The sequence below is a fragment of the Dipteris shenzhenensis genome, chromosome 20, assembly GCF_047967505.1.
Source record: "Dipteris shenzhenensis isolate YYH24624 ecotype China chromosome 20, Dip_SZ_1.0, whole genome shotgun sequence".
Taxonomy (NCBI): domain Eukaryota; kingdom Viridiplantae; phylum Streptophyta; class Polypodiopsida; order Gleicheniales; family Dipteridaceae; genus Dipteris; species Dipteris shenzhenensis.
In genome coordinates this window covers 11,098,875-11,170,963 of record NC_141615.1, presented here as the reverse complement: position 1 = coordinate 11,170,963, position 72,089 = coordinate 11,098,875, and the positions used below count along the sequence as shown (strand labels likewise).

The window sequence follows — 72,089 nt, the reverse complement described above, 5'->3', positions numbered from 1 at the left end:
TCCATGTAATTCCTTATTGCCAACACCCACAAATTTTAGCAGTGTTGTTGCATAAGAAAATAAAGGAGTGGAATTTCTAATTGGACATTTTAGATAAATTCCTCCATCATGCCACAATATTTTACAAACTTCCTATCTTCATTTTTTTGCATCTGTGCTCGACGGATAAAAGAATCTTGTATGCAAGAGAGAAAAGATGACAGTATGGAGAGCTGAAAATTTTATTACTTAAAGCTAATACAATGATGGCGTTGCCTCCTAGTTTTGCGCTCTTGTGAAGAAGCTTAGATGGCATGTTGGAAATAATAGAGGACGTAGGTTGTATGCTTTGGAAATAGGGTTGTTGTAGCTATGGTGAATATGGACCTCACGGGCTCGCTCATATATAGCCCTAGGGGTCAGTCACCAACTTGGACACTGACCAGTCGATAGAACGGTGGCACAAATTAGAGCAACTGACCTATAATCAATATTCGGCCCAGAGCCACCATCCGGGATCGTTTGGGGCAATGGGCCTTGCATCTCGAGAGTGGGCTACCCCCAGATATGCTCCACCTACCCTCAGTGCGGTCAGTCATGGGATGCCTTCCTGCACTTACATGTAGCCTAGTTGCTAGTGTGCCAACCCTATCTAAAGCCATCTAGCCACCAGGCCACACATGGCTCCCATCTGGTGACTAAGCTAGGACCTACGGGTACCTAGCTACTCAAGTTCCTTCTCCACATATGGGGGGCTCACAAGTAGAGTTAGCTGGTTCTTGCGTAGTTACATGAGAGTGGGGCGTTGATATCTAACATTTTTCTATGTGCATCACACTGAGTTCTAGGCCTTTGCAGTATTTTTGCACACAAGGGCATGATCCTTTCTTAAATCTATGTGGAGATGGTAGTCTCTTCTTGTTGCTTGGTTGCGTGCATGCTTTTTTCTATAAAAATTCATTCCAATGCATCACATGCTTTCATCAATCCAAGTCTTGGAACTGGTGGAATGGCTCTACAAGTTCAAAAGACAAAGACAAGTTTAAATCCAAGGTTAGGAGCGTGTAGGAGTGTTTAATGCAAAATCATGTTAGTCATTTTTTGTTAAATGTTTGAGAAGAACTGTATTCATCCTATTGTATTTTGTTTTGTGTGAAATCAATTTTAACATGTGTGCATTTTGGAGGAAAGAAAAATAAAGAATTTGAGAATTTCTTACATGGCACCATAATGGGTTTTGAATTCTCCCATTGAATAATTTGGTGTGGGTAATTGTGAACCAATTAACTAAAATGTGATTATTATAACAAATGTGACAGTGAAGAGTCCCAAGTTCACTAGGATCTTCATTCAATAACATGTATCGCTTGTATGGTTTACTATCGATATTGTTAAGTAATCAAGATGCAAAGTTTAAGAGCCACTTTTGGCGAGAAATGTCCAAAACTTAGTTAAGGATGACTAAGGCTGATCATCCATAGAGTGATGTGGATAGACTGAGAGGTTTAGGAAGGCATGATTTATGTATATCTTCTAGTAGGGTAGTTTCTAAACCATTGTTGAGATCCATACATGATAGTATTTAAAATAATCACGTATAAGTTGGATTTACCAAAAGATAGTGCATGCAATTAGTTTTGTACTAGCTCTGTCATCTTGTGAAACGTTGGCAATGATTTCCCAATTAGATGTTTAGTAGTATGATTATCTACAGATTGTAGATCACAACCCATTCCAAATTACTCCTCCTCATTGTCACAAGTGTCTCCTCTTTGACTAGCATCTTCCAACCAATCAGTGTTGCATTTAGCAAAAAGATAGTAATAGGTGTGGTGATTAATTCCTACCTCTGTTGGTCCAATCCCACTCCTTTTTGTCCTCCTCTATTTGAGCTTGTACTTCTTTTTATTGTTTGATCCATTTTTCCATTCCTCCATAATTATAAAGACAAAAGGTGTTCACTAGGACACACTCATTTTCTTTTTCTTTTCCTTCCCTTGTCAAATCTCTCTTACAACCCATGGATCATCACCACCATCTCAAATTTGAGGTGTGTTTGTAATCTAAAACATTGGCTCTTGCACCAACCATTCTACCACAGTGCTAACCTTTTTCAACACTTTCATAAAATGTTCCCTTATCTTGAGCAACAAAAGTGTACAATGTCCTTTTCAACAAAACAATGAAGCAAGAGCTTTGCATTAAACACCTACAATAAACACTTGTTGTCCACAGAGTTGACAATAGTGATGAGTGTCCTTCAATGCCATGGGTGAGGCCGATTGCAAAAGGGGAGAAGAAGACACTTCATTCCCTTTCCAAAGACTATTGAGCAAGGGAAGTAGGGGGAGGAAGGGAACATTAGCACGCGTTGCAAAGATGTGTTGCCCTTGAGCCTTGATAAAGAGCTAAAAACCTTGCCTTATAACATCATCCAAATCTAGAGTTAAAGCAATCAGCATGCTTAGAGAGTATCGGTGATGCTGAGGCGAGCAAGGAGAAGAAGTAGAAGTAGATTGGCTTGCACAAAATGGCAATGGCTAGGAGGACTAGAAGTTTGTCTAGCAAGTTGACTTGCTCAAAAAATAGCAACCAATAGGATCCCCAGGAAGGGAAGATATGGAAAGTGGTGGAGTGGAGCCAACACTTGGCACTACCCCCTCACAACAAGACAAAGCACCCATAGACGCGCACACAGACACGTTTACTGAACTAAATAAAAAACTTATGGGTGCATCTATTTGCGCGTTTATTTTTGCATCTGGAGACCCGCATCTAACAACGCGTCTATATAGCAGACACACGCGCGTATCTAGACACGCATTTAGATGCTTAAATAGACGCTCTGCTTAAAAATTTAAAAAATAGATAGATGCATCGTTAAACACGTGTATAGAGGCGTTTTTAAACGGTCTTATAAACGTGTTTATAGACGCGCAAATAGATGCTTCCCGAACAGACAGATGCATATATAGACGCATTTATAGACGCACTAATAGACGTGCTTTATAATATTTTTTTTTAAATTTACAGAATACTGTGTATGTTGTGTATGCTATATAGTTACAAGAATCCCATTTCCACATTGTGTAATTCAATTCTTACAGCCAAGCGCATTTTAATTACAATTTCAAATAAAACATTACAACTCCAAAATGCAATAAAATTGAAAGCTCAAAAAGTACTTGTATGTACATATAGCACGAGAAGCTAAGCCACATCATGTGGCTTCAAGTACAAAAAATAAGAGGAGTGTATATACAAGAGGCACGAAGCCAAGCCAGTGGCTTTAAGTACAAAAAAGAGTAGCTAGCACTACCGCTATGACTAATCTATGTTCTCCACGTCCTCGCTCCCTTCCACACTCCCTTCTGCGCTCCCTTCTCCGCCTCCTTCCTCGTCTTCTTCCTTGTCGTCTTGTGCACGGGCCTGTAAACAAGGGACAACATATATCAATGTATGAAAAATCAAATCTTTACTTATAATATTGACATTACTTAATTACTTTCAAATACCTCAGGGGCCGCTCCAGTAGCCCGGATATACTGCTCCTTAGTAATCAACCCGTCATCATAGAAGTGCCTCCATGTATCTCCTCTGCAATGGTGGCGGTGGTAGGTTGTCTCGATAGGAGTAGGGTATCTGCCCACGATCTCAAGCTGCAAGACAACACAATTTGTGGAGGGATTAGTACAAAGAAACGACCTCCTAATAAACTACATAAGCAATATAATTTGAGATCGATACTTACAAATTGGGCCTCCCATGATTCAACACCCCGCGCTCCAAAATGCACGCTTCCATATTGCTCCATCTGGATCCTTCGTGCCTCCATATGTGGTGCAGACTGGGGTCCTCCCTCGCTGACTTCATTGCTTTCTTCCACTCACACTTGTGAGCGGCGTGGGGCGGGCCCCTTGGTGGTTGACCTCCCTCGAGCCTGGCAAGCTCTACTAGTGCCTGCCTCTTAATAAGCAAAGATCTTTTATTGCCAAGTATCGTAACAATCTTTGACTTGGCCCATTTTTCTTTGAATTGGCGACTGGGGGGGTTAGGATACCTAGAGCGAACAGCAGCGAGGGTCTCATTAGCCAACCTCTTTGGCTGGTCTTTGAAGTGGATAAAGCAATCTCTGTAATTGTTAGCAATTATAGAGCACATGAAGGCCATGATGTCCTTCTCCCGCGCATCCATCAAGATGCCTCTTGTCTGAGTGATGTCATAGAATATCGTACCATCACCCGGAGGCACGTCTAAATCATCTGAATCATCATCGTCCCCATTGCCACCCCTCCCAAAGCACTGTGCCATGCATCCCCCACCGCTCTCCCTGCTACTACGCTTGCTATCGTGCCGTGTCGAGCTAGTACGCTGGCCACTCATAGTTGGAGACTGCACGGGACTACGTTGACCACTCGTAGCTGGAGAACCGAGTCTTGACTGCACAGGAGTATGCCGATGGCTTTGCGAGACAGAAGGACCTCCTGACGGCATGGGTGAAGGGGCATAAGACGGCATGGGAGATGGGCCTGTGCTGTGTAGCTGGCTGGGCTGTGCTGACTCCGCTGGGGTGATCTCAGCTGGTGTGGGGTGGTTTGGAGTCTGTAGTGCCGACTCCTGGGGGGTGTCCAGAGTACTCGTCATATACCCGTATAACTCCGCAGGACTAGGAGGGTGCCCTAAAACGTTATATAAGTCCCTAAAAACCAGAATCCTGGGGATCAGGTGAGCTTGAAGCGCTTCCTGGCCACATGATGAACTGAAAAAAAGAAAAAAGAAGATTACTGATGAGTTGAGAAGAAAGGGGAAGGGAAGAGAGGATTACTGTCGGAGCGCATCTATAGACGCGTCTGATTAGCGCATCTATTTTTGCGTATAATAACACATCTATAGACGCGGCTGTCTGTGTCTGCAAACAGGCAGACGCGCGTTTAGATGCGCCTGTAGATGCGGTTTTAGACGCGCTTTGAGACGCGCCTATAGACGCGCTCCGACAGACGGACTTTTCTAAAAAGTAGAAAAGGACATGCGCCCGATACACAAACATAACACTAATACCCAAATCATGCATTTTTTGGATACGAGAAAGTACAAATCCAAAGAGAGCAAACTTCCAAAAAAGATCAACTGCAAAAAGACTTACCTTGGATAGAGGTATGGAAGGTTCTTCTCCTTTTTCAAAGTTGCTTCTCTTCCTTGTTCGCCCTCCTCTCCTTTAAGCTTGGAAGTAAGTGTGGGTGCCTTCCTCTTAAGTGTAAGCTTGGAAGTAAGTGTGGTGCCTTCCTCTTAAGCGTCGAAACTGTGGATCTGCTAATAACGAAGCAAGCAAGCCGCGCGAAGTATAAGTAATGTGAAGAAAAGCGAAGCGAGCGCGTTAAAAGCAGGTTTAAAAGCCGCGTCTATAGATGCGTCTAATAGCACGTCTATATATGCGTGTAATTACACAGATGAGACACGGTTTTGGATGTGCTTGTAGACGCGCACCTTAGAACAGACAGACACGATTTTAGATGCGCTAGTAGACGCACACCACAGAACAGACAGACGCTGTTTTAGACGTGCCACAGAGTTTAAAATTAAATCTTTAAAGAAAAGCAAATTTTTTTGGGTTGTTTGTTTGTAGGATGTCTTCATCTTCAACAAGTAGCTCCAGTGAGGATGAATCCCTCCGTATCCACCATCGCGAAATGTGGTTGGAGGAAAAAATCAAATGTATGTGTGATCCATGTCGAGGAAACATGTATCGTGCACGTAGGATTACACTCAATCACATCTCAAAGTATGGAGAATGGGATGCGACTGTAAACATGGTAAGGGTTTGTAAGTTAAGGTTAATTGAGATACCTATGGGTGTTCATATGTTTCAGTTATGATCCCATTTTAATTTGATACAGGATGCAGTGCCACACCCGCATATGTTGCCCTATGCTCGCTGTGAGGAGGCGAAGCATCGGCAATATGAGGTGGGATCTTTAGGAGGGACCGTTACAGATGCATGGAGTGATGGTGATAGTAGCCCTCCACCATTACCTTATCAAGTCGTGGAGGAGGAGGTGTTTGATGATATGGTGCGGGATTTATATGTCCATCAAGGGAGGGATGAAAGCATGGAGCAGGATGATCTTTTTACTGTAGCATTGACTCCACTGTTTGAGGGGTGCACATTCTCTGTTCTACATGCCTCCCTTGAGTTACTAAACTTGCAAACCATCTATGGATGGAGCAATGCAAGTTTGAATGCATTACTCAAGTAAGCTTTAAAGTCTATTTTGCAAACATGGTGAATTATGCTAGTGGGTCAATTACTCGAATGCTTTTCCTCATTTATGGTCTTCACGTGCAGGCTATTGTGTAAAATGCTTCCAAGGGAGAATAAATTACCGACCTCAAGAGATATGGCAACGCAACATGTGACCTCTCTTGGAGGATTAGATTACAAGCGCATCCATGCATGTGTCAACGATTGCGTTTTGTTTCGTGGACTACATAAGGATGCAAGAGAGTGTCCTACTTGTGGAGAGGCAAGATATAAAGCAGATCTCAAAACTTTGGACATGCCTCGTAAGGTTCTATGACATTTTCCCATAATCCCTCACATCCAACATATGTTCAAGTGCAAATCTATTGCAGAGCTCATGTCATAGCATTCCTCCCATCGATCAACCGATGGCAAGTGGAGAACTCCCGTGGACTCTCCTGCGTGGAAGCATATTGAAGACACATGGCCAAGCTTCAAGGAAGAACCTAGGAGCTTGAGACTTGGATTGGGTATGGATGGTGTGAACCCATTTGGTCTCAAAAGCACCTCTTACAGTGTATGGCCAGTGATATTGGTGAATTATAATCTTCCACCCTCTATGGCTATTAAGAAAGGACATGTTATGCTATCCCTTCTAATTACAGGGAAACATAAAGTCAAAAACCCTGATGTTTATTTGGAGCCTTTGATTGACGAGCTAGAGATACTTTGGAGAGGTATCGAGGTGCATGATGTGAGCAGGCCTCCCTCGTCATGAGACTTCAACTGCAAAGCAGTCTTGATGTGGATGATGCATGACTTTCCAAGCTATGGCGAGAGTTCAAGTAAGCATTGCACTTCTAATTATGAATAGGCAAAGGATGTGGCTCGGATGTGGCACCCTAAACCCACCTTCAACTCTTAATTGCATCTATTGTTCAGGTCTTACTACATTGGGTTACCATGCATGTCCTGTTTGTGGTCCTTCGCTAGTTGCCTCATGGGCAGACACATTGAATAAGGTCATCTATGAGAATCACCATCAATTTCTCCCACCTGATCATCCTAGATATGTTGCCCCTTGGAATGAAGTCCTCCCACAATCACTCATCGCGGGAGATTGGATGAGAATTTGGGACGGTTCCACGACTCCTCCACCACTTGGCATGAACCGGTAAGGGTTTGTAACTATTGTGTGCTATATTGGCTGGAAATAAAGATTGCCCGCTAACACTTTATTTTGTTTAGATACTCCATCTTTTATCGTTTACCATATTGGTCCCACCTCAAGATCAATCACCTGCTTGATCCCATGCATATCTTCAAGAATGTGACATCTACCATTTGGGAGCATTTGAATGGGACACGAGATTCCGTAGACATAAGGGAGGATCTACGTACCACAGGGAGGATGCACGAAGCTTGGCCACAAGAGAGACTAAATGGGCATGTTTTTTTACCTCGTGCACCGTGGAGGTTATCAAAGATAGAGATGGCGATGGTGAAGCGCGCTATTACTACAATTCGTACTCCCACCTCACTCCCACTGGATGCATGAGGTGTTTGAAGGGAGCCTTTACAAAGAGCAAGAAAAGAGGTGTAGAGCAATTATATGGCTTGAAATCTCATGATTGGCACAAGATGCTCCAAGTAAGTATTTAATGTGCATAATATCTTTTTCCTTTCAAATTTGTGAGTGAATAATTATAAGCAACTAATCAACCACCTCCTCGTGGGTTCAGTTCATACTACCTACTAGCATTTCACGTAGTGCATCGAGGGACGTGAAAGATTGTATTTACAAGATGGGCAAGCTTGTGAGGTACTTTACATGATACAAAATATGATGCGTATCAATGCTCCATGCAAGGTGTTCATATTGCTAATATGCTGTACTTTTTCATTTCTAGGTATGTGAGCTCAAAGGAAATAGATCCCACCATGCTTGACAATGCTCGAGTTATGTCAGTGGAGGTGGTTTGTTTAGTGGAGGAGACATTTCCACGTTCTATTCTCACAAGCCAACTACATCTTATAGTGCATTTGGTGGATGAGATTGCTATATGTGGTACTATACATGCACGATGGTTGTTCTTCCTCGAGCGCTTCATGAAGACCTTGAAGGGCTTCGTGAGACAAAATGCAAGACCTAAAGGTAGCATGGCTGAGGGTTGTTGGTACAAGAGTCACTTGTATATATTTCTGAGTTTCTTGTTGATGTGGATAGCTCTCTCCCCTCGGGGGGGTCACTATGTATAAACCCTCTATATCACGTGTGTTCAAGGCCTATATTTAAAGTCCCTTATCTGTAAAAAATTTCATTAATAAAATGTACCCCTTTTCTATATAAATCTGTAAATTTTTTCCAAAACTATTTTAAATAGTCCCTTATGTATATTTATTTCTGTAAATTTTAAAAATAAAAAAAATCCTTCTGTTGAACTTACGTGATAGGGTTACATATGATGAGTGACCCCCCCGAGTCTCTCCCACGACTATGGAGAGATGATGAAGACCTAAGGATGACCTCTATTGTGCCTCAAGGGAAAGGACACAACAAAGTAATAGACACGGAGTTGCATAATAGTATCAACCTCTATTGCGTGCTTAATAGTGATGTGATGAAAAGATGGGTGACAAGATATGAGGATGCAAAGGCAAGAGGACAAGAAGAAAGGGCCCTCTTTTGTACACACCACGGATCTCGTGTGCCATACCCTCAGTATCTAAGAGCACTTCCAAAGGATATTCATGTGGATTGGCTACTTGATGAAATGGAGAAAGCAGAGAAAGACGAGGGGATGCATATCACAATGGAAGAATGGGAGTATGCTAGGGGATGCATGAGCAAGGTCGGTATATAGAATGTTATGCATAAGTTAGGAGCTTTCAATAATTTAGATTGCTTATTTAATTGATTTTTTCTTGGTGTAGTGCACTATGTTCAATGCTATATGGTGTGAGGGTAAGCATTTTCGAACACAACGGATTGATGATAAGAGAAACACACAAGATTGTGGCGTCATTGCTAGCTTTGAGGGAGCCAATGGAGCCATGGATGATTATTGTGGCATAATCCAAGATATTATTAAGCTTGACTTTCGATGCTTCTTTGTGTATGTTTTGGATGTAAAGTGGTTTAAGGACGTGGTGGAAAGAGGCCCTAATGCAACAATCAAACGCCATGCAAGTGGCTTTGTAACTATTGACTCCACAAAGTTTTGGCAAAGTAGGAAGGACACTAGTACTACCGCAACAATGTGAACAGGTACTGTGCACACATATAAAAATACTTGCTTTTAAATATTTGATGCAAGAAAAATAACATGATTGTATTTGTGTTTGAATTAGGTTGTCTATCAACCAATGGATAATAATAGATGGTGGCATGTCATACCTATTATGCCACGTTCCAAAGTGATGTGTAGTACATTTACTAATATGGAGCGTATGGAGGATGATCATGGCCATGGACGTGATGATGACCGTGATATGAGAGAGGAGGATGATCATGAGAGAGGAGATATAGATATTGAGGCCATTACCCGTGAGGACGAGCCTACCATTGGTGATGCTGATTTCGATGAGCACATGAGTAGCACAAGTAGTAGTGGGTTGAATGTATTTGTAGATCTAAACACTTGTTTGGATTTTGAAGTAGATAGTTTGGCAAGGGTTGATCTCATTGAGGATGAGATTGAACCGTAGCCCATTATTGATATTGGCAAAACCATTTTACATATTGTCTCATTCTCCTCACCTCACTTAATTCTTGTATATGTGGGCTTGCAAAAAAGCATTGATGTTTTTGTTAAAATTATGTGCTTTGGTAATCATGGGCAATGTTTGGAAAGCGATGATGTACACCAAAATCTCACTTTCTGTATTCTCTGGTTTGCATCTAAATACACATCATTCCCAGTGTAAACGTGCAAATAAATGTGCTAATACACGCACAAATAGACGCACTGATAAACACCATGTTAGACGGGCCAGTATTTTCTCAGTTTAGACGTGCAAATAGACATGTTAATACATGCGCAAATAGATGTGCTGGTAAACGTAATGTTAGATGGGCCCGTATTTTCTCAGTTTAAACGCGTAAATAGATGTGTTAATACACACACAAATAGACGAGTTGTTAGACACGTTATTAGATGCACCCGTAATTCCTCTACTCAAGCAACGCCTATAGACGCGCCCGCTATTTTGCACGTCTACCAAGCGCGTCTATAGTTGCTTTGTGTTGTTGTGCCTTAGAAAGTACTAGCAGCAAGCTATTCAAAGATCCAATTAGAGTCTATTTTGTATTTCAATTGATCCCATCTAGTGGAGTTAGGTCTAAAAGGTTTTTAAGGGTTAGAACATCCCTTTGTAAAAGGTCATGTACATTTGCAAGAAATTCAAGCTCCTACTTTCCTCCATTATGTGTGCCTTAGGGTTTGTGATTGCTTTTACTTTCACCTATTTGTTGTTGTTGTTACACCTTTACATCTATTTATGGTGTGTGGTTTGAGTCTTTGAGCACCTCATCAGCATAACACTTTGTACCCACAACACTTTCGATGAGCTTTTGGTGCCATTATGAGGATGGAATGCATGCTTTATTTTGTTATGGTCCTTTTTTTGTATCATCTATTGCCCAGCCATCAACAAAGTGGTTGGGCTTGGAGAGGTTGAGGTTGGATAGAGAAAAGATAACGTTTAAGTAATTTTAGGCATTACATATATGTAGGTTGCTTGGGGATGATGTAAATTAGTTCTTAAGCCAAAAAAAGGGACCAACTTGAAAGAAAACAACAAATTAGAGTAGGAGAAAGTGGGAAAAAGTGCCAAAAATGTCAAAATTTGTCTAATTTCTCGGGGGGGTCACTCATCATATGTAACCCTATCACGTGAGTTCAACAGAAGGATATTTTTTATTTCTAAAATTTACAGAAATAAATATACATAAGGGACTATTTAAAATAGTTTTGGAAAAAATTTACAGATTTGTATAGAAAAGGGGTACATTTTATTAATGAAAAAATTTACAGATAAGGGATTTTAAATATAGGCCTTGAACGCACGTGATATAGAGGGTTTATACATAGTGACCCCCCTGAGTCTAATTTGTTGTTGTTATTTGCATTTCAAGTTGATAGATAGTAGATCAAACATCCCAAAATATCACAATCTAAAGAAAAACACCAGTGAATATTAAAATTTTCAAAAAATAGTTATGCAATGACAACTTGCGAAACTCGAATAACAAAAACCCCACACACAAACCTTGATATATTTATGGTAGATCTTTGAGCTTCCACATGGATAACTAAACTTCTATGTGTAAAACTTGAAAATTCCACTTGAGATTAACATTTTACTTATTGTAATTAATTTCCTCCAGCCACCCTTTCAAACCTTCAAATCCATGTTTCTTGTCTAGACATTTTGTAGATTCACACATGGATTTCAAATGGCCCATGAATTGATCTATAGAGATGTACAACCTACATATAATGAGACAAAGTCAATAATAATCACTACTTTTTCACTTGACCCATAATTCAAGTCTATTTCAATGGACACCCTTTGTGAAATTATGCTTGAGTCTATTTGACTGGACTAAATTTGCACTTGATCCATAATCCGAGTCTACTTTATTGGACTCCCTTGCAAAATTATGCATGAGTCTTTTACCCATGAGAAGCTGAAATCCCACCAAACATGACCAAAAATAGGAAAAAAATGCACTTAAGCATTCCGAAGTGTAGGTAATTGAGACTCAATGGAACTAAGTTCAAACCTAGACCAAAGAAATTAGTGGCCCTTGGCAACTAATAGTCAAGCAATTTCTCCCCCACGCATGGTGACCTAGTATAGGAAGCTATGAGAAGAAGAAAAACTTGATTTCCTCCTCCAAAATTAAGCAAAGAAGATTGCACATGTTGTGTAAGATGATCAACAACAATAGGGTATTGGGAAGCAAGGATTGAGAGCTCCAATGCCATCGATAGTACTACCACAAAAGGAAATTTGAGAGTGTGCAACTAACCACCTAGTTACACAAGGTGGAAGGTTCCATATCTAAAGTTATTGATTGCCTATGATTGATTCTTTGCTTTTACAATGATCTTTTCAATTCCATAGCTTTGAATCACATGAATTGTCATATGTAGCGAGATACTCTCATAGAGTATACCCCTACTATGCATGACAACGACCAAGTAGTTCTAGACAATGACATATCAAATGATAACAATCTAGTATTTAATGACATATCGAATGATATCAGCATAGTGTTTGATTTGTTGCATGATGTTTTGGTTGGTATTCGGTATTTCATTAGTTTTTAGTGCAAGATAAGCATGCTCAAATTCTTCTCATGCTTAAGGAACTTTAAAATAATATGTTTGTTCCTTCTCAATCCACTCAAATTAATATCAATGTACCATGCATGATCCTCGACCCAATGGATTAGGAGATATCATTCTATCTTCAATAAACCATGTAACCAACATCTTAAAAGATTAGGTGATGATTCTAATGGTCTAGCATGAGTAAGGAATTCCAAGAATATCTAGTAAAATGTTAAAATTGTAAAGCATAACATCTTAAAGTAGGTGGTCTACTAAGTCCATTACAGATTCCTAATGGCAAGTGAGAACGTATATCAATGGAATTATGGTGGGATTACCCAATATCAATACATCCCATGATTTGGTTTGGGTAGTCGTGGATCGATAAACTAAAATGGTTCAGTTTATTACGACAAAAACAATGATGAAGGCATCAAAGTTAGCATGGCTCGTCATAAATGATGTCTATTGCTTATACAGACTCCCTACCGATATAGCCGATGATTGAGGGGCATAGTCATTTTTTGTGAGTAGTGTTCAATAGATTGGAGATTGGATACATTGTTAAGTGTGAGCTCATTTGATCATCCGCAGAGTGATGGCTAGATGATATGCTATGTGCTTACATAACAAGAGCCAGACCAATTGGGAAGGTTACCTATCCATATTCGAGTTTGCTTATAACATTGCCAAGCACTTGGCTATAGGATTTAGTCCATTCATGCCCATGTATGGGTTTCAACCTCGATCTCCCCCATTGTACTCTAGAAGGAAAAGGTCCCAGAAAGCAAAGGATTTCCTTTTAAGGTCTTAATGACATGTTGAAAATTGTAAAGTATTATGTAAGAAGAACACAATATCATGCTAAAAGCCATGGCAAAAGTTGAGGTGAGTTATCTTCAAAGTCGAAGATCATGGCTACTTAAACATTCCTCAACATTCAAAATCTCTAAAGAGTGAAGTAGTCGCAAATTTTTCATCTCGATATTTCAAAGCAGTCACAATACTTAAAGTTGGAGAAGTAGCTTATGAGCTAGCCCTCTGCCTCCAAGTTGCACAATCCATCTAGTCTTCCTTGTGAGTAGATTGAAGAAGGTACTTGGTGTTGACTACAATGTTGTTGACATCAACATTACAGTAGAACTACTCAAACTACCACATTTATCACATGAGCTAAAATGATATTTTCCTTTTAGGAGAATCAAACTAAACATTCAATGAGACATAAATGCTTACTCAAATGGGAAATAGTCCCAAAGAAGGTTCTACTTGGAGAAAGGTAAGCACTATCTAAACAAAAGGTTTCTGAAATTTTTTTTTGAGGACAAAAACTCTTCAAGGGGGGGGGGGGGTAAATGTTACGCTAATGGTAGGACCATGCTCATAGAGAGCTAGACCACTAGTGTATTGTGGGGTCACAACCTATGACCACTAGGCGAGGTTCAATTGAAGCTTGTATGGTTGGTCATAAGTTATACACACTAAGGTAGTTTTTGCACATGACACATCAAGTATAGCCTTGCCAAGTATTCCCAGTATGGGTGTAGGCTATACAAGGCAGGTTAAGCCAAGTATGGCTAAAGCATTAAATATAGAGACCTAAAAATAGGCCCCCACTCGACTATATAGTAGTGTGGTTGGGTGGTGAATCCTCAAGCTCTTAGTCTATCTATTCATGTGGTTCAACTTATGCCTTGCACTTTGCCTTATGAATCCCTTCAATGTTTTAATAAACCTTCAAGGAAAAACCTCCAATGACAAAACTACTTAATGAAACCTCTTCTACTATGTGTACAAGTGAGTGGAGCTAGATTGTGATAATGCTCAAGGGAAAATGCTTCTCAAGCAAACACTATGCATCAATGATGGTCACCATATCTTGATCCTAGTTATCCTACACAGGGTATGATTTCATATAGGATTCTCCCATCTAATTTCCAAAATGCAACATCCATTCTAAGTCTCAATGGAGGAAGAGTGGTAGGAAGATACAGTTTGAAAGGGTCAATTAGGCAAGGCTACCCTTTGGCACCCTTGCTTTTTTCTCTAGCTACAACCCCCTCATGACCCAAGTGAAGCAAGCCCTGACTTTAGGCAAAGTCAAAGCTTTATTGTTGGCTGTAGGGGGACAATTGGGGATTCATCTTTTTGTTGATGACATGTTCACTATTTCCCAACAAAATTGTGAGAGTACTACTTTTTTGTTGGAGCTAGTTAATAAATTGTCTCACCTCTAGGTTTGAATGTAGCTAGGCCAAATCCTTTGCCATGAGGACCAATGTGGATCAACCCATCACATTGGCTCACACGGCTAGACATGCCAAGTGATTCTGTATTTGGGAGACATAGCAAGTTTTGAGATCTTGGTGAAACATATAGTTTATTGGTTCAAGGAGCAAATCAGGTAGAATCTCCTCCAATGAAATGGGCTCCCACTCGAGTGGAATGCCAGACTACTAGTCCTAATCTAGATCGTGTCGGCTTCTACAAACATATGTAGCCTCGATTTGAAACTTTGGGAAGATTGATTGGCATGAATAAAAAAGAGTTTCTATTGGTGAAAGGGCATGGAAAAAAATGTTTGCATTACATTGCTTGGGACATCATTAAGTAAGGGAGGTTTAGAAGTCCATGCTATAGCAATTGGGATCCCCTATTTAGCCTGAGGAAATTTAAAAATCAATAGCATTCAGTACGAGTGGAGAACAACAACAAATCTTACATGATTGTCAATCTATTTTTTCAAGGAAGATGAATAGATGTACAAAAGGACACGTTAGTCTCCTACTAGCCACTTCTCCAATTGGACTACACTTTGTATTGCTTTCTTAACGAATTTCTGCTCTAGTGACTTTTCTGATCTAATTGTCCACGAGCTTAATAATCTAGAGATGGAATGGAATGAGTATGTGTTTGAGCTTGTGACTGCTGTCAAAATTTTGGTGGCTCGACTACTTAGTGACCTAGGGGTTGTGTTGGTCAAGGGATGGGATATGCGGGCTCTTCCCTCCTCTACTCAAAGGAAGATTTGTGAAGCCCTCCCTCAAAGTGCTAGGAACAACTCCAAGATATGGCTAACTAAGTGGACAATGCTCCACGGCTCTCTAAGCCTGATCGACTCCCCACCTCTCTTCTCCTAGATGAAGTTGCTCAACTGCACCATGAGCTTGAGGATCCCAGAACCCTCTTCCCCTTCATGGTGACATCTCAGCCCTTCAGTCGTGGAGAAATCTTTCGTTAAGATTGCACATGAACTAGCTTTCACCCCTCCACTTGAGGAACTCCCTCCTCCTTCTTCCCCTTCTGTCTCTTCTCCATCCACTTCCCTTCTCTCTCCAAATCTTAACGAAACCCTCTCTACTCTTCTTGTTCAATTTCCCCTCTCTCGATTGTGTGCTCTTAGGGCTCAAATAGCCCTATTAATTTAGGTTTGGGGTTGTTCCCCCAAAAATTTGGGTTTAGGGTTCCTAAGCCAAAATAAAGGTATGGTCCATACTCTCAATTCTCCCCATTGTTTGCCTTCATCTCTTATTCAGCCTCTATGGACTCCATCCTCTACATTGTCTCTCTGGATCCATCTTCACCAACTTAGGTATGCTTGTAAGCACTTCTCATGCAATCATTCGATGTTGCTTTCGAAGTTCCATATGTTTGTTCAAAATTTCCTTTTTTTTTCAAGAGATTTCATCCCCTCTTTCCTACTAGGAATCGGTCATTTGTCAAGAATCCCATTTTTCACTAAAATCCCACCTGTTTTTTGCTAAAATCCCCCACGATGTGTGAGAAAGCACCCATCAGGCCACCCAAAGGGGATTTTGCCCAATAAAAGCCCCCAGTAGGCAGCCATTAGGGGGCTTTCACTAGGTGAAAGCCCCAGAAGGCTACTTGGGGGGGGGCTAATGGCTTCCTGCTAGGGGCTTCCCTTTGGGCAGCAGCCTGCTCCCCAACCTTCTCATCCTCACAAAATACCCAATTTTTGTTTGCACTATTACGATTATATTTCTATGCTTTCCTTCCACGTATACCTTAGACAAAGTAGAAGCTCTACAAACATCAAAAGACATCGAAGTGTCTTGCACATATGCCTCTCTATCTCTCAAGTCCCCACCTCTCTATGTCAAACATCTTGATTGAAATCTCCGAATCCAAATATCTCACCATAGCAACACTTGGATATGTCACAAAGAAGAGTTCCTATGTTACATAAGTAACACCCTTCTGTTCTGACTATGATCTGCCTCCCCCTCTTTTAATCATTTCTATAGTCTTTTTGCAAAATGACCAAACTGTCACAGTAGAAGCACTTCTATTTATTTTGCTTCCTATTGTTGTCTTCTTTGGAAGAGTCCACTCCATCATAAGTCTTTTTTGTCTTGGTTTTGCCCTTGTCGGGCTTACCCTTGCCCTTGGCTCCTATCTTGAGCTATTAAGGCTTTCTCATCGACACTTTCGTATTTCTTTTTTCGACACAATAGAGGCACCTAGTCCTTGAAAGTAATTGGCATCTCCCTTTGTCTTGCAAACATCGTGATAACCCCGTGTTAAAGAAATCACTTAGCTCCGGGGGATGTTCTTCAGCAATAGCCTAGCCATCTTGGTCAAGGTCTTGGTCTAACCTACCATGGCCAGTTGATTCCATAGAACCTTAATCCGGCACTATCACTCCTTCATCCATGCCCATGCCATAGCCTAGCAATAGCCTAACCATCCTGGTCAAGGTCTTGGTCTAACCTACCATGGCAAGTTGGTTTCATAGAACCTTCATCCTGCACTGTCACTCCTTCACCCATGCCCATGCCATAGAGCTTTGTCTCAAGACCTAGAATTCTTGCCTCATTGTTGAGCTCGTACATATGATCCATGCCTCGAAAGAAGTGTCTCCCATTTGTTTATGAGGTAGTACTTCATCTAGCATAGTTCCCACAATGATCGCCAAGGCTTTCGAATAGAAAATCAACCATTCTCTCGATAACTTTGGATGTGGTGGTGTCATCACCACAGTAGCCGTTGTTGTTGCCCGAGGTGGAGTAATTGTTGCCTGAGGCTTCAAATCTTCCACAGTGGCAATCTCCCATGATTCGTTCAATATCAAGCAGCTCTTCACTTTCATCTTGCACAATGGATAGTTGGTGCCATCCAACTTCCCTATGTCTCTAAAGTTTAGGATCAGGTATCTAGTCACCATGGCAATGAATGGAAGTGTTAATAGGGTAAAGAGTAGTATACTTGTTTGAACCCGAGCCTCGTATTTGGGTACAATCCTTTAGACATGGAAAGACTTTCCCAAAGCATATGAATCAAGGTCTCCTCATTAAAGTCTCCCTACCTTTGAGCTTCACATATGGTAAACTTCCATCACAGGAGCACCAACCTTGCTTTGACACCATGCTAGAAAATGGCCTTGTGCCGATGTAGCAAAAAGTGTGTGGTGCTCTGGACTAATCACATAGCAATGCTAGCATGGAATTCAAAGTTTTGTAACTTATGTGTACCACACATATAGATGTGCATAACATTAATTATGTCATGCACAAGACAAATATAGAAGCAATCAAAGATGTATTTCCATCGACTCAAAACTAGACAGGTAAAATACAAAAAGCCGGTTCATCACATGTATGCCTAGCACCTCTAGATCCCCGAGTTTGCATGCACCTCAAGAGCTTATGTAGACTCTCTATCCAAAGATGTAGATTTGTCCAGTTTGCTATCTTGAAATAGGACCCAACTAGATTAATGGAAAGTTCAGTCTGATCCCAATTAGCTCCCAAATCACCTCTTGTATGTTGGCCCATTTGGTGGTGGTGGTGCAACTCCTTTCTACTCCTAGATCTACTTCAGATGTGCCCCTCTATATATTGTTCCTTCAGCCCAAAAGTGTGCTCCAGACTTACCCATCTCTATTGGCAGAACTCTCTCCTACAAGTACCAAAGTCTGCAGCCAAAAATTATGTCAATATCGCTTTAAAATGAATGGATGAATAGGCCCCACCCCAAAGGTCATCTGGAAAATTTGGTCGACCCCTTTCACTGCCCAACTTGGCTCTGGATGAGAGTTGTCTAGGATCTCTACCCTAACAGTTGACCCTTCTGACCAACCTCCTTTCCATCCAATTGTAGAATCAATGGTCCCATCTCATGCCAGATTTGATGTCCACCAACATGAAAACCACACCTTGATAGTATGCGCATGTTCCTTGTGCTTCCAAGTCATTTTGACTCAAGAGAATTGGGTACCATTAAAGAGGCCTCATTTATATTAGTGTCTTTAGCTGAGAACCCATATGAATTTAGGCACCCACGAGTATTAGTGTCTAAGATCTTTGTCTCCTCAACTACCCATCTCTCTATGTCAAACGTCATGATTGTAATCTTTGGATCCACATGTCTCACCTCAACAACATATTTGAGGAGCCAGCTATAAGAAAACAATATGTCTGTGCTCAACAGATAACACGATCTCGTATGCAAGAGAGAAAAGCTGATAGTATGGAGAATCAAAACTTTGATTACTATAGAACTGGTACAATAGATGGTGCTACCTCCCAGCCATGCTCTCCTATGTGAGAAGCTTCGATGCCGTGCTTGAAACAGTAGAGGATGGAGGCTGGATGCTAAGGAATCAGGGTTGTTGTAGCTGGTGACGATTATGGGCTTCACGGGCTTGCTCTTATATAGCCACTAGTCGTAGTCGGTTAGACCCAGTCGGGAGACCAACTCAGTCAGCCCAAAATAGCCACGTGGAGGTCGGTCTCGAAAAAGGCCACCAACCACTCATTAGAATGGTGGCACAGAATAGAGCAACTGACCTACGGCTACCGTTTGGCCCAGAGCCATTCAGGATCATCTGGGCCCCCAAACGAACCCCGCAACTCGAGAGTGGGCTGCCCCAGGAAATGCTCCATCTACCCTCAGTGCAGTCAGTCATGGGATGCCTTCCCACACTTGCATGTAGCCTAGTTGGCAGTGTGCCAACTCTATTTGAAGTCGTCCAGCCATCAGGCCACACTTGGCCCCCATCTGGTGTCCAAACCAGGACCTACCAGATAACCTAGCTTCTCAAATGCCTTCTCCTCATATGGGGGGCTGAAAGTAGAGTTAGTTGGTTCCCACATAGTTACACAAGAGTGGAGCATTGATATCTAACACCAGCTAGAGTGGAAAGCGAAGAACAAGCCATTTCCTTTCATATATATGCCTCAAGAAGTAATGGAAAAACATAGATGGCTCCCTAGAGTGTTGCTCTGTAGAGGTCACGATGCAGTAATGGCAATATAGTCACGATGCATTCTAGCAATAGAGTCCCTAAGAAAAGAATTACCCACAGCACTAGGAGATAACTACCAAGAGATGGATTTGTTCTTAAAATGTAAGGTTGTTGTGAAGGAAATGGCAACATCACAACATGGAACAACTTTTTGTCTTTCTATTCCAATTGCCTCCTTTCATATGTAATAGATTACCCTAGGCTGAGTATCCCATACCACCTCCTCATCACTAACAGTTCCATGACCTTAAGCTTCTCTTCTAAATTCATACCAATCGAAAGAATCCTTGGTATAATATAAATTGTGCCCACACTTTGTTGGAAATGTAGGAACTATGACTGTGTAAAGAAGGGTAATAAGTTCATGTCTTAGATCAGCCCATGGCCATCAACTCTAAATGATTAAGACCCCTAGGATCAAATACATGGTTCTCATCCTCTATCTCATCTTCCCTTAGAACCTTTTGTCCACAATCATGATGATTTCTTATTGACTTGGCCTTATATGACTTGTTGTGGTCCACACTCCACTTCTCTCCACATCTGAAGCAAAGTCCCTTTTTCCTCATCTCACCCATTAGAGAATGGGATAACTCTTTTTGAACCTCCATCTTTTCCTCACCACCACCCAAAACTGTAGGTTTGTTTTCATTGAATGCTTGCAAAATACTAATGGTTGTAGACGTCATAAACAAACCAGACCTCCACTTAGTGGCAACTTCTTCTGATATCTATGTAGGACACTTTGATCAACAAGGCATCCATGTTTTAACAGTTAGGTGATGATTCCAACTTGGTAGATGGAAAGCCAGCAACAGAATCAGCATCTTACTTTAAAAATGATCTAGAGACAGTTCCAAATGAAGAACAACAAAACAAGAAATGAGCAACAATAGCCTTTAGATATAGTGGCATGAAGGGTTTGACAATTTAGGGCATCTTCTTAAGCCAGCAACAGAATCAGCATCTTACTTTAAAAATGATATAGAGACAGTTCCAAATGAAGAACAGCAAAACAAGAAATGAGCAACAATAGCCTTTAGATATAGTGGCATGAAGGGTTTGACAATTTAGGGCATCTTCTTAAGTTCATTCTTATATGTGACAGTTTTGGCAGTTTCAATGTAAAGACATCACTTGGTGCTTATCAAAGTGACCCTTGTGTATTGGTGACCATTAGTCCCATGGACTAGCTCCAAGATCCATGTGAATGCAATAGGATGTACAATAAAAAATCACGTGTAGGAGACGCGTGTTACTCTTTGTTTTATACAAGTGCTTAGAGTTTGACTATTTGCTATATTTATGAGGCAGAAAGCACAAGGTTGATGAGTTGATAGATGTACAGTTGTAGTTCCATGTATAGTACAAATGCTTTCTGTCAAGCTACTTAAGGAGGCTACAAAAACTCTATGGCATTTATGAAATGGTTGGTTGCCAAGCTGTCCTACCTAATTCTATCCAGCAGTGATGTCTATAGGTTGAATCCAGAGTGTAGCAAGAAGTGTAGATCATAAAGCAATGAATCATGCTTCCTAGTTTGTGCATGCAGAGTCTTTGGCCTATTTTGTGCATGCAGAGTCTTTGGTACTTTATTTAATGGAATGGAGTACTTTGGCTAGGTTTTGTATGGACATAGAAATCTGAGAAGTCCAGTGGCTAGTTATGCTATGAAGATGAAGAAAGAAATAAGGAAGATGGTGACCTACTACCATAATTGTAGGTGTGCAATCAGCTCTAGAATCTATTGTGAATGTTTAGAATAGTTTGTAAATACTTTCAAATAGCTCTTAGCACCTTATTAGTCTCTCTACTTTCAATTTTCATGAGTCCAACCAGTAAAAAAGTATGCTAAAAGTTGAAATACGAGTGTGGAGCACTAGTGGCAACTAACTCAACCAAACAAGGATAAGTCGAGGTCATAAAGGTGGGAAAGTATATCTTGCAATGCAGGTTGTAAGAGAACACTCATTCACATGCTCTTCACATGTTGTCATCATTGTAGTATGCATTCCGGCCAACATAACACAACTCAAGGAAAGGACAACACCAATGCACACATAGTTAGTTCACCATGCCGGGGTAGGCACACAGAAACAAGGGAATGGTTATCATCCAAGGACCTACCACAAGGGAAAAGCTTGGCAATCACTCTTCTGTGATACGGTGTAGATGATATATCATCAACTGTCACCACAACATCACTACATGTAGAATTGCATATTAATTGATGAAGCTCCAAGTAACCACATAGCACCGCCATGTGCTGCAGAAGTACTAGGCATGTGCTTGGAATACTATCACCTCCTGCAAGGTATAAAAACCCAAAAATCCACAATGCATCCTAACACACCATATGCAAATTCCCCTGAACAAAATGATCATATAATGCTAGAAACCCACAATCATGTTGTACACAAATGCAGAGAGAATGCTGCCACATAGGAACATGCAATGCAATCACAGTCAACAATGTCTAATGCAATGGAAAAGGCAAGTGCATATGGGGGATAGCCTTTTGCCCCTTCAACCATATAAATTGGCTTTGTATAGTCATGCCATTTCAGAGATGTTGCACTTTTCATGGCCTATCTGGTTGGATTAAACAATTTGGCTTGTTTTGGTTGATGTAACTACCCACGCCCCTTGAAACCTTGACCACCACTTGTAGTTTTGGTAAATAGAGGTAGTGGATAGAGCCTATAGAATGGTTGGGATTTTTGACACGCTCGGTATGGCCGACTCATGGCCGATCGACGAGTATCAACTTGTGGGGTGGGACTTCCACCACTTGTGACCCCAAAATCCCTACCCTATGCAGACTAAATTGATGTCTCATTGATGTCCTATGCACATGATTGGAATGGAAACAACAACCTTACTATGACATGCATGAGGAATTTGGAGGCATGCCTCGGTTGTTGTCGAGAGAATAGAGACAAGCTTTGTCATGAGGATAGAGAAAGGTTATTTTACACCACGGATGTGATGCGGCATTCATGGTGACCTAGTGCTCTAAAAAGTTTTCTCTTTAAAATCCCCTTCAAATTAAGTGTAATATTAAAGTCCACTTGGGTTTCAATTCGAGAAAGGCCTAGAAGTTATAATGTAATCGGGATTTATAACTAAAATCCTTAAATTCAAACCGGAAAAATTAAAGGCAATCTTGGAGATTTTCCAATTTAGATAGGGAAAATTACACTTTAAACGGGGGCTAGTGATGACAAGTAGTTGTCACCGACCATCAAGTACTGCCCTGACCTAAAAAGTATAAATGGATTTCCCAGCAATGAAGCAATAATTTATGCACCCCACAGCAGGAGCCCAAAAGTATCCTGATGAGGACACTATTCAGCGAGCACGTCGCTTTAATACAGAGAATAGCAAGGAGTTCTAGGTTCTATTTCTATAACTTCCCTTTGCTTTGCTGGATCTCTCACTGTGATACCAGTAAGGTATTTCAATTCTGGTTTCTGTAGGTTATCCCGCCCTGCTTGATATTCTATTTGTGTGATAACATATCATGGATAAAAAATTGCGGAGAAAGTGCATTAGTTGTAACGCTAACGTATCATAAGTGGATCGCTAATTAATTCAAACTGACGTACTGCAGATGGATACGAGCTAGCTGCACAGTCGCAGCTTCTCCACCGTTGGCCTTGGGCTTCCAGCATATTCAGGTGAAGTTTGGCGAGTTGGGTTAAGCTTTATATGTGATTTTGTTGGTAATCTGGAACGTTGAATCACTGAACGAGAATGTTTGAATATTGCGATCGTACGTACACATGCAGTCCGTCCTTGTATCATTGACGGAGGAGATACAAGGATTGATTCAAACCGTTAAAGAGATATTTCGATCAACGAAGGACGGAAATCCATCGGTTTCTGCTTATGGTACTGCGTGGGTGGCGATCACACCAGCTCTTGATGGGTCTGCTGGCCCTCAATTTCCCAAATGTCTTGGATGGATACTGCAGAACCAGCTGAAAGATGGTTCCTGGGGCATGAACGGCGACGTTTTCCTTGCCTCTGATCGAATCTTAAGCATACTGGCATGCGTGATTGCGTTGAAAACATGGAGTGTTGGCGATGCGAACGTTATCGCAAAAGGTTTTAATGAATGTCTGCAAATTCGCTCATCGTAGATGCAGATTTGCAATTGGCGTGAAGGAATTAGACTAATGATCATCACTGAAATGCCAGGTCTAAAGTTTCTGGAGACCAACATGCCGGAGGAGCTGGATCTTTGCTTAACCACGAGCTTCAAGATTGTGTTCCCAGCTTTGCTCGAAAAAGCCAAAAGTATGGGAATCGAGCTTCCATACCAGTTATCTTTTACTGAGAATCTGCAAAAGGAGCGAGCTACAACATTGAAAAGGTGGGTATATTATTAATGGATAGATCAGCTTGTTGGGTTTGTTCTATGGTTACTTGTGAACTCCTTGTAGAGAATGCGTCACCGATCCTCTTTGGTATGCCACTAGATAGGTCTTGTCAATGCAGGCTAAAACACGATTCTGAGAACGGATCATATCCAGCAGCAATTTTGCAATGTTTGGAAGGGCTTAATAAGGAGCATGTGGAATGGGAAAAGGTTGTAGAGCAACAAGAGAAAAACGGATCCATCATGTTCTCTCCGGCCTCAACAGTGTGTGCTCTTATGCACACTGGAGATGTCAAATGTCTCGAGTATCTCAACAAAGTACTGGCGATATTCGAGAATGCAGGTAGCATTAAAGGATAAGCATGGAATTTGACAATCATGCTGAGTTGAATCTGGAAGTTGGAAGAGAATGCAATATTTGAACTTAGTAACGTGTGCTTTGGTTTTGATCCAATTTGCGCCTTGCTTGGCAGTACCGTCTGTATACCCAATAGATTTGCGGGAGGGTTTGTGCATGGTGGATAGAATGCAACGACTCGGAATATCACGTTATTTTGAGTCAGAAATAGCGGAGTTTCTAGAATACCTTTACAGGTTTTTGGATCTATAATCAGCTCTATTTGTGAATCTTGTCGTTGGTGAGTCTCCTCACAAGTGTTTTATTCTGCATTGATTTAAGAAAACCTTCAGATTTTTGCATCAGACATTGGACAAGCGATGGAATAGCATGGACAAAACAAGCATCGTTCCAGGATCTGGATGATACTGCGCTTGCATTTCGCCTCGTTCGATTAAATGGATACAGCGTTTCTCCAGGCAACGAGGCTTTCACATCCACTCTACCTTAAATTTAACTTTGTTTTTTTTCTGGCACATTTGACAGGGTTGATTGTACAGCTAGTGACTTTTGATGTCAACTAAAGTTTCACACTTTTTTATGCAGATGTCTTTTACCGATTCAAAAAGCCCGATGGGACGTTCAGCAGTACTTACCTTGCTGATCAAGATGATGGTGAGGGCCACCCAATCTCTAATATGTGTGATGTGTTAAAAGCCTCCCAAATTTCGTTTACAGGGGAAACAGTCTTGGACGAGCTCGAAATTTTCGCCAAAAAGTTTTCACTCGACAAATTACAGTCCAACAACTGCAAAACATGGGATTCACCAGTCTTAATGAAGGACCTTCCGAAAGAGGTAGCATAACTTTCTCCCGCAACCCAATTCTAATTTCTCATTAACACTAACTTCAACCCAGTTCCATAGTTTGTAAATTCGGATTAGAACCAACTTCAGTCTTCTACCCAGCTACTAACACAGTCTTGCTCTCATCTTAGAGTCACGCTATGATCACTTCCATTCATTGTAATAACATCACCTTTGCCTACTTTTGCAGGTTGAATATGCCCTCAATTATCCCTCTCATGCTAGTTTGCAACGGCTTGAGGCAAGGCATTATCTTGAATGCTATGGAATGAATGATGCTTGGATCGGAAAGACACTATATAGGTGATCAAACGTTGCTATAATCCAACTTCAACTTGGAACGTACCCTTTCTCGCTTGCTCGACGTCGTGTTTAAAATCATCATTAGTTTTTTAAAAAAAATTCATTTACACTTGTTTAATAGCATCCTTATTCCAATGTTACACAGAGGCTTCCAAATGTCAACCATGTATCTATTCTGAACCTAGCAAAGGAAGATTTCAAATTTTGCCAAACAATTCTTCAGGCAGAGCTTCAACAATTAGCCAGGTGTGTGTTGGATCCAAGATACTTAATCTACAAGCAATTGGAGTATTATAGATTCCACAGAAATAGCTTCAAAACTTATTATCTCCCTCCATATACACTTATTTCACCAAGTTGTACTCATTATGTGTCCTTATTACAAACAGGTGGGCCAAGGATTGCAAATTCTACAAGATTGACTATCCAAGGCAAAAGACAACAGAGCTATATTTTGCGATAGCAATGACGATGTTTGAACCTAAATTGAGTACAGTGAGATTAGCATAGGCAAAGTGTGCAATCCTTGTTATAGTTTTGGACGATTTCTTTGATGTAGGAGCCAATTCCGATTAAATAAAACAAATCCTTGAAGCTGTAAAAGGGTAAATTTAGTTTTTATCAGTTGCATCATAGAGTGTGCTAAGTAGTTCCCCTTTTTGATTGATTAAAATAAACTTATTTATAACAAAAATTTTGGTTTGCATTTTGGAAAAAGAAGGAATCCTTGGAGTGTGTAGTAGGGTGCAAGTCCTAGCCACATGATGGAAAGGGTAGGAGCTCGGAGATTTTAATTACGCAACATGATGTTTGCTAGATTCACACAATATCGTATTTATGTTTGGAACCACCAATTGAGTTGGTTTTATTTATCCACCAAAACAAAAAATATTGCTAGAATACTACCCTGTACTAAAAAATCTTATTTTGTGATTGATTAGTTGGGATCCTCTTCTCATTAGGAGTTGTTCAGAGCAAGGTCACATTCTATTCATGGGTTTTTATAATACAGCAAACTCTATCATCCAAGAAGCATGTGGAGCACAAGGACGAGACATTAGTTCTCATATGAGAAGGATGGTAAGTGGGTCTTCAAGATGACAATGCCTTTTAATACCTTATTTTAAGATATTTTCCAAGCCATGAAATTGAGGTCACAAAATTAGCCTCATACAAACTCTCATGATTTGATTTTAAAGCACTATTAAAGACTTATATGAGCAAAATTTATCCTCGGAATTCATAAACTAAATGGTAACATAAAGGCAAAGGAAGAGTACAAGCCTAGCCCCTCTAAAAGAAGCAACATCTTATTTAGAATTTATATTTCTTATCATGCTTACTAATCATTGATCTATATATTGGGCATTTCAGTGGGTAGATATTGTCTACTCGCATTTCAAAGAAGCAGAGTGGGTTCGATTGGGCTATTTGCCTTCACTTGAGAAGTATATGGATGTTGGGGTGATTTCTATAGCAGCAAAATCATGTTTGCTTTCCTCCATATTTTTAACGGGCATAAAAGTGACTGATCACTACCTTTCTCATAGCGATTACAAAAGTGTCATACGTTTAGTGTCAACGATTTTTCGACTATAGAATGATGTCCAAGGTTATGAGGTTAGAATTCTTTTATTTCACTATCTATTGTGGCATTCATATACTTGTACATAATGGAAAGTATTCCTATGCATTTGGTAGCTCTATTGTTGATTTGGAAGAACTTATCAATACATCTGTCGTTGTGTAGAGAGAGTCTAGTGAGGGAAAATCATCAAGTGTGGTTCTCTACCTGCATGAGAATCCAGGAGCAACCCATGAAGAAGCTTTGAATTATTTCAAGCATGTCATAGACAGAAGCATCAAGGAGTTGAGGCTTATCCTTTTCATGCAAAAGGGTGTACCAAAGGTATGGAAGGAATTGTATTGGAACATGGTCAAGCTTTCGAGTCTCTTCTTCCTAAATACAGATGGATTATCATCACCAACAGCAATGAAGAAATATGTGGACAAAGTACTATTTAGCCCAGTGTTGTAGGTCCCAAATGAAGGTTAGTGAGAGAAATCTAGGGAGCAAAAAAAGAAGCAAGCATTCCTCATTTGAAGTAGCTCATGGGGAAAACATAGACAAGTGCTATTGAATTTGACTATAGAGACATTCTATCTTATTCTTTCTTTTGCACACACAAAATGGCAATTCAAGTGTTTCCTACATTACAAGATCATATTAATAAATAATACTAGATCAATTAAGACGTTGTGTACAACTTCTATTTTCAATCTTACTATGTAGAATTACAAGCAATATGAGGCACACAGCATCCAAGTTATTTCTTGTAAATTAATTGGAATATGTGGCATGTGGAAGTGCCATCATCAACAAAAATATGAGGGGATTCACTTATTAAAATGTACATATAATATGTCTTTTCCTTAACAGCAAAAAATAACAAAAATGTATGTATAGAACTGGTCTTAATTATAGGAGTATTGGAAATAAGTTGTAAGTTTGTATTCAAAAAAGAGATTGCTCTTTGAAATCCTTAAGATCACTGATAAAGAGTTTTATCAATACTTCTTGAAAGCACATGTATATATAGGATTTTTAACTATTGAGCTCTCTAAGACAACAATAGAGTTAGTTTCGATATGAAAGTCATGTTTTTTAATTACTCAAAGGGTATTTGCTTCTCTTTTTCTTCTTGTCTTTAAGTTGTTTTATGCGTAACATGATTTCTCTCTATATCTCCCTCTACCTCTACGTTGACCACAAAATAATTTCTTTTACCTACTCTAATGATGTGATTATTGAAGGTAAATGAAACTTGAATTTTCTAAAGAAAGAACATCATCGTTTTGATTCAGTAAACACAATGATGTCAAGTAACACTTGGAGAAATTGGCTCACAATAGCCTCACTCTAAGATAAAGTATTTGAATTACACTAAATACCCAATTACTATTCTAAGTTTAAAAACAAACAAACTAAGAACTCCTATATCCCTAAAGTGCTAAGAGAGTGCATGAGGAGGCACATGGCATATTAGCACAAAACAATTCTTGGTGTCACACACTAATGTTGATCTCTCTCTCTCTCTCTCTCTCTCCCTCCTCTCTCTCTCTCTCTCTCTCTCTCTCTCTCTCTCTCTCTCTCTCTCTCTCTCACATACACTCACACACACACACAGACACACACACACACACAGACACACACACACACACACACACACACACACACACACACACACACACACACACACACACACACACACACACACACACACACACACACATGCACACACGCACACACACACACACATGCACACACGCACATGTGCACATGCACACCCACACACACACACACACACAAATAGTATGATATGTGTAGTTCCTTTCTTCTCTCTCCTTTCTTCTCTCTCTCTCTAATCAAATTATCAAATATCTATCCATCCTACACATAAAAATGGAAATCATTTGCAATAAATTCTCTATGAGTGGCTCAAATACTTTATGTGTAATTACTTTATTCTCTCTCTTATCAACTTACTAGATGTCTGCCTATGCTACACATAAATATGGAAATCAATTTCAATAGATTCTCCATGTCATCTATTGCAATCTACATGTGTCCTTGTACAAAAGATGTGAACACTTCTTTGTGCATATTGGGGGTTTCAAGAGCATTCACCATATTTCTCGAATAGTATTCAATCATAGACACTAGGTATTGAGTGAACTATGCTTCATGACCTTCCTAGGTAGACCCTCTTTCCCCATATCTTATGTAACATTTGATGCCACTCACCACCTCTTTGTGATCCTTTATGTACTTACTCAAACAAGGGTACCAATGTTGGGGACCCTATTGGAAGCTTAGGCTCCCTAGAAATATCCCTCTTCCACAATTGGCTGTTAGATATCAATGCTCCACTCTCTTGTAACTACACGGGAACTAGCAAACTCTACTTGTAAGCCCCCCATATGAGGAGAAGGTATTTGAGTAGCTCGGTTATCCGGTAGGTCCTGGTTTGAACACCAGATGGGGGCCATGTGTGGCCTGATGGCTGGACGGAGTTGGCACACTGCCAACTAGGCTACATGCAAGTGCAGGAAGGCATCCCATGACTGACCGCATTGAGGGTAGACGGAGCATTTCTCGGGGCAGCCCACTCTCGGGTTGCGGGGCCCGTTTGGAGTCCCAGATGATCCCAGATGGCTCTGGGCTGAACGGAGACCGTAGGTAAGTAGCTCTATTTTGCGCACCGGTGGTCAGTGGCCTATTTCGGGACCGACCCCTAGTCGACCGTTTTGGGCGGAGTGGGTCATCACCCAATAGGATCTAATCGACTACGACTGGCGGCTATATAAAAGCATCAAAATCAAAGATTTGCTAAATATGGCTAGACCTATACCGCACACATGTCCTAGCAAATCTCCATACCACCAACTCTGATCCAAATGCAGTAAACACAAGAAATGATGCCCTCAGTTTGGTTGTGGGGAAGCTGGGGCACAACACTGGACATTTCGGGCACTTAGCAAAGCTCCCTACTAACTCTCAATGCAAGGCTATAGCTTCCAAGCTGTCCTCCCAAGCTGCACATTATTAAGAAGAAGAAGATGCATGATGGTATGCTCCAAAACCACCCAAAACTACTCCAAAACTACCTTCCAAAAACCACTAAACCACCTTCCAAAGAGGTCCATGCATATGCTAACATGTGGCACCTCTCACCTACCCCCAATTGTCCATTGGAAAGATGACATGTGGATCCTCTTATCCACCTAGCATTCCCCTCCAATACCACTCCAACCGGGCACCAGATGTCCATTGCTGCAACCACAATGACTCTGCAACTGTAACCCAAATATCAGGCCATAAAAGCCAAAAAAATGACTTGGTAGTAACCATAAAAATCATGCGGCATACCAAAAAACAATGATACCCTACCTACACCTGTGATGCACTAGTAAGCCTAATAAAAACCACCATAACACTGACCCATAACCATGATACGTCATCACTAATCATCATCGGCAACAACAAAAATGTGCCATCATTGCCATAAAAATACATGTGAAAAACACTAATAAAAAATGATCTCGGCCAATGAAATCACCATGGTATAGGGAGTACAACAAGTCTAATGCCATCCATATCCATTAACATCCAAAGTGTACCTATCCAATATACGACATCCATACATGAACTGCAACAATAAAAAACAACCGCACTACCATGGCCATGTAATCATTGGCACCAATACCATCATGTCACCACAGAGCCCAGTAAATACATCCTGCATCGTGTTTGAATACAACCAGGTATCCACTGACATCTTGCCAGTATCCAACTAAAAATATATGAAAAACAACAATGGAGCTAATGCCAAAAACCTATCACCACAATAGTACATCAAAAGCCACTAAAAGCTAGTGCAATTCTAATCACTGCAACACATATCCTCATGGTACATCCATGATCACCGTACCACCCCAAATCTTCCAAGTATCCATGGCCTCACTGATCTAAGGCATCAATCATAATCAACCATCATCATCATAGCCATGCAAGTGGTCATAGTGTCCTAACACTAACATAAGGTATCAATCCATGGCATAAGACGGTTGTCTCCATAAAAGCATGCTGTGACATCCATGAGACCATCGCATCAAATAATATAGTACCACTGCATATGAATCCAAATCCGATCCAACAACTAGACCATCATGGAATCCATGAATCACACCTCATGAACCTGGCATGACCATAATCTAATTGAACCAATCTAATTGAACCATGTAAGCAACCTGGCCATCCATGGCTTCAAATCTTGCATCATGCAAACCATCCATGGAAATCCATGCCAACATTCATTCCAACCTAGGAACAACATACCAATAGCCTAACAATCCCATGGCATACCAAATCATATGCCTGTATATAGCATCCACTTGAAGATATATTGCAAAACCCAAGGCCTAATCCACATCTAGTAATACCGAGATCTCAAGGTATCCATGCAATACATCATAAGGTCATGACAACACACCAATCATGGAAATCAGTACCATGCTATCAATGATAGACTCTACTGGAACATCCTCACCCACAAGTAGCCATCAATGTGCCCGTCATCCTACAAAAAATCATATGCAATCTGAAGCATAAAATAGCACCATGTAAATTGTATCAACCATATGTTAAGTAATCCACATTAACTAGATCCACCAATAAGGGTCCAAGTGGTAGCCCATACTTCCATATAATGCAGCAGAATGTATCCCATCTCAGTACAACCATAGAGACATCCAGATGCCACACTACATATGGCATGACCAATCAACTACATCACAAGGACTAGCTGATTCAAGACACAAACATGAACATCACTACCAACATAAACATATAGTACATGATCAACCCACTAGTAGTAAGGTGTCAATGTAACGTGGAAACACCATCAAAATGATAGTCATAACCATGTAACAATTGCAACCCCATGGTATCATCCCATAGAGCATCTCCATTATCTCCATGAATCACTTGTCGGCTACACTATCTCTGCAACATCCTAAGCCAATTGCTAAGGTCCCCAATCACCTGTAGAAGAAATGCAATCCCCAAAAATGCACCTAGCACACAAATTCCCTTGAACAAGTATGAGAGTGTAATGCCCAGCCAAATGATAACAAAACCCAAGGCATGTTATGAAATATGCATGATATCATGAAACACATAGGAATGAAATGCAATCACATAGAGTAGTGCATGGTGCAAAATGTATTAGTGAGTGCAAATGCAACACAGAAGATATCAACACCGACCATATGGCCCATTCCACTCATCTGGCTCGCTCAAGTTACATATGTGCAAGGGATGTCTCCAGTTCTTAGCCCACCGACTTTCCACACTCAAGCTAGCAATTGTGCAGCACCCATAACCTCACAATCCCCTGGCTCAATGTCTCATCCAGGCAAGATGGGACCTAACACCATCATCTCTAGATCAGAATGTCATATCCAAAAATAAAGAAAAGTGCATGTGAAAATAAAGTGAGTGCATAGGCAAATGTGACTGGCAGGTGATAGCTCTAACATGGACTAGGCCTAGGCCTACCATGTCTCTCCCATCCAGAAATCTCCAAGAAGCTCCCATGCAAGTGCGGTGCTCAAATAAAATGCAAAAATACCAAACCCAAAAATATCACTAATCCCTAAATGTCGGCATGGTCGGAATGCCGTCGAAGTAGCTGGTGGTCCATCCACTCAGAGTCACAATGTCCTCACAGATTAACTAGTTGAGTGAACTGAATCACCGATCCCTCAGCACCATCCTTGCTCAGCTCATTAAAGGGTCCAAAAAAACAGCACTGAACCCTAACCCAAGTGACACCCATCGACCGGATAACCATACCACAGTTGACTGACACTAGGTTAAAACAAAAATAAAATTGAACACAAAATACAAAATCAAGCAGAAAACACACCAACTATTAACAAACAAAAAAAAAAAACTGGAGAATACACCCAGCCAAACTAACCTTAGCTATCACAGGTTACGTGGAGGAGGGAAGGGCAATGGAGACATGGGTAGCGATTCGTCTCACAGCACCCATTGATTCTTCAGACAATGAGGTAGGTCCATCTGAGCACCGAGATGATGTTGGGCCTTCTACACAGTGGATAGTCGCACAATGGGTTGTGCAAGAGCCATGTCAGTGAGTGGCTAGAGGCTCCTATGTGGAGTTGTTTGAGTCTGACCATGAGCAACATCAAGACACTGAGCATGATGATGAGGAGTTCTGTTGATGATGTACATGGCAAATTTGATGTATGCACTTTGATGATTGCCTATGTTTTTGATGATGATGTGGATACCATATTTCATTATTATCATGGTTCTATTATTTGCACCATCTGATTGTATTGATGATCTATCTCTATATATGTGTGCATGTGTGTGTCTATGTATGTATGTGTTCATTTTGTATTAGGAAGTACTTTGATTATTGTAGATGTCTCCGGTGGTCTACACAAGATACAGTGATCCACTACAAAATCGGTGATCGCCATGTGTCCACTTCACCCCTCTCTCCTCTCGGATCACCACTTTGCCACGCACCATGTGTCCACTTCACCCCTCAACTCACCTCTTTGCCATGTGCCATGTGTCCACTTCACCCCTCTCTCCTCTCGGCTCACCACTTTGCCACGCACCATGTGTCCACTTCACCCCTCAGCTCACCTCTTTGCCATGTGCCATGTGTCCACTTCACCCCCACCTTACCTTCCCCTCCACTGTCTACCACCCCACCATTATGCACTTGCATGCCCCCTGCCAAGTTCCTTGGATAACAAGGTGTATAGCTGGACCATAAGTTACGACATTGAGGTATCACTCCTTCATCTATCCTCTACCTCGACTTAGTAAGGGCTCACTCGCTCACTCGCTTGCTCACTGGCTCCACTCACTACTCACTCTTGGACACTCTAGAGGCTCATCAACTAGTGGAGTGAGATTGGTTGCGTGCATAGCTGCCCTTGCTCCTTGTTTCCTGGGCACTCCACCTTCCCTCTCCCCTTCCACCCTCCACTCCACTCGAGCATTGTATATAGAGTGCTGATGTGTCATTATATATATGAGATGATGGTGTTTCTTCCCTTTGTTGTTGTTCTCTTGTGTCATTGATGTGATCATATGTTGTGACTGATTAGTGCGATAGTAGAGTAGCTAGTCTCATTTGGATTTGCACTAACCTGATTCTTCCCTTATATGATCCCCTTAGGGCATATTGCCTGAGCAACATGGACCCTTCCTCTTCCTCCCCTTTGTCCCCTTCTTGAGCTCTTCCCTCCCCCCCCCCTTTCTCTCTCTCTCTCTCTCTCTCTCTCTCTCTCTCTCTCTCTCTCTGTGAAGATAGTGGGAGAGAAGGAAGGAGTCTCACTTGCAGCTTTCTCACATACACAATGGGGGAATACACACAAAGGTGGAGGCTGAAAACAGTTTTCCTCTTCTTAGTTGTGAAAGCCAAAAGAACTCAAGTACAAAGAAATAGAAGAGCCCTATATGTGGGTCTCAAACCAAACTCAGCTAACTAAGGTGGCATACTAACTGAGCCACGAACTAGAGTACATAAGGATAGCTGTCATCCAGCTATTATTCATGGGCGGTGTACCAACCGCATCTGCAGCTAACAAGTCGGTGACATAAATGTACAACGGTCACCCTGGCATATCACGAGTGGAGCTCGATATCTCAACACTCCCCCTTGAGCTCAATCCCAATTCCTGCACACCAAGCAGGTCTTTGAACTTGCGTAGCTTCTCTGTGCCCAATGCCTTCGTGAATATGTCAGCTACCTGATCCTCTGTGCTGACATAAACTAGATCAATAAGACCTAGTAAAACCTTCTCCCGCACATAGTGATAATGCACCTCTATGTGCTTTGTTCTAGCATGAAAGACCGGGTTATTTGCCAAGTGTATACTGCTCATGTTGTCCTCAGGGGGGTCACTCATCATATGTAACCCTATCACGTGAGTTCAACAGAAGGATTTTTTTTATTTCTAAAATTTACAGAAATAAATATACATAAGGGACTATTTAAAATAGTTTTGGAAAAAATTTACAGATTTGTATAGAAAAGGGGTACATTTTATCAATGAAATTTTTTACAGATAAGGGACTTTAAATATAGGCCTTGAACGCACGTGATATAGAGGGTTTATACATAGTGACCCCCCCAAGATGTTGTCACAATAAATGACAACTGGCCCATCTGTATACTGATGCATATCATAAAGTAGCTTATGCAACCAAGCTACCTCACATGCAGCCATTGCTGCACCCCTGTACTTAGCCTCTGTGCTCAACAAGGCAACTGTAGGCTGTTTCTTACTGCTCCAAGTGACTGCAACACTCCCGAAAGAGAACACATATCCACTGGTAGATCGTCTATCAGAAATACTACCAGCCCAATCAGCATCAGTGTATCCATGCAATTGTATCTGAATCCCAGTCTCATAAAATAGTCCATACTGCAATGTGGACTTCACATACCTGAGTATGCGTCTAGCCGCATCCAAATGCAATTTCCTTGGAGCCTGCATAAACTGACTTACCAATCCAACAGCATAGCTCAAATCTGGCCTAGTAATAGTCATATAAATCAAACTTCCTACTATGCGTCTGTACATAGTAGGGTCTTCCAGAAGCTCACCTGCATCTGCGCTTAGCTTCACATTCTGCTCCAAAGGAACTGAAATAGGCTTACAGCCTGTCATCCCATATTTGGACAGCATGTCCAATCTATACTGCCTCTACAAGAGCTGTGTCCCACTTGGTGATCTAATCACCTCAATGCCTAAGAAATAACACAGCTCTCCCAAATCCTTCATCTCAAACTTCTGCTTCAATAGCATTTTCACATGAAGGATATCTTCATCACTATCACCTGTGATGATCAAATCATCAACATAAATGACAAGCAGCATAATACCTTTCTCTGTTTTTCTCACATAAAGTGAGAAATCTGCCTTGGAAATCTAAAAGCCAATAGTGACAAGATACTATCCTATCTTGTCAGACCATGCTCTAGGTGCTTGCTTCAAGCCATACAAGGCTTTCTTCAACCTCCAAACAAACTCAGGATGAACAGCATGCACATAACCTGGTGGCTGCTCCATATAGACCTCTTCTTGCAAATCACCATGCAGGAAGGCATTCTTTACATCCATCTGATGTAAAGACCATCCCTTCGATGCAGCCATAGCAATGACTACTCTTACGGTTGCCATCCTTGCAACCGGACTGAATGTTTCTTCATAATCAATGCCATATGTCTGTGCATACCCCTTGACAACTAATCTTTCCTTGTATCTGTTCACAGAACCATCTGCATTGTGCTTGACCTTATAAACCCACTTACAGCCAATTGCATTCTTGTCTTTAGGCAAAGGCACCAATTCCCATGTAGCATTTGCTTCCAAGGCATCCATTTCTTCATCCATGGCTTTCTCCCATTTTTCTTTTCCCATGGCTTGCTCAAAAAAAGTGGGTTCTGGTTCCTGTATCACTTTGACCATATAGGCATAGTGAATGGCTGTAAATCCATCATATTTCAGCCTATCCATAGGATACCTAGCTCTGGTAGACCTGCGCAAAATAGGCTCACTTCCAAGTGCTCTCAAAACATCCCTGGTCTTCCTTACTCCAGGTGTAACAACAGAAGGAATACCCAACTCATCATCAATGCTCTGTTCTGAGCCACTGGATTCACCATCCACATAAGAGTGACCTGCATTCACATCAAACATGGGCTGATCTATCTTCTCTTTTCCTTTTTGTGATACTTAGAGGACACTGCAGGTCCACTAATATTTTGTGATTGCTGCTGTGAATTCTGTGTAGCATTACCATTTTGTGCAGCTACATCATCAATCACATTTACTGGTTTATACCAGCTGCTCATCTCATCAGAAACAACATCTCTGCTCACTATAAACTTACGAGTAGAAGGGTTATAGCATCTATACCCTTTCTGCTGCAGAGAATAACCAATAAAGATGCACTTCTCAGCTTTTGGATCCAACTTGGACCTCAACTCATCTGGCACATGAACATAGGCAATGCAACAAAAAATTTTCAAATGAGAAATATTTGGTTTCCTACTAGTATACATCTCCTCTGGCGTCATGCCATGTATTGCTATAGTGGGAGTCCTGTTCATTATGTAAACTGCAGTAGCAACTGCTTTAGCCCAATAAAAATCTGGCAGGTCTTTTTCATTGAGCATGGCCCGAGATACCTCTCCAATATGCCTGTTTTTCCTTTCTGCAAGTCCATTTTGCTGTGGGGTATGACTGCATGAATATTGCTGCTTTATATCATGCTCCTGCAAGAACCTTGAAAACTCATTTGAGAGGTACTCTCCCCCTCCATCTTACCTGAGGCATTTTATTTATAGGCCTGTTTCTTTTTCAACCATAGCTTTAAAAGATTTGAAATGCCCAAATACTTCACTTTTCTTTTTCATGAAATAATACACCCAAACTTTTCTGCTGTAGTCATCAATAAAAGTGATAAAATAATGACAGCCTCCAATAGATGCAGCTTCAGTAGTCCACACATCAGAGTGGATTAATTCCAATGGCTTCTTACTCTCTTGAACATGTCTAGGAAATGGTTTCCTTGCCTGTTTTCCAAATTGACAGGCTTCACATACCTCATGCATTTCTGCAACCTTGAATTTAGGCAATCCTGCAACAATATTTTGGGCCTGCATTGATTTAAGTCGCTGTACATTAACATGACCAATGTGTTTATGCCAGATATCAATATCTGCAACTACACCGGTCCCATGTGCAAACATTGCTGCACTCAATTCAGGCATGTCCGGATCCAACGTAAATGTCCTTCCCTTCTTCTTTCCTTTTGCTATCAAGCGATCGTTATTTTTCATATCCTCAACAAAGCATCCATGAGGATTAAATCTGACCTGCAAGCCCTGCTCAACCATTTGACCAACAGAAACCAGGTTCTTGGTGATATTCGGGACATGAAATACATCAGCCAAGTATTTCTTTTTCCCATCCTGCATAGACAAAGGAATTTTACCAATCTGCACAATAGGATGTGCAGTATCATCACCAGTCTCCACAAATCCTAGTCTTTCCATTTTCCTTGCATCCTGCATCCATTCTGCATGACTTGTCATGTGGTTTGACACACCTGAGTCAACATACCACACATCATTGCTTTCTTCTGCACTTGTCACAGAATTGGTCATGTGCTGCACCATAAACAGATGCTCATTTATGTCATCACTCTGTCTACTAGAAGATGCATAATTCCCTTGCTGCAATTTTCCATTCATGATGTCATTTTGCTTTTTATAGCAGTCTTTAGCCATATGACCCATTTTACCACAGTAGTAGCATGCAACATTGCTGTTTGCATTTTGGTCTCTCTGCCATCCACCATGACCTCTTTGGCTCCCCCTGCCTCTAGAGTTACCACGTCCTCCTCCATAGGACTGGTCTTCTTGAGTTTTCTGCATATTCTAATTTCTACCACGGCCTCCAGATCGGCCTCCTCTACCTCTGCCTCTACCTCTTCCAGCATTTAAGTAGAAGACAGTTTCTTTTGAAGTTCCTCCTGAAGAAGATGCACCACCATTTCTCTGCTCTTCAGAAATTAGAAGAGCAATCAACTCCTCAAAATCAGGAAATTTTTCATAGACGGCAATGGATGTCCAGAACTGTGCATAATCCTTTCCTAGACCATTCAAGGTCACAGAAACTAAGTCATCATCGTCCACTGGCAACCCAATGGAAGCAAGTGCATCTGCAATTTTCTTCACCTTCATGTGGTAGTCATTGATGCTCATATTTTCTGTCTGCACATTGTGCAACTCTTGCTTGAGCTGCATTTTCCTGGCTTGCGTATTTGTGCTGTACATTTTTGCCAAAGTATCCCATGCCACCTTTGGCGTACTTGCATCCTGAATATGCACAATCATAGAATCTGAAATACTGATAGATAGCCAGTACATAACTTTTCAGGCTCTCTCATGCCATCCTTTAAATGCCTACATTTCCTATTGATTGGAAACATTAGAAAGAACTGGTTCTTCTTCATTTCTTGTAATGAACTCCCAATAGCCTTTTCCCATAAGGAAATTCGTCATTCTAAACTTCCATGCTTGGAAGTTGTTCTTGTCAAGCTTTTCAGTGACAATCTGTGAAAGAGAATTAGACGCCATTACAGAATACTGCAAAATATTCTATCACTGCAAAAAACACAGCTTCTGCCTCACAAGGGCAAATCTGCAAAACTAACGAAAGTGGTATTTGACCACACAGTCACTTCCTAGTGACGATTCTGCATCAACAGGCAACAAGGATGATTCTGTAACTCCCAATATCTTTGCGCATAGGCATACGATGCAATTTTTGCGACAACTTTTCACCGACCTGCAGAACAGTGGTCGCATAGCAAAAACAGGGCCTTTTTTTGAGTGAATGCAGAGAACTTCTGCCTCCAAAACGGGCCCCGAAATGGCCTCGAATCAGAAAAATAAAGTCACTAAGGGCTTTGTCCACACCCGCAGCATATACTTCCCTCTCGCCACACCGTGAAGGGTGTCTCAATCTGAGACAATCCAGTCTTGCACTTTCCGTCTGTGCTACCTGCAGAGATTTGCTCCCAAAAATGAAAAAGGAAAGCAACACTGGTCCTCTTACTAGGACACTGCGAACTTGGTTTGCTTTCTTGAGCTCCTTACCACGAACCAGGCTCTAATACCATGTGAAGATAGTGGGAGAGAAGGAAGGAGTCTCACTTGCGGCTTTCTCACATACACAATGGGGGAATACACACAAAGGTGGAGGCTGAAAACAGTTTTCCTCTTCTTAGTTGTGAAAGCCAAAAGAAATCAAGTACAAAGAAATAGAAGAGCCCTATATGTGGGTCTCAAACCAAACTCAGCTAACTAAGGTGGCATACTAACTGAGCCACGAACTAGAGTACATAAGGATAGCTGTCATCTAGCTACTATTCATGGGCAGTGTACCAACCGCATCTGCAGCTAACAAGTCGGTGACATAAATGTACAATGGTCACCCTGGCATATCACGAGTGGAGCTCGATATCTCAACACTCTCTCTCTCTCTCTCTCTCTCTTTTTGTAAATGGACTGGTAGATTCATCTACAGATTACCTCTTTTTTGGCGATACTATTGGGGAGCTCAAGGGGGTTGTTTGATTTGGTTTACCATTTTGCTTATGCATATGAGTTGTTTGTTGAGTTATCTATCTAAACTATTATGAATTGGTAAGCAAAGTTTTAGCTTGGTTGTGGTCGCTTGTGTCTTGAAGTGGCACTTATACTTGTTGGTTGTGAGTCATATGTCAAGTTGTTTTGTTGATTGTCGTGGATGATCCCATGGACCCATTTTGTTATGCATGATGAGTCTTCCTCTCATCATTCTAAGAGTGTTTCCTCTACTCGTAAGCCTCATGGCTGTCCCTATCAAATAGTTATCCCTTCTGCCCCTCCATCACCTACCTCCACCCCTCCATCTCTAACTCCACCTGCTTCTCCTGTTTCCTTCAACTCCTCCTCCCACCCACTTGAAGTTGCCTCTCTATTGTCATCCTCTCCACATTTGTCTTCATCTTCATCTCCTCCTTCCTCCCTAGTCATGGCTCCGCTTTGTAGAGCCTCTCCACCAACTTCTTGCCTATGTGAATGTCAAGGCCCCACGTTACCATGGTGCCTTGGGGGAAGATGTTGATGACCATGTTCGTCGCTTCCTCTATGCCTGCAAGTCCAAAGGTGGTGAGCAAGAGGATGCCTACCTTATGCTTTTCCCTGCCACTCTTGAAGATAGTGCGGACAAGTGGTATAGCCAATTTCTTGTTGGCCACTTTCCCAATTGGACTGCACTTCATATTGCTTTCTTGACCAATTTTTGTGCTGGTGATTTTTATGATCTAATTCTTCAAAAGCTTAATAATCTAGAGATGGGATCGAATGAGCTTGTGACTCACGTTAAAATTTTGGTGGATCAACTACCTAGTGGTTGTGTTGTTCAAGGGATGGCTTCTGTAGGCTCTTCCCTCCTTTACTTAAAGGAGGATTTGTGAAAACCTCCCTCAGACTGCTACCCTAGAACAACTCCAAGAGATGGCCACCCAATTGGAGAATGCTTAGTGGCTCTTTGAGCCTGATCGACTCCCCACCTCTCTTTCCCTGGATGATGTTGCTCAATTGCACCGTGAGCTTGAGGAGCTCAAGCTACAATGGAAGGAGGGAAATATTTCCACGTTGAAACAACAGCTTGAAGACTAAAAAAAAGGTCATTTTGGTGTTTGGTGCACACATTGTTCCTCTTGTGGATGCTACTACGGATTGTCCCAAACTTCCCTTCTATAGTTTTTGTGAACACATTGGGCATGACACATCTGATTGCTACTATCTCAAAGAAATGCCCCATAGCTAACTGACATTATTTGGTTACTCCCTCCCCACTGCTTCCTTCTGCTTGTGTTGCTTAGCCCACCAATTCCACTCAACCTACCTATTCAACTCTACCTCCTTCCTCTCCTTATCCCTTGCCCTCTCCTTATCCTGTGGGTCCCCTTGCTTCACCAAACTATTCCCCCCCATTGCCATAACCTGTTGCTCTTCCCTCCTACCCTACTCCCCAATTGTCTCCCTCTTCTACTTTGCCTACTCTTCCTCCACCTGTTCCTACCCCTTATGCTACTCCCCCTCCGTATCCTTATCCTTCTCCTTTGACTTACCCTCCTCACCATCCTCCTTCCAACCGTGCTTTGATGTGTTTCAGTTGTGGCCAGTATGGGCATGGTCAGAACCGTTGCCCATTTCCTGAGATTTCCCCTCCTTGTGAACATTGTCGGACTTTTCGTGATCATTATACCAATGATTGTCCCAAATGTTTAGTTACCACAATCATGCCCATTACTCCTCCTTCTACTTCCCTTCTTAGTGCACCACCCATTCTCCTCCCTCCTTCTAGTAACCTCATCGAGATATCCCAAACCATCCTCCCAACTATTGAGCCTACTATTTTGGTTGTTGTAGTTACCCATAGTTGTCATTCTACCACTTTCCTAGAACCCTCTTCCCCTTTCCCATAGCATCTTAGCCCTTCAGTCGTGGAGAAATATTTTGTTAAGACTGCACATGGACTAGCTTCCACCCCTCCCCTCGAGGAACTCCCTCCTTCTTCCCCTTCTATCCCTTCTCCATCCACTCCCCGTCTCTCTCCAAGTCTTGACGAAACCCTCTCTGCTCTTCCTATTCATCTTCCCCTCTCTCGATTATGTGCTCTTAGCCCATTTGTTACAAGTAAGCTTCTATACCTTTCCTGCAAATGGATCTAGGCTCATGATCATCCTACCCTCTCATCCTCCAACCCTCCCTCCTTTACATCCTCTTCTCTTCTCTCTCCCTCCTCCCCTCTACCTACCACTTCCTCCTCTCCTGTTATGCCTCCTTTAGCAAACCCCTCCGTTGGTGTCCCGATATACTACTCAGCTTGAAAGATTGCACATGTCCATGCCCCCAAGGTCAATGTTGTTTTGGCGGGTGTTCATTTGGATGAAGCTATTATTGATGGTGGCTCTAGGGTAAATATACTTCTTGAATCCACATGCATCAAAGTTGGATCGCCCCATAGATCCACTACAAAGGGTGTGCATGCTATTATCAACAACCTACCCTTCACTATGACCTTTGTCGTCATGAACTTGAAACCTACCACCTATCCCTATCCTCTACTCCTTGGGCGTCCTTGGTTATGGCTTGCTAAGATGGTTCACAATTGGGGTACTAATAGCTTTTTGATTCCTCATCTAGGAAACTTTGTCAATCTTCCACTAGACCACCCGCTCTCTCGTGCATCCTCTTCTCCCAAACTAGATTGGGATCTCTTTACCTCAGGCCCACCGCCTACTTTGTGGGTTGACTCTATCAACATATCGCTTGATGGTGTGCTCCAATGTCACCTAGATAGTGGTGCTTTGGTACTTGACTAGCTTATTGGGTTAGATATGGTAGAAACAAGGCCTATTTCTTCTTTGACCTCATCTTCAACTATTGCTCGAGAGCATGGAGCTTCTATTACACTCCCTCCAAGTACTCTTGTTTCTTCTTCTTACTGTTTAGGTTCTCAACTTTGTCAAAATATTCCCCATTCTTGTCCACTTACCCCTGCTCCCCCTTCCCACACTCTAGTTTCCTCATTGTTGCTTCCACCATTGCTTTCATCTCCTTCCCCCTTTGTTGCTTATGTTACCCTAAACTCTCTTCTCTGGCCTGACCTTCCATCCTCCTCCCTTCCCCTTCTCCCTCTTCCTTCTCCTTCATCTCTTCCTTCCTCTTTACCTCCTCTGCTTCCAACCCGTCCTTCCTCTTCTTTTCTCCCTCCTCCTTCCCTTCCACCTCTCCTCCCTAACCCTACCTTTGCTCCTTCACCTCCCCCTCCCTTCAGTCCACCATGTCTACCCCTCCCCATAATTTGCCACACATTTATCCACTCCTTCAATAGCTTCCACCATTCCACTTCCACCACTCCTTCCTGCTCCCTCTCTCTCTTCTACTCCACCACCTTTCCCAACCCTTCTGCATGTTCCCATCACCAAGGTTGTCATGCTCATCTGACTCTACCTCTGTAGATTCCGCTATTACTTCTTCCCTCCCCCCATCTCTCTCGTCTGCTCCAACAATATCTGCTCCCATCCTCTGATTTCCCTTTTGCCTCACCAATAGTCCACTTGCCTTTCAGTGTATTGTCACTTAGATGTCCCTAGTTCCTCCACCTTACTCTCGGCCTTATTAATGGTACCCCTTCTTTTTGCCAAGTTATTTCTATAATTTCCTCCTTTACCCTTTCCTCCCTCTCCATTTTTGACCCTTCCACCCTTTCTCTTTCCTCAACACCCTCTCCTCCCACTTACTCCTACTCCCCCCACATCCTCAACACTCTCTCGTCCAACTTCTCCTACTACTCCCACCACCTCTCCTTCCACATCCCTTCTACTATTTCTACCTCTACCCTCAATCTTTCACCTTTCATTGATTTATAACTCTCTTCTCTGGCCTGACCTTCCATCCTCCTCCCTTCCCCTTCTCCCTCTTCCTTCTCCTTCATCTCTTCCTTCCTCTTTACCTCCTCTGCTTCCAACCCCTACTTCTGCTTCTTTTCTCCCTTCTCTTTCCCTTCCACCTCTCCTCCCTAACCCTACCTTTGCTTCACCTCCCCCTCCCCTCAGTCCACCATGTCCACCCCTCCCCATACTTTGCCACACATTTATCCACTCCTTCAATAGCTTCCACCACTCCTTCCTGCTCCCTCTCTCTCTTCTACTCCACCACCTTTCCCAACCCTTCTGCATGTTCCCATCACTGAGGTTGTCACGCTCATCTACCTCTACCTCTGTAGATTGTGCTATTACTTCTTCCCTCTCCCCATCTCTCCCGTTCACTCCAACAACATTTGCGCCCATCCTCTAATTTCCCTTTTGCCTCACCAATAGTCCACCTGCCTTTCAGCGTATTGTCACTTAGATGTCCCTAGTTCTACCCCTTCTTTTTGCCAAGTTATTTCTATAATTTCCTCATTTTCCCCTTCCTCCCTCTCCATTTCTGACCCTTCCACCTTTCTCTTTCCTCAACACCCTCTCCTCCCACTTCTCTTGCTCCCCCCACATCCTCAACACTCTCTCGTCCAACTTCTCCTATTCCTCCCACCACCTCTCCTTCCACATCCCCCTCTACTATTTCTACCTCTGCCCTCAATCGTCCACCTTTCATTGATTTATCCACCGACATCCTCCTTCTTATTGATTTATATATGGTTGAGTTGGTTTCTCTATATGAACCAGTCATCTCCTCTCCTCTTCCCACTTCTCCCCCAACCTCTGCTTCTACTGTAAATACTAAACATGTATAATTACAACTCAGCATATTATGACTAATTTCCTAGAGTGTCTTCCATGTTACCCTAAACCCTAAATTAATCGAATTTATGGAATAAACATGTATATTCATAGCACAACATTTTCTAATTTAAATGTGCTGCAACATGCAATCAGCTCATTCCATTCGAAATGAAACATAACAAATGAAATAACAATCGTGATTCATATGCAATGATGAAGTAATACAAAACATCGCTTGATTTTTTACTTTTAAAATGACAAAAAAATACAATGTAAATTGTGCTCTGAGTGTTCACTACATGCTTTACACGCCAATTGATAACACCCCATCATTGCATTACTACTGATCTTAGCACTACAAATGGATGTGGCTAAACGAGATCACTGCTGCAATGCAAGGAGAAACGACATAACTGCCGAATGAATGACAAAGTGCCGAGCTCTCGCGTACTCGCATATCTACATATGATGACACTAACAGCTGAGTAAAGACCAAAGTGCCGAACCTTATCTCTACTTAAACACTCAAAAAATGACACATACAGCCGAGTGAATGACCATGTGCCAAATCTCGCTATCCCTCACTTCTAAGAACAACACCTACGGCTGAAAGTGCTGAACAATATCTATTATTTCATATGTACCAAGTGTTAGTTTCAAGGACACAAACGGTCGAAAATATGACCCATGTGCAAAACAAACCAACATACTTATGCGAGTGACACATTAGGCCAAAGATACGACCCTGTATCGAGACATAAGTACCTTCGCAGGCCCTAATTAATTAAATTAATTACTTAAAATGAGATGACCCTTTATGCTGAATTAATGACACAGAGCCGAATCTTAAAATATTAAAACATTAAAAACTAATACCTGAAGAGCTGCATCATGCATGCGATCGAAGGTGACTGGCTGAAGGCTGGAAAGGGAGAGTGGTAGGAAAGGGAGGTAGGCAGGAAAGGGTGGGCACGCCCGGCGGGGGCCCCTCTTTATATAGTTTTGTGGCCCGTCGGGCTACTTTAATGACCTCGATGGGTCCCATCGGGCTTTTTCTTAAGCCCACCAAGTACGGAAGAGCCCGCTAGGTTCCTATAGAACCCCAGCGGGGTTTTTGTAGGTCACCAAGTCACCAGTGACTTGTTCATGACTGGCCTCTTGATCACATTATCACGAGCCTTCGTGATTACAAATAGTTAATAACGTTAAAATACCCCATGATCAGGTAATTTTTAAATCCCTTACTGCAACCAAGAAAGATCATTTTCTGTTTTTGTTTATTGACACTGTGCTTGACAATGTGGCTGGTCAACAACTCTATTCATTTCTTGATGGATTTAGTGGCTACAATCAAGTCAGTATTCACCTTGATGATCAATCGAAGACTACTTTTGTGACGGAATGGGATACTTATGCATATCGAGTAATGGCTTTTGGTCTATGCAATGCACCGACAACTTTTCAACGGGTGGTGACTCAAGCTTTTCGAGACTTTCTATGTGACTTCATGGAAATATTCCTTGATGATTGTTGTGTGGATAGTTGGGAAAGAAACCATCTGCATTGCTTACGACAGTGCTTAATGATGTGCTGAGCATACATCATGTCTTTCAACCCAAAGAAGTGCATCTTTGCAGTACCTTATGGCCTCTTACTTGGATATGTTGTGTTGCCAAAAGGACTAATGCTAGACATCAACAAAGTCTCCAAAATTTTGCAATTGAAGCCACCTACAATGGTTACATAACTTCAATCGTTCCTAGGACATGTGGGATTTTACAAGAGATTTATATGGCATTAGGCAGATAAAGCAGCCCCTATGACAAAGTTGCTTCGAAAATAGTTTGATTTTGTTTGAGACAACCTTTGTCACAATGCATTTTTAGACTTAAAGAAGGCTTTGTTTAAAGCACCTGTTCTGATAACACCCAATTGGGATAAAGGATTCCATGTGCATGTCGATGCATCAGCATTTGCAATAGGATTTGTGTTGTGCCAACCAGATGAAAAAGGCTTTAACCATCCAATATATTATGTGAGTCGATAACTTTTTGCTACAGAAAAGAAATACACCACAACTGAATGAGAAACTCTAGGTATGATTTTTTCGGTTCAGAAATTCCACCATTACTTACTTGCCAACACATTTGTCTTCTACATAGAACATCAAGCCCTAAAATATCAAGCCATAATCTCATACAACTAGCTAACTACATGGGAACTAGCTACTCAAATGCCTTCTCCTCATATGATGGGATCACAAGTAGAGTTAGCTAGTTCCCATGTAGTTACATAAGAGTGGGGCATTGATATCTAACACCCCCCTCAATGTCCACCATTAGGTGAACTGCCTTTTTGGCCCAATGCGAAGTTGATGAAGATGCCCTTCTAGTAGCTCTCTTCCAAGAGCCTTTGTGAAGATGTCCGCTACATTCTCTGTGGTTGAACAATACACCAAGTCAACCTCTCCATCCATGATCAACTCATGCACAAAGTGATACTGAATCTCAATGTGTTTGGTGCGAGCATGAAACACATGGTTTTTAGTAATTACCATGGAACTCTGATTGTCGCATAACAACTATGTTGCTACCCATGTCCTTGAGAATCCTACTCAACCACACTGCCTCACAAGAGGCAAAACATGTTGATTTGTATTCAGCCTTGGTAGAAGAAAGAGCAACCATTGGCTACTTTTTGCTGACCCATGAAACAACTCCATATCTAAGTGAGAAACGGTAACCTATCACTGATCTCCCGTTGTCCACATCTCCTACCCAATTCGAATCATGAAATCTAGTTAAGGTGCTGCTACCCTTGGTATAGGTAATGCCATAATGTAGAGTGCCTTTGATATACTTCAGCACCCGCATCCTTGCCCGCCAATGGTTCTCCTAGGGTTTGTTGGATAACCTACTAAGTATACCAGTTGAAAAATTGATGTTCAGTCGTGTGTTGCACAAGTAGATCAAGCTCCCTACCAAACTTCTATACTTTCCTTTGTCCACCAGTAACGATGAATCCTCTTTTGAGAGCTTCAAGTCAACCTCCATTAAGGTACCAACTACTTTTCACTTAGCCATGCTGAATGCCTTCAGTATCTCTCCAACATACTTTGGTTACGAGATGAAGATCTGATTTTGGCTCCTACCAAACCTCAACCCCCAAACAATAATGCATTAGTCCGAGGTCTTCATCTCAAACTCTCGTCCCAGCATCTTCTTTGTCTGTGAGATCTTTTCTTCATGGCTCCCTATCATGATGAGGTCGTCCACATAAAGGACTAAGATCATACACTTGCCTCCTTCTCTATAGATATATAAGTTTGCATCAAATGGACTCCTCCTGAACCCTTGATGTAGTAGATAGGTATCAATTCATTGGTACCATGCTCATGGGGCCTATTTTAGCCACCCAAGCACCATTGGAGGAGCATGATCTACTACTTCCTCCAAGGTCTACTACTCGTGGTTGTGTCGACTGAGTATCCTAGACTTGGGTGTCTGGGAAGGAACCTTCCTCCTCCAATTGATTTAGTTGTTCTGAGAAGATCTCGACTCGCCAATGTCTTCTTCATTGCATGATTCTAGAGGCAGTAAACCTTTGCCTCTTCATTGTAACCCAAGAAGATACACTTGCGGCTTTTTGGATCCCACTTGGTCCTATTTGCATCAAGAACCTGCACAAAATAGTTACTTTCAAAAAATTTAAAATGTGCACCAGAAGGTTTCATACTAAAATTAAATGCTTGTGGTGGAGTCATCCCTTTCACAGCCTTTGTAAAGCTGCGATTCACAATGTAAACTGCAATGTTACATGCTTCAGCCCTGAACGTAATTGGCAGATATTTCCCTTTCATCATACTCCTCGTCATTTCATAGATGACACAATTTTTGTGCTCTACTACATTTTGCTGCGGTGTATGTGGAGGAGGTTTCTGCCTCTTGATTCCATGACTTTTCACATAACTTTCGAATTCACCAGATGTGAACTCTCCACCTTTTTCTGATCTTAGCATCATCATCTTCTTTCCCAATTGCTTCTTGAATGATTGCATGCCATTCTTTGAACTTACCAAAAGCTTGGTCCTTTGTCTTCAGGCAGTATATCCAGATCCTTCTACTATAGTCATCGATCAATGTCATGAAATAGAAGGAACCACCCAATGCTTCCATATCCATTTTTCCACAAAGGTCCATATGAATGAGCTCTAGAGGAGCCTTTGCCCTACTGGCCTCTTTTGGGAATGTTTGCCAATGCTGCTTGCCCCCATCACAAAAACTTCATATACATCTTGCAAATCTACAATTTATGGTAGGTTGACAATCATCTTACTTTTATGCATCTCCTTTAAGGAAGCAAGGTTTAGATGACCAAACCTCTCATGCCATAGCTTATTGTTGCTCACATCAGCTCGAGCACTACACTGCACCAAGAAATAAACAAACGTTAGCTCATAGAATTGATTTGCATTCTACACTAGGAAACTGATATATATAACTACACTGTAAACAAATAAACAAATGTTAGCTCATTGAAGTAGCAACAAATAAACAAACGTTACCTGAGAATGGCCAGGATAACATTGTCATTAACCTCTTTTAAAGGATTGGAGAGGATTGAAACCTCCTCTCTACTAAAGCTCAAATACTGAGATTCTCATTTCAAAATGATCGTAACTTCAAATGAGCTCTCCATTTTATCCAATGCAGCTAAATTTGTAGAATGGGTCTCTGTCATAGCTTGTATTCTATGTTTGCAGTCATTCTGCTTTTCCATGGTGTCTTTAAAGCTCTTGTGCTCATGGGATTCTTCAATCAAATTTAGAGGTGGTTGCATTGCTGAAGTGGAAGGGAGTGCCTCCATATTGACATCATCCATTTCTTCTCCCTCCATTGCCTGTAAACAAATATGAGAGATTAGATTCATTATGTTTAAATTTAAATCTTATTTAAAAAATTGTATTTAGTTGAGAAATAGAGAGTTCATACCGCTAAGTATTATCGTAGTGGCCTTTTTACATAACCCCGCAAGCCATAATTATCAAAGAAGGCATCATCATGTTCGTCTTCATCCACCAACCTCTCTCTGAACGGGTCATGTAAGTCCATCTTTTCATCATCATCAACTGGGACATTATGATCTTCAAGGTAATCATCCATATCATCAGTGTCCTTGTGCTCTATCTCTTTTTCATAGCCTGTGATTAGATCTGCTTGAAGCTGAAAATAAGCCATGAAATGCTTGTTTTTAATAATATTTGTGGCAACTGTCAGGGCAGCAGCAATTTTGCAAGACTTCATACATGAAAATACTTTACCTCAACCCCATATATCTACTAAACTCCCTAACGGTGACGCGATCACTGAAATGCACCTTCCAATGGGCTTGACAAAGCTCGAAGTATTTGACTCTATTGCAAAAAAGCAAAGGCAAAGAGGGGATGCTGTAGCTCCTTCTCATACTTTGTATACTCTTTGGAAGAAGAACTTTGGATATGTTAAAATCCCAAGGAGGCAAAAAATGTCAAAGTGCAATGTCTGTGATGATTTAAAGCGAGCGATTGAGAGTGCAACATGTCCAAATCAAAGGGAATTATACAAAAAAAATTGAAAATCTCATCATGATCTTATTCGACATTCCAGACAAAAATATGCATTTTGGAAGGAGCAAGCTATTTTGCATCCTGATGACTACATGTGCCTTATTGTAGATGGCATGGATCAGAATACAACAACATTGCCTCTTTTTGTTGCCACTCCACCTAAATTACAAGGAAAGCACTTTCTAAAGACACATCTATGTGGAGTGTTAGTGCATGGAATTAAGTTCTTTGCAGATATATGGATTGATTCCTTGCATCTACATGATAGCAATCAAGTTGTAACATCTATTATGCAGGCAATTCACAATGTACATTCAGAAAAGGTTCTCCTACCACCGACTTTGAGAATAGAAGCTGATAATTGCTGGCGAGAAAATAAGAATGTACTCATTTTTGCATTCTGCTCCATGCTAGTTACTCATCGAATCTTCAATGAGGTCGAATGTGGACTTTTGTATGTTGGGCATACACATGAGGATATCGATCATGTTTTTAGCACAGTCTCAAGGGAGCTTAAATGCACGGATGTGGAGACAATAGATGACTTGGTAAGAAGATGTGGGAGGCAAGTTGGTGGTCGTAAGGAAAGTACAGTATGTGAGAGGCTCAAAAGAATGTATGATTGGGAGAGCTTCATTCTACCTTTCATACAAACGGGTGGTGATGCATTGACAGGTCATACCAATCCACACTACTTTCATTTTTTTTTAAAGATGAAAAACCCGTAATGCAATGGCAACCGTATTCTCATGATACAAAATGGGAACCTGAAGAACCTTACAGTCTCTTAACTTCAATTCCCAGTAAGGAAAGGTATCCAACATGGGCTCCTATACAAGAATTCAATGAGAGGTGGGAAGAAAATAGCTTGTGACATGTGGCAAGAATAACGGCTTGTGACATCAGCCCTAAAGGAGATCGAATTGATGCTTGACATGTGGCACATATCTGTTGATGGTGACATGTATGACCATTGCATTTGGGTCCTATATAAAGGCTATCTTTGCAATTCTTTTTTTTTTCTATTCACCACTTTCCAAATCTGGCTCCTTTAACATGCTATTCACGAGAGATTCACGATGACGCCTGCTCTCAAGTCCATTGATCTTGCATGTTCCTTTTTGCCAAGTTTGATTTGGTCTAGCTTGGGTTTTGGGTTTTTTTGCACTTTTTATGTAGAGGTACCATTTATGTGTAACTTTGTAGAGGTCCTTTCTTGCAACTTCGTCTTATTGCCCACAGAGCGAAGAGGGGCCTTTGCCCTAATTGAATCAGGCTCTTCACTTTGTGGGTGATAGCACCAATCCATGGCACAGTCTCTCTCTCTTTGTGCTTTTCATGTAGTGGCATCATGAACGTGCAACTTTGTAGATATCATTTTCTTGCAACTTGGTCTTATCGCCCACGGAGCGAAGAGAGGTGTTTGCCCTGATTGAATTGGGCTCTTCGCTTTGTGGGCAATCAGACACACACTTGAGTATTTTGAATCCAATCTTTTCTCTCTTTATTGTTCGAATTAGATGCACATGCTTTTTCAAGGAGATGACTATCAAGGTTTTGTGTTTTTGTGCTTTCCATGTAGAGGTACCATGGATGTACAACTTTTTAAAACTCCTTTCTTGAAGCTTGGTCTCATTGCCCACGGAGAGAAGAGGGGCATTTGCCCTAATTGAATCGGTCTCTTTGCTCGGTGGGCGATGAGACACATAGATGGTTATGAATCCAATCTCTTCACTCTATTGTTTGAATTGGAAGCACATGTTTTTTAAAAAGATGACTATCAAGGTTTTGCATTTTTTGTGCTTTCATATATAGTTACCATGGATTTGTATCTTTGTCTTATCTCCCATGAAGCAAAGAGGGGCCTTTGCCATGATTGAATCGGGCTCTTCACTCCATGGGTGATAGCACCAATGCATGGCACATTCTCTCTCTCTTTCTACCTCCCTCAATCATTCCCTTGCTTGGCACTTAGTCTCTGTGGCCCTCTTTCTTATGTCCTCCCTCAATCATGAACATAGCACCAATTCGTGGCACTTAGTCTTTCTGTCTCTCTCTCTCTTGCATCCTCCCCAAGTAGGAAAGTATGCATTTGCTATTGGGCTGGAGCAAAGAGGCTGAATCACCAACTTTGCTCCGTGAGCGCTAGTACCAAGGCATGGCATTCTCTCATTTTCTTCCTCCCTCTAATAATGACTTGCTTCATCCTCTCTTGCCTATGTTTCTTTCTCCCTCAATAATTTATTGTGCTTGAAAGTGAAACTTTGCATAGCAATCACAAACGTGGGCCAAGATCAAGTATCACTTTTGAACTTTTAATTGATAACTTTCACATTAAATTGGTTGTTATTCCCGTCATGTACATGTCTATGCAAAAATGGCCCTCTTGTGTTGTTTAAGCAACAAATTTTTCTAAATATGCAATCACTTATTTTGTAATTTATGTGTATTTTGTGTCTATGGTTGCTCCACAATTGTGATGCTTCCATCATTAAACTTGTATTTTGGTAGAAAATGTCGGGTATTGGTACATCTTTTCAAGGATACAACTCTGATAATGATAAGGATGATCTTCTTTGAAGGAAGTGAAGGATGAGCCATTGCCAAAATAGAACTTCAAAAAAGCATGGGCATTGCAGAATTTGGTAGAGAAGGATTGAAACCTCTTGATCAAGGAAAAGAGATTGGTTCTTCCAATCTATGGGATGCATACAAACTGGAGGGTGATGAAAACAAAAGTGTAACTAATCTTTAAACCTTAGACCCTGTTGATGTTGCTAAGATTCGAAGTAATATGATGTTTTTTGGGGCAGATTGATGTTATCAATCCAGATGGTTTCCTATCACATGGCCCAAGTGATCATAAAAGAGTTGGGCTTGATGCTTCATTGGCACATTATGTGTCATTTATTGACAAAGAAATTTATGTGATTTATCACAATAAATAATTTGATGATGCAAGTATTCATGTTCTTGAACTTAAAGCCCTCTCTAGATATATGGGCTATCCTTTTATTCCTAATAATGTCACAAGAATCGTGCTCATTTAGAAAACAATTGCAACTCGTATCTTTGGATACGGTCTAGGTTTTTGGCCTTCTAGAGCTAGATATTTTTTATACTATTCCGTCCATGCCATTGGTCATGGAATGAAAGTGTTAAATCCCTACATGGTTACACTCATAAGAAATTCTTGCATTATAGAGGAGAAATGCCACAAGATGAGGACTCAGGTGCCAAGAAGCTAAAGAGTGATTCACTCTGACAATGTACATATGAAGACATGTTTTTATTTGCAATGTAATACATTTTGAAATCATAACAAATTATTTCCAAAAGTTTCCTTCCCACCTTCGTGAAGATCTTCATGGAACATGTTGTGATGGTCTTGTGCCAGCTCTCCATTTTAATAATGACCTTGTTTTAGCTTCATTTCTTGCTACCTTTGCTATTTTGCTTGTATGATCTTTTTCCATAGATGATTCCATTTCAAAAGTATATCTGTAAAACCAATTAAAGATCTCTACAAGATCATTTGAATGAGTCTTGCCTCCTCCATGTCTTGTATTTTTAAAGTGTACTCCTCTTGCTCGATAGTTTGACCTTTTCATTTCTTGTGTGCTACACATGTGAAGAGAACCATGTTCATTCATAAAATATGCAGCGTGGACATGCACTATATGCTGCAAAAGCAATGAAAAGGTCACATCATAATTAAGACTATTTAAATGCAACTTCATAAAAGTAATGAAGATATTATACCATGTAATGTGTAATGCTAGTTTCACCTCATGCATCCACCATCGCCTGTATCAATTCTCAAAGCACCTCTTCAAAACTGTTGCGATCTTCCGAGGTTGTTCATCAATTTCACCATTTTATTAAATGAAGACCAAACTTTCTCACAAGTTACCATAAGGCTTGGTTTAGTGCAGTTATAAAAGTTGTACTGTAACACAAATCTTTCCATATTTCCCAGGACTTTGCAATGTACTTCATTTTTTCAGGTCTCTTCAAAAAATGTTTTGCTTTAGCTCCACTCATGGATAATTTTTGTGCAATTTCATAACTCATTCTGGAGGCTTTCTTATCAGTAACAATCTGCACATTTCCACCATGGCACTTAATTGGATTCAGGAAATCCTCAACCTATCGAAGAGCATATTGTCTTTCTTTACCTTATATTGTAAAAGCATAATCAATGTGACACTTTAGCAGGTGATCAAATACCCGTATGAATGCATGTAAAGTGCAAACATGAACATTTTTTTATTCAAAATGGATATTGGGTTTCCAATGTTTGTCAATTAATTGCCTATTAGGCTCAGCTAGCATATTGATAGACATAACACCACCAATCCAATTCTCAGTGTCCCCATTTATTGTGTCCTCATCACCTTGATTCTGAGGATTACTCTTCTTACCTCCCTTTGATTTTTTATCTCTTATCATCCTCATACAAAATGGACAAGGGTTAAGAGTGTTAACATCTTATTCACAACCAAGTACACACTTGATTGTTTTCAAGTCCCCTCCCAAATGTCAATCAACTATAAAAGTTCCCAATCCTTTAACCTCCAATCCTTCCCTTTGAATTTGTGCTTTCATAATCCAAGGAATTCTATTGAAAACCCAAGTAAGCACCTCATGTGTCTCTTTTGGCACCTCAAATGCCCCAAGCCACCACAACTCTCTCAAATTGAACACTAAATGTGGGACTAGTTTCTTGTATGGTATCATCAATCAATAAAGATGGCTCACACTTTGCATATGACATTGCTTCAATCATGAGTGTAGTATTTATTCTTTATAATCTCTTATTCTTCACAATCTGACACTCATCCATCTTAAGAATAAAACTCACTTTTCACCTAGCATGTGCAGAAAAAAGATTGGTTAGTCATTGCAACACCGAAGTACAATATTTAAAGATGGTGAACAATCATTTCAAATTTCCTTACATTGATCAAGAAGGCCATAAAATAAAATCATAGCTTGCTGAAGCCATTCCAAATCAACAAATATATTATTGAACTCATTGTATGAATAGGCAATGTTCCCACATTCCCTTGCTTGTTTCCCCAAGTTCCTATGGTCAAAGTATCATTGATACACATGAATTCTATGATTTTATGCTTCAACTCATCATTGCATGTTCTTTTTGCAAACCCTAGTTTTTTGGGGACATGAAAAATGCTCTTTATTATACCATGTGTGCGAAGTGTATCTTTCAGCAATTGATACAATGCCTTGTATCCTTTTGTTCTTATGCCCACTTCATCACATGTATTTTGAACCTCTTCATTGCTCATAAGCTTAGTAATTTCTTTCAAGAAAGGCGAGAAGCTCGAGTGAATTTGCCCGTCCTTGAGATATTCCTCCAATTGCCTTTGCACCTCAGCTTCTTCTATAAAACATAATCTATATGGAATCCTATTTATAGGTTTTTCCCCTAAAACAAATTCGATCTTATGTTCAACATTTCGTTCTAGAGATAACGCAGCAAGAAGTGAGTCATTGCCTCTACAAAGAAAAGCAAGAGGTGGGGAGCTTGTGGACAACCCTATTAAACCTACCTCTCTAAGGAAAAGCACTCACCTAAGCACCCACCAATAATGACATGAGTGATAGTAAAATGGTATAGAGCTGAAATATTAGAATTCCACTGAGCTAGAAAGCCCATTCGCAACAACAGGGTGCCCTCAAGAAAGGACCAGTTCACTCATTCATAGTTCTTCTCAATGTCGAGAAGGACTTCAAGACTCCTTCAAGATGATGCCTACTATGCTGCACCCATTGTCACCTCTAAGAAATTGAATATGTTATCCAGAATACTATTGTCGTGGACAAAGCTGGACAAAGCCAGTTTGCATATCATCTATGATATTTGGAAGCAGCTATCGAACTCTAGCACTAATCATCTTTGCCAAGGCCTTGTATGCCATAGGCAAGAGGCTGATGGGCCTCCATTGGCAAATCTCTTGACAAATCCCACCTTCAGGGATGAGGCAAATCAAACCTGACAAAATGTTGCCCGGCATCCTGCCCATACAAAGGATCTATTGAAAAGCCCCAAAAGAGGGGAATCCAACTGCTCCCCGAAGGTGAGGAAAAAGGCACGAGAGAGACCATCTCCCCTTTCTTTGCAAAAGTTGCATGAAACTCTTGCTCTGTGAAAGGGGCAAGCCAAGCCTCACCCATATGAGGAGTAACCAAAGAGTGGGTGTGCCGCCAAACCTGCTCCATGCAATCCTTCCATGTATCATTTTCCAAGGTCCTCTTGATCTGCATTCTCCTCATATGCCTTCTCCTCATATGACGGGATCACAAGTAGGGTTAGCTAATTCCCATGTAGTTACATGAGAGTGGAGAAGGCATTTGATAGCTAGTTCCCATGTAGTTAGCTAGTTGTATGAGATTATGGCTCTCATCAAGCCATAATCTCATACAACTAATCAAGCATTGGGTCAATGCTCTATCATGGCTCCTAAACCTCAAGAGGCATATCATCATCATCCATAGCATCTACATGCCTTGCCTCATCACAACTCATCTCGGTTCCTCGAAATTATTTGCTACATCACATGCTCTGTTTCTGCTTGCATCTTGTCTCCCCCTTGTTGCCATCTTTGTAGAGATATGAAATTACCTCAAAACATAGGGAAACATAGCAACAAACAACACAACAAGCACAATGCCGCCTCACACACCAAAGCTTAATATTTGCATGCAATTGTACTTGGATTCGTGGTCTTCAACCACCCCAAAATGGTCTACAACCACCCGAAAACACAAGGAATTAGAGTAGCAAACCACACCCATAAGCACAATGTAAATCTAATTAGATTCATAGTTGACTCTCAGATTGTGGTTCACTTCTGTCCCAACTCACCTCAAGGTTTATTGAGGCGTGAACCACAAACTCATCAAATATGGAGAAGAAGATCCTACCACCATGGAATACTTTATAGCTGCAAAAATGGCAGGGAGCCCAAAAAGTGGGGGGGAAATTTATGTTACCATTGTTGGTAGTCAGGCAATTACCACCGGCAATATCATTAAATCCAGTGGTAACTTTTTATTAGCTTTCCGGAAAATTTTCCCAATTACCATCATTAACAACGCATTTTTACGCTATAAGAGGGGCAAATTTCATAAACGTGATCACTCATTCACATGGATGTGAAAAACTGAATGAAATCCCTAGGTTCATCTATGATGAATTAACCATTCTATCATTTCATGCACATAGGATACCATCGCATCATTTAGCACAAATAGGCCTCGAAGTGAAACAATGCCTTGATGAATGTACTACAAATGATTTACTGTAAGAAAGGAAAGTTTAATACTACAAACCTTTATAGTAAGAAAGGTACTCGAGAAGTGCAATAATAAGAAACCCTATGTATAACCTACATTCAAAGGGTATTTAAATAATCCCTTCTCCTTTAAAAATTTGTGAATAAAATGATCACTTTTTCTTTACAAACTTACATGATATTTGCAAAATTGATTAAAAAAACCCCTTATAATGTAAATATATTTCTGTAAAATTTTCTTGATTTCTCAAATTAATTAACCCCTTCATTTGATCGCATGTGGTAACTTACATAAATTCTAGGTGTACCCTGCGAGGAAAGGAGATCCCAATAGCAAGAATGATAACCACCATTTCTGTGAAACTCATCAAATCTTTCAGCTTTGGAGCCAAATGACTCAAGGTGTACATGGAAGAGCCAAGAACGAGAGACAAACATAATAAAGAGAAGTGGGAGATGAGGGCTCACTGGAAAAACATCTCTAGTTAAGAAAGAGAGGGTTACATTTCTTTGTCTATTGAGGCTTAGCACCATATTTTCATATTTTCACCAATCAGATGTTTCGTTTGATGAACTCTTTTTTTCCTTTTGACTCCTATAGTTCTCCTACTTAATTTCATTCAGAACCTATGACATTGGACTAAATAGTACTTTCTCCACATATGTATTCATTGCAAAAGATGATGATAACCCATCTGTATATAGGAAGAAGAGGCTCACACTTTTAATCAGGTTCCAATATAGCTCCTTCCATACCTTGGGTACATCATTTTGCATGGAAAGAATTAGTCCCAACTCCTTGAGGTTTTCATCTATTATATGATTGAAATGGTTTATAGCTTTATCGTGGGTGGTTCCTTGATTTTCAAGTAGATAGAGAACCATGCTTGATGATTTTCCTTGGCTGGACTCTCTCTACAACAATTCAAGATAACTTATTTAAGCTACTATTTTTAGGAAAATCAACAATGAAATTACCAATGGATGAGGATATCATTTTACTATGTACAAGCTTGTAAATACCATAATGAAAATTGCAAAGTAATACCAAACGATTTCAACCTAGTAACCTTGGAGATTGCTTTTTAAGTGGAAAATTCTTGAGACAAAGTGTATGACCCTCATGTAATTATCCATATGGAAAAGGTATATATCAACCACTTTTCCACCTATTAAAAAAAGTGAGGGGAGTAAACATGCTTTAACTGTTGTTGAAATCACTCCAACACCCATATACTCTTCCAATGAAGGAATATATAGCCTGATCGAGTCCACTCAGCTTCTTTTAAATGGGCAAAAGCAATCTCTACCCACTGAAATGGCCATAAAAGTCTAATGATCAATAAAAACTCATAAGGATTATGGACTGTAAAGGAAGTATCATCCCTTTTAAATGGACCAAGATTGTACTCTTTCCTCACCTTTACACTACATTTGTTCACAGATAGTGAGAAGATTGTATTTAGTGTGTGTAGAATTCTTAAATAATCTTCTTAAATTAATAGATTATGTGAGTTTATATGATTTTGTTTTTGTTTTTTTTTTTTTTAGCACCCTTGATAAGAAAAGGTTGTTAAAAAACCTTTAGAAACACTCACCATCCTTCTTATATGAGAACTAACATCTCGCCCTTGTGCCACACATGCTTCTTTGATGATAGCATTCATTGTATTATACAAAGCCAAGAACACAATTTGAGCTTGCTCTAAGAAATTGCTAACAAAAGCAGGCTCACAACAACACAAAGCAACTATAGACGCGCTTGGTAGACGCGCAAAATAGCGGGCGCGTCTATAGGCGTTGCTCTAGTAGAGAAATTACGGGCGCGTCTATTAGCGCGGCTAAATGCTCATCTATTTGCGCATCAATCACCGCGTTTATTTGCGCGTTAGACCTGAGAAAATACGGGCCCGTCTAACATCCCGTCTATTACCGCGTCTATTTGCGCGTGTATTTGCACGTTTATTTGCGCGTTTACACTGAGACTCAGACGTGCATTTAGACGCGGGGTTAGACGCGCTCCAGAGAATGCAAAAAGTGAGATTTTGGTGTACATCATTGCTTTCCAAACATTGCCCATGATTACCAAAGCACATAATTTTTTGCAAGCCCACATATACAAGAATTAAGGGGAATGAGGAGAATGAGACAATATGTAAAATAGTTTTGCCAATATCGATTGTGGGGCTACGGTTCAATCTCATCCTCAATGAGATCAACCCTTGCCAAACTATCTACTTCAAAATCCAAACAAGTGTTTAGATCTACAAATACATTCAACCCACTACTACTTGTGCTACTCATGTGCTCATCGAAATCAAGATCTCCAATGGTAGGCTCGTCCTCACGGGTAATGCCGGCCTCAATATCTATATCTCCTATCTCATGATCATCCTCCTCTCTTGTATCACGGTCATCATCACGTCCATGGGCATGATCATCCTCCATACGCTCCATATTAGTAAATGTACTATACATCACTTTGAAATGTGGCATAATAGGTATGACATGCCACCACCTATTATTATCATCCATTGGTTGATAGACAACCTAATTCAAACACAAATACAATCATGTTACTTTTCTTGCATCAAATATTTAAAAGCGAGTATTTTTATGTGTGTGCACAGTACCTGTTCACATTGTTGCGGTAGTATTAGTGTGTCCTTCCTACTTTGCCAAAACTTTGTGGAGTCAATAGTTACAAAGCCACTTGCATGGCGTTTGATTGTTGCATTAGGGTCTCTTTCCACCACGTCCTTAAACCACTTTACATCCAAAACATACACAAAGAAGCGTCGAAAGTCAAGCATAATGATATCTTGGATTATGCCACAATAATCATCCATGACTCCATTGGCTCCCTCAAAGCTAGCAATGACGCCGCAATCTTGTGTGTTTCTCTTATCATCAATCCGTTGTGTTCGAAAATGCTTGCCCTCACACCATATAGCATTGAACATAGTGCACTACACCAAGAAAAAATCAATTAAATAAGCAATCTAAATTATAAAAACCTCCTAACTTATGCATAACATTCTATATACTGACCTTGCTCATGCATCCCCTAGCATACTCCCATTCTTCCATTGTGATATGCATCCCCTCGTCTTTCTCTACTTTCTCCATTTCATCAAGTAGCCAATCCACATGAATATCCTTTGGAAGTGCTCTTAGACGCTGAGGGTATGGCACACGAGATCTGTGGTGTGTACGAAAGAGGGCCCTTTCTTCTTGTCTTCTTGCCTTTGCGTCCTCGTATCTTGTCACCCATCTTTTCATCACATCACTATTAAGCACGCAAAAGAGGTTGATACTATTACGCAACTCCGTGTCTATTACTTTGTTGCGTCCTCTTCCTTAAGGCACAATAGAGGTCATCCTTAGGTCTTCATCATCTCTCCATAGTCGTGGGAGAGAGCTATCCACATCAACAAGAAACTCAGAAATATATACAAGTGACTCTTGTACCAACCAACCCTCGGCCATGCTACCTTCGGGTCTTGCATTTTGTCTCACGAAGCCCTTCAAGGTCTTCATGAAGCGCTCGAGGAAGAACAACCATCGTGCATGTATGGTACCGCATATAGCAATCTCATCCACCAAATGCACTATGAGATGTAGTTGGCTTGTGAGAATAGAACGTGGAAATGTCTCCTCCACTAAACAAACTGCCTCCACTGACATAACTCGAGCATTCTCAAGCGTGGTGGGATCTATTTCCTTTGAGCTCACATACCTCACAAGCTCGCCCATCTTGTAAATACAATCTTTCACGTCCTTTGATGCACTACGTGAAATGCTAGTAGGTAGTATGAACTGAACCCGCGAGGAGGTGGTTGATTAGTTGCTTATAGCTATTCACTCACAAATTTGAAAGGAAAAAGATATTATGCATATAAAATACTTACTTGGAGCATCTTGTGCCAATCATGAGATTTCAAGCCATATAATTGCTCTACACCTCTTTTCTTGCTCTTTGTAAAGGCTCCCTTCAAACACCTCATGCATCCAGTGGGAGTACGAATTGTAGTAATAGCACGCTTCACCGTCGCCATCTCTAGCTTTGATAACATCCACGGTGCACGAGGTAAAAAAACACGCCCATTTGGTCTCTCTTGAGGCCAAGCTTCACGCATCCTCCCTGTGGTACATAGATCCTCCCTTATGCCTGCCGAATCTCGTGTCCCATTCAAATGCTCCCAAATGGTAGATGCCACATTCTTGAAGATATGCATGGGATCGAGCAGGTGATTGATCTTGAGGTGGGAACAATATGGTAAACGATAAAAGATGGAGTATCTAAACAAAATAAAGTGTTAGCATGCAATCCTCACTTTCAACCAATAGTTACAGCCAATCTTTACTTCCAGCCAATAGTTACAAATCCTTACCGGCTCATGCCAAGTGGTGGAGGAGTCGTGGAACCGTCCCAAATTCTCATCCAATCTCCCGCGGTGAGTAATTGTGGGAGGACTTCATTCCAAGGGGAAACATATCTAGGATGATCAGGTGGGAGAAATCGATGGTGATTCTCATAGATGACCTTATTCAATGCGTCTGCCCGTGAGGCAACTAGCGAAGGACCACAAACAGGACATGCATGGTAACCCGATGTAGTGAGACCTGAAACAATAGATGCAATTAAGAGTGGAAGGTGGGTTTAGGGTGCCACGTCCTTGCCTATTCATAATTAAAAAATGCAATGCTTACCTGAACACTTGCCATAGCCTGGGAAGTCATGCATCGTCCACATCAAGACTGCTTTGCAGTTGAAGTCTCGTGACGAGGGAGGCCTGCTCACATCATGCACCTCGATACCTCTCCAAAGTATCTCTAGCTCATCAATCAAAGGCTCCAAATAAACATCAGGGTTTCTGACTTTATGTTTCCCTGGAATTAGAAGGGACAGCATGACATGTCCTTTCTTAATAGCCATAGAGGGTGGAAGATTGTAATTCACCAATACCACTGGCCATACATTGTAAGACGTGCTTTTGAGACCAAATGGGTTCACACCATCCATACCCAATCCAAGTCTCAAGCTCCTAGGTTCTTCCTTGAAGCTTGGCCATGTGTCTTCAATATGCTTCCACGCAGGAGAGTCCGCGGGAGTTCTCCACTTGCCATCCGTTGATCGATGGTGGGAGGAATGCCATGGCATGAGCTCTGCAATAGATTTGCACTTGAACATATGTTGTATGCGAGGGATTATGGAAAAATGTCACAATACCTTACGAGGCACGTCCAAGGTTTTGAGATCTGCTCTATATCTTGCCTCTCCACAAGTAGGACACTCTCTTGCATCCTTATGTAGTCCACGAAACAAAACGCAATCGTTGACACATGCATGGATGCGCTTGTAATCTAATCCTCCAAGAGAGGTCACATGTTGCCTTGCCATATCTCTTGAGGTCGGTAATTTATTCTCCCTTGGAAGCATTTTACACAATAGCCTGCACGTGAAGACCATAAATGAGGAAAAGCATTCGAGTAATTGACCCACGCGCATAATTCATCATGTTTGCAAAATCGACTTTAAATTAAAGCTTACTTGAGTAATGCATTCAAACTTGCATTGCTCCATCCATAGATGGTTTGCAAGTTTAGTAACTCAAGGGAGGCACGTAGAACAGAGAATGTGCACCCCTCAAACAGTGGAGTCGATGCTGCGGTAAAAAGATCATCCTGCTCCATGCTATTATCCCTCCCTTGATGGACATATAAATCCCGCACCATATCATCAAACACCTCCTCCTCCACGGCTTCATGAGGTAATGGTGGAGGGCTACTATCACCATCACTCCATGCATCCGTAACGGTCCCTCCTGAAGATCCCACCTCATATCGCCGATGCTTCGCCTCCTCACGACGGGCATAGGGTAACATGTGCGGGTGTGGCACTGCATCCTGTATCAAATTAAAACGGGATCATTATAACTCAAACATATGAACACCCATAGGTATCTCAATCAACCTTAACTTACAAATCCTTACCCTGTTTACGGTCACATCCCATTCTCCATACTTTGAGATATGATTGAGCGTAATCCTGCGTGCATGATACATGTTTCCTCGACATCGATCACACAGACATTTGATTTTTTGCTCCAACCACATTTCGTGATGGTGGATACGGAGGGATTCATCCTCACTGGAGCTGCTTGTTGAAGATGGAGACATCCTACAAACAAACAACCCACCAAATTTGCTCTTCTTCAAATGCTTAACTTAAAAACTCTGTGTCGCGTCTAAATGCTCGTCTATCATCGCGTCTAATGTCGCGTCTACCTGCACGTCTAAATGCCCGTCTACTCTGTGTATTTAAACGCGCCTGTAGACGCGCTAATAGACGCGACTATAGACGCGCTTACTCTGTGTATTCAGATGTGACTATAGACGCGACTATACCCGCGACTTTTAAACCTGCTTTTCGGCGCGCCGCTCGCTTTGCTTTTCTTTTAACTACTTAAACTTCGCGAGCGGCTTTCTTCCTTCTTTATTAGCAGTTCTATAGATTCGAAGCTTAAGAGAGAGCCTCCCATACACAGTTCCAAGCTTTCACTCAAGACAAAGGGACCGTACCTACACAACTTGCTTCCAAGCCTAAAGAAGAGGAGGAGTACGAACAAGGAGAAGAAACAAGTTTGGAAAAGAAAGATCCTTCCATACCTTTTTCCAAGTAAGTCCTTTTGAAGTTGTTCTTGCTTGCTCTTTCCAGTTTTGTACTTTTTCGCATCCACGAAATGCAGCATCTAGGTATGAGTGACACGTTCTTTTGTCGGGCGAAACGTCCTTTTCCACTTTTGAGTATTCTCGACTGTCGGAGCGCGTGTATACAGGCGTCTGAGGGCGCATCTAAACGCGCATCTACAGGCACATCTATTTGCGCGTTTGGCTTGCTACAGACATGCACAGACGCGTATATAGATGCTCAAACAGACGATCTATTAAACGGAGGTTTAAACGAATTGTTAGACGCGCTTTTAGACGTGCTGTTAGACGGATGTTTGGATGGGCTGTTAGACGCGCTTTTTAACGCAATGTTAGACGGCTGTTTTGACGGTCTGTTAGACACGGTGGTAGACACGCTTTTACATGAACTGTTAAACGCTCTGTTAGACGTGTTTATAGACGCGAAGATTAGACGGGTCTATAGACGCGCTCTGACAGAGCCTCTTTTTTTTTTTTTCCCCTTTCTTCTCAACTCCAAAGTAATAGATTTGTTTATTTTTTTCCAGTTTAACATGTGGGAAGGAAGTGCTTCTAGCTCACCTGATCCGCGTGAATCGATATGGAAGGATTTATATAATATTTTAGGGCACCCTCCTAGTCCTGCGGAGTTATACGGGTACATGACGGGTACCCTTAACACTCCCCAGGAGTCGGCACTACAGACTCCGAGCCACCCCACACCGCCTGAGATCACCCCAGCGGAGTCCGCACAGCCGTCTTATGCCCCGTCTTATGTCCCTTCCCCCGTACCGTCTTATGCCCCTTCCCCCATGCCGTCTTATGTCCCTTCTGCCATCCCGTCTTATGCCCCTTCCCCCATGCCTTCAGGAGGTCCTTCTGCCTCAGCGAGCCGTCGACGTACTCCCCAGCCGTCGAGACTCGGTTCTCCAGCTACGAGTGGTCAGCCTAGTCCCGCGCAGTCCCTAGCTACGAGTGGCCAGCGTACGAGCTCGACACGACAGGGTGGCAGGCATAGTAGCAGGGAGAGCGGTGGCGGATGCATGGCACAGTGCTTTGGGCCATGTGGCGGTGAGGTCGAGGATGATGATTCCGATGATTTAGACGTGTCTCTGGGTGATGGTACGATTTATTATGACATCACCCAGACAGGAGGCATCTTGATGGATGCGCGGGGGAAGGATGTAATGGCCTTCATGCGCTCTGTAATTGCTAGCAATTACAGAGATTGCTTTATCCACTATAAAGACCACCCAAAGAGGTTGGCTGATGAGACCCTCGCTACTGTTCGCTCTAGGTATCCTAACCCTCCCAATCGCCAGTTCATAGATAAATGGGGGAAGTCAAAGATTGTTATGATACTTAGCAATAAAAGATCTTCCCTTAAGAGGCAGGCACTAGCGGAGCTTGCCAGACTTGAGGCAGGTCAACCTCCAAGGGGCCCACCCCACACTGTTCAGAAGCGTGAGTGGAAGAAGGCAATGAAGTCAGCGAGGGAGGAGCCCAGTCTGCAGCACGTGGAGGCACAGAGGATCCAGATGGACGAGTATGGGAGCGCGCATTTTGGAGCAGGGGGTGTTGAATCATGGGAGGCCCAATTTGTAAGTATCGATCTCAAATTATATTGCTTATATAGTTTATTAGGAGGTTGGTTGTTTCTTTGTACTAATCCATCCACAAAGTGTATCGCGGTCATGCAGCTTGAGATCGTGGGCAGATACCCTACTCCCAGTGGAGACAGCCTACCATTGCCACCATCGCAGAGGAGATACATGGAGGCACTTCTATGATGACGGGTTGATTACTGAGGAGCAGTATACCCGAGCGACTAGACAGGCCCCCCAGGTATTTGAAAGTAATTAAATAATGCCAAAATTATAAGTAAAGATTTGATTTTTCATACATTGATATATGTTGTCCCTTGTTTACAGGGCGCCCTTGCACAAGACGACGAGGAAGACGAGGAAGGAGGTGCAGAAGGGAGCGCAGAAGGCAGCGCAGAAGGGAGCATGGAAGGCAGCGAGGATTAGTCGTAGAAGTAGTGCTACTATTCTTTTTTGTACTTAAAGCCATTGGCTTGGCTTCGTGCCTCTTGTATATAGACTCCTCTTATTTTTTGTACTTGAAGCCACATGACATGGCTTAGCTTCCTTATTTTTTGTACTTGGAGCCACATGACGTGGCTTAGCTTCGTGCTATATGTATATACAAGCACTTTTTGAGCTTTCAATTTTATTGCGTTTTGGAGTTGTAATATTTTATTTGGAATTGTAATTAAAATGAGGTTGGCTATAAGAATTGAATTACAGAATGTGGATATGGGATTCTTGTAACTATATAGCATACACAACATACACAGTATTCTGTAAAATTTAAATAAAAAAAAAGGGCGCGTCTATCAGTGCGTTTACAAATGCGTTTATATTCGCGTCTGTCTGTTCAATTTGCATCTATACGTGCGTCTATCAAAGCGTTTATTTGTGCATCTATTTACGTGTGTATGAGCGCGTCTATACGTGCGTAAGTCTGATATATAGATGCGCTAATAGACGTGGGTCTCTTGACGCGCAAATAGACACGCCCGTAAGTTTTTTATTTAGTTCATGAAACGCGTCTGTGCGCGCGTCTATGGGTGCTTTGTCTTGTTGTGGCTCCCAACTGTTCAACCACAAAAGAAGATTTGTAGTATGAATTAGTATAGCAATTTTTGTTGTTTAGTGATATATAAAAACCACCTCAATTTGTCTTAATTATAAATGTGTCAAAATAGTCTAAGAATTCAAATATCTAAGTTCCTACCTTTTCAATTTAGCACACCATTCCTACTTATACAAGCACTAACCCATCCCTTCTTTTTTACAAATTCAAGCCAAACCTTATGCAATTGTAAAATTATTTTAATCACATGTAAAGGAAAAATACTTAGTAGTACATTCAACATACTAAAATTGGTTTTACCTTTTCACAGCTTCGAGAATATGTCTTAGTTCATTGAAATTGGCTCCTACATCAAAAAGGTCATCCAAAACTGTAACAAGAACACCACACTTTGTCCATGCTAATCTCATAGCTACCATTTCTGGTTCAAACATTGTTGCTACTATTGCAAAATATAGCTCTACAAATTTTTGCCTTGCATAGTCAATCTTGTAGAGTTTGCATTGCTTGTTCCACCTATTTGTAAAGTGCCCATAGTGTATTAGAGTGTTGAGATTACAACTAGAAGGTAGGTAGGTGACTAAAATGAAGTTTAAGTAAAAATACACCTCTTTGGTTGATTTTGCTGATTCTACCATTTTTAACTTAAGTTTTTTTTTTGGATAATCCACAACTGAGTAATTGTTCAAGTTCTGCCTGATGAATTCTTTGACATAAATTGAAATCTGCCTTTGCTAGGTTAATAGTGGTTACATTGTTGACATTTGAAAGCCTGGGTGTGTAGATGGAATAGAGACAATTGCCAACAAAGTGAATTAGTGGTTTTCAAAAGACACTTCAGGTTTTAAACATGATGTCAAGGTCAACAAATGCTTCCAAGTTGGTTGGATTATGGCAACGTTTTTTATCACCTATAGAGAGTCTTTCCAATCCAAGCATCATTAACGCCATAGCATCGGAGGTATTCCCTTGTTTCTAGGCATTGCAAAGTAGCATGAGAAGGATAATTGAGGGCATATTCCACTTGCAAAAAACACGGTGATTATGTAGCTGTCAATTGTAATCATCACGGATTATGATGTTAAGTTAGGTGTGAATAGTGGAAGTCATTGTTATCCCACATATAAACAAACAAGCATCAGGAATCTCAACATTCACAAAAAAACCCGAATTTATTGTCAAGTGAACATAAGATTTTTGGTTCTGACCGGAAGGAAAAAAAATTGGAGGTGAAAAAATCATTCTTTTTTTTTTGAATATATAGTTATAATAATGTATGTTAAAACCTCCAAAATTTTATTAAAATCCATATGCAATTTTAGGAGCTTGGAGGTTTTTGGGAATTTTGCCAAAAACATTTTATGTCAACGCTCACGTGACATGACGTGTGGCATGACGTGTGGTTGGCTAGATAACCTTCAAAAAGAGAAGTGAGTTGCAATGTTACCTCTTTGGGAAGATTCTTTGCTACGATTTTTGTATCCCATGTTTGGTTGTTAGCGAGTTTTTCCACTAAGAACCGTTTTGTGAAACTTTCCAGTTTTCCAAGACTGCTTCTCCTATAAACGAAGTCTGCGAGGCTTTAAACAAATCACACATAGTAGAGATCGATTGACATTCCTCGCCTTGATCAGTAACGCAACTAAAGGTCCCATCCGGCTTTTTGAATTGGCAGAACACATCTGCATAAATAGAATTATCAATGTGAAGAACTAGATGAAAACAAAGTCACTATAGTCTATTACTATCAATGTGTCACAATATTCGACGTATAAAAGATAAGGATATGCCAAGGTCCGACATAGGCACATCTTTTTTAAAAAACAAGGATCACGCATCTTTACTGACCTCAAAATGGAATGGAATTGTTGTATGAAAATTTTGTGTATAACGTTTCCCTGGAGATAGAGAGTAGCCTGAAAAACTCTTGCCTGGAGAAACAATGTAACCATTTAAGCGAAGAAGGCGGAATGCAAGCGCAGTGTCAGCCAATTCTGAAATGATGCTTCTCTTGTCCATCCGATTCCTTTGCTTGTCCAATGTCTGATGCAAAAATTGAAAACATTCTTGAACAAGTGCAGCAGAGCATATGAAAACAATATTTCACCAACAAGTCGAGATATAGATAGATAAAAACCGGTAAACATAGTCTAGACACTCCGTTATTTCTGACTCAAAATAACGTGATAGTCCGAGCCTTTGGATTCTATCCACCATGCCCAAACGCTCCCGCACATCAATTGGATATACACTCGGAACTGCAACACCAAAAGAGAATCGACCTTGCATCAATTGCATTCTCTTCTGAATTCGGTTCAGAAAAATTGATGCTTCCCTTCAATTTATACCTGCATTGTCAAATGTCTAAAGCACTTTGTTGAGATACTCGAGACATTTCAAATCTCCAGTGTGCATAAGAGCACACACTGTTGAGGCCGGAGAGAAGAAGATTGATCCGTTTTTCTCTTGCTGCTGTAGAACCTTTTCCCAGTCCACGTGATCCTGAAGGCCTTCCAAAAACTGCAAAATTAGAGCCGTCGTCTTTTATCCTGCATGTACAACGCGTGCAAATAATTAATGGTTTTCCAGGAGTATTATGGTCATATACTAAAAATTATGTTGATGATAGCGCATATCAAAGAGAGATGACCGATGCAATTCTCTACAAGGACGTTCACCTAAACAATATCCAAGCGTGCAGATGCCCATATGATACACACCTTTTCAATTTTCTAGCTCGTTCCAATTGTAGATGCTCAATAACAGGTAAGTACAATGGAAGTTCGAGTCCCATACTTTTGGCCCTTTCGTGCAAAGCTGGGAATATGATCTCGAAGCCCATGGTTAAGCATTGAGCGTCCGACATGTAATTCGTCTCAAGATACTGTAGACCTGTTTCATGGGACGAAGTGATGAAATCAATTAGTCTTCATTCACGACAATCAAAATCCGCATCTAAATCGAGCAAATTTGCATGTGAGGTGGATGGACATGAGCAGAGAATGAAAACCTTTTGCGATGCTCGTATACTACGCAGGCCAGGGTGCTTAGGATTCGATCGGAGGCAAGGAAAACATCGCGATTGCCCCAGGAACCATCTGTCATCTGATTTTGAACTATCCATTGAAGGCATTTGGGGAATTGAGGGCCTGCAGAATCATCAAGGGCTGGTGCCATGGCCACCCATGCAGTATCATAAGCAGAAACCGATATATTTCCGTCCTTCGTTGATCGGAACATCTCTTTGATGGTATGAACCCATTCTTCGATATTCTCCTCGGTTACTGGATTGGGCTGCGCCATGCAATGAATCGAATTTGTAACATGATTAAAAGTTTCAAAGGCCTTGGAATCAAGCCAAAAAGCGGATGAGTAGAATTCGCCAACTTAATTCACCTGAATATGTTGCAAGCCGTCGTAGAAGTTTGGTACTTCAAGTGTGGTACCCATCTGCACAATTTTGGAATAGCTGAAAACCATTTATGCGCTAGCATTACAAATATGTTACACTATGCTCACAAAAGTTCCTTCAACGATATATTAACGGACCTTAGGTCAAGCAGAGCCTAGAGATAAGATGATCGCCAAAACAACCCAGAATGGACAACGTGTCATACTGAAATCCTCTGCATGGGCTGGATGTGTCAGTATATACTTAGACCACAATTGCAGGTCTATCTCTAGACTCCATTATAACCACAAGACGTATTCTGTTATGTAGTCAAGACAAGACAACGAAGTCCAACAAGCAGTCCTTGGGTGTTGCCCTGCCACTCTGAATCATCATTGACTGATTGTTCAATATGTCGCTCTAGAAATAGACGCTATTTGCTATGCTACTTGCTGCTATATTACATTTATATGTCGGTGGTAGCAATTTGCTAGGTCGGTGAACAATGCAACGTCGTTGAAGAGCACCTTTTCTTCGCGCTGTGTGTGAATGGATGACAATGGTCATGCCGCATAAGTCGTCCATGCGTTTACTCTTGTGCGGGCTTTTCATATGTATCTACTATTTCAACAATAATGAAGATTCTGTTGTGCGTAATCAAAGGGTGCCCAGCTGGAGCCCTTAAGCTATTCAAGAGTCATTCCAACTGGTGTATGGACGGCTCTCAGCCCTTGAACTTGCATGTTCGAATTTCTTGACATTTTACTTATTTATTTAAACATAGGTTCCCACCATTGAACTAATATTTTCTTACACAAAAAGTATGCACCAATCAATTGAGACCTTTAAACTTCTCCAAAAAGTGTAACTTTTAATCAAGAGATGGATAGAGAAATTAGTTATGACTCATTTTGTACTTTTTCCCTCTCCATCACTTGTATATGGAAAAAGGTAATGGTTTTTTACATGTTTTTGTCCAACTTTGACTTGTACATGATAACAAGCTTGATGTGTCATGTAGGGGAAAAAGAGAGATGGTTGTTTGGACATTTGTCCTTGGAAGAGCATATTAATGATATGTTTCGCTTCATGCATGTCATAAAGCTTAAAGGGAAAATGTGAGACAGCTATAGCATGTACCATTTTAGTCACTACTCCTTGTTGGGTCATTGAAATATATGCTTTGAGGCCTCACCTAAAATATAAGTAAGTTACCATGTGCATTCCAATG

General features: G+C 41.2%; 1 protein-coding gene across 1 annotated transcript; it reads left to right on the top strand.

Annotated features, from left to right (window-relative positions):
* Positions 1-23,610: 23,610 nt before the first annotated feature.
* Positions 23,611-27,753, top strand: LOC147889273 (copalyl diphosphate synthase 1-like). Its single transcript, XM_087392027.1, has 9 exons — positions 23,611-23,935; positions 24,029-24,203; positions 24,329-24,552; positions 24,683-24,803; positions 24,913-25,025; positions 25,153-25,403; positions 25,603-25,653; positions 27,090-27,179; positions 27,466-27,753. Exons 1-9 carry the CDS (start codon positions 23,611-23,613, stop codon positions 27,751-27,753), a joined length of 1,638 nt encoding a protein of 545 aa, XP_087248153.1.
* Positions 27,754-72,089: the final 44,336 nt, after the last annotated feature.

Excerpts from the sequence above, each read along its gene's own strand:
- LOC147889273 (XM_087392027.1), top strand. The coding sequence starts at position 23,611 with ATGCAGTCCGTCCTTGTATCATTGACGGAGGAGATACAAGGATTGATT. Across the intron at positions 25,026-25,152 it reads TGGATACAGCGTTTCTCCAG|ATGTCTTTTACCGATTCAAA; the intron begins GCAACGAGGCTT and ends TTTTTTATGCAG. Across the intron at positions 25,404-25,602 it reads TGAAGGACCTTCCGAAAGAG|GTTGAATATGCCCTCAATTA; the intron begins GTAGCATAACTT and ends CTACTTTTGCAG.